General features: G+C 42.2%; 2 protein-coding genes across 12 annotated transcripts; one reads left to right on the top strand and one right to left on the bottom strand.

Moving 5' to 3' along the window:
- Positions 1–7,300: 7,300 nt before the first annotated feature.
- Positions 7,301–14,317, top strand: LOC103707780 (D-amino acid dehydrogenase). Its single transcript, XM_039128267.1, is given in 14 exon segments — positions 7,301–7,569; positions 7,571–7,645; positions 7,647–7,686; positions 7,803–7,952; positions 9,369–9,583; positions 9,683–9,753; positions 9,873–10,035; positions 10,961–11,126; positions 11,129–11,149; positions 11,583–11,623; positions 11,625–11,739; positions 11,872–11,960; positions 13,600–13,695; positions 13,797–14,317. Coding segments are annotated over 14 exon segments (1,455 nt in total). The 5' UTR covers positions 7,301–7,359; the 3' UTR covers positions 13,800–14,317.
- A 10,545-nt stretch (positions 14,318–24,862) lies between these two features.
- LOC103707779 lies at positions 24,863–46,956 on the bottom strand. Of its 11 annotated transcripts, none has more exons than XM_039128259.1 (8): positions 46,705–46,944; positions 45,978–46,050; positions 45,555–45,869; positions 45,336–45,418; positions 42,306–42,387; positions 41,867–41,981; positions 39,848–39,897; positions 24,863–25,202 (listed from the first exon to the last, which is right to left on the bottom strand). In XM_039128259.1, the coding sequence occupies exons 3-8, from the start codon at positions 45,643–45,645 to the stop codon at positions 25,192–25,194; spliced, it is 432 nt and encodes a 143-aa protein (XP_038984187.1). In that variant the 5' UTR covers positions 45,646–45,869; positions 45,978–46,050; positions 46,705–46,944; the 3' UTR covers positions 24,863–25,191. The 11 variants fall into 11 exon arrangements, with proteins under 11 accessions (XP_038984187.1, XP_038984185.1, XP_038984189.1 ...); XM_039128257.1 differs by lacking the exon at positions 24,863–25,202 and adding an exon at positions 38,796–39,331 and having other exon boundaries at positions 39,752–39,897; positions 46,705–46,946; XM_039128261.1 differs by lacking the exon at positions 24,863–25,202 and adding an exon at positions 40,900–40,956 and having other exon boundaries at positions 38,796–39,906; positions 46,705–46,943.
- Between the last annotated feature and the right edge of the window lie 25,133 nt (positions 46,957–72,089).

Raw genomic sequence — 72,089 nt, 5'->3', positions numbered from 1 at the left:
AAAGACTAGCCGGAAGGTATTGTTTTGGTTTCTTGATCCCGTATAAGTATCCAAGATCTGCTAACGAATAACCAATGTGGGACTAAACATACGCCCGCATGGATCTTCACATACTCCTCCCATTTAAGCTTTGGCATTCTCATCAGGCTAAGGGTTCAAATCAATTCAAATCTAATCACATACCCCATTGAATCCTGCTGCAATGTCTCCTAGTTCACATAGATTATAGACCAGGTCCACTTTGTTACTATTTATAACAACTCAGGATTTCACCCAAAAAGCTAGTCGGAAAGTATTATTTTAGTTCTTAGATCCTGTATAAATAATATCCAAGATCTACCCGACGAATAGCCGATGTAGGACTGAACTACAGCTGATCAATGTTGGGAATTGTATCCTAAATGTCAATCGTCAGCATATTGATGATTGAATATTGTAAATAAATTGACAAATTAATAAAGTATTATTTGGCATTATTCATCATTTCATCTTCAAATGAACTCTTATATGATGAAGTCCTTAGGACTTATGTTATGATAAAGGAGGATTTATCTTTGAGTCCTTAAACTTGTTCGCGACCAAATGATATGTTGTTACTAGGACGACAACATTATCGAGATTAGGTCGTTGTGTGACATATACGTTGGTTGTCCTCTTAACCAAGGAGTGTGGAGACACTGGTATGCCATACAGGTGAAGTGTAGGAGTACATTTCACTGAACGTGACCAATTCCGGAACGCTCTACTGTCGAGAGATGTTCCGAGTGGATATGGGTATAAGTTTGGCCCTCTGACCTGAGACCGCAACCTGTGACTAGCAAGCAACTCACTGTACTTTGGTACCGGACTACCTGAATTTCTAATTCAGTGACGGAAGGTCACTGGGTGCAGTCAAGTACTTGCGTAGTCAGTTGTGAGTCAAGATGGAATTGACCCCTCCTGCAAACAGGAGATAATGTCTTGTGACTAATTTAGCAAAACCTTGGCCAGGGTAATCTCAGTGAGGAGTCACGGGATATCTAAAGTTAATCACATAATGGATGTACTAATTATAGGGTTGACAGTGAGCTCTAAGTCATCCTGGCATTAAGAGTCAAAGGGATTGAATTATACAATAACCATAGTTCAGGGTTCCAGAATATTTGCTTCGCATATATTCGGCCTATTCGGACGTCGGGTACCATTGCTAGATGGTCACATCGATTAGTGTAGGAAGTCGCTCCTATACTACCGGCTTAGGTTCGAACCTATGAGGTCACACGCATAGAAGATTCCTGATTGATCAAGAAGGCTGATGAATGATTAAGAATCATTCAGGGGTAATTTGGTCAATTCGATTGGCAAATTATCTTATAAAATAATTAAAGTAATTATCGGAGGATTAATTAGTAATTAGATTGCTAATGAACTCAATTGGATTGAGTAATTAGACTAAGGATGAGCCAAATTGAATTAGATTCAATTCTGGGCTCAATCAGGGTTTTTGACCTGATTGGATTAGGTCTGAATCAAGAGGACTTAGGTTGACCAAATTAAATTAGATTAAATTTGTGCTTAATTAGGGATTGACCTAATTGGATTAGGTTCAACCCATGGTAATTGAATCATTCTAATTGTTAGGATTTAATTAAATTAAATGGGTTTGATCTGAAACTATTCGGATCTTGAAATCCACTTGTCACATATCCATGCATGGCGCCATAAATTGATTTTTAATATGATTAAAAATTAATTTAATTTATTTAATGGTGCCATGGGACACTTGGCAACATCAGGGACCTCTTTCATCATTAGATGGGTCGAAATGGAGAGATAAATTCATGAAAAGAATTGGATAAGATCAAATTCTCTCTCTTCATGACATATGCCATCCTTATCTTATCTCACTTCTAATTAAGGTTGAATTTCGAATTTAATCACCACAAAATCACCACGTGACCCTCTAATCTGATTAGGGGCATGGGAATTTCGAAATTGAAAGAGGGAAGTGGCAACATGATGAATGGTTTAGATTAGATCAAGCTTCATCATGTAATGGCACATGATTTTGAATTTTGAATTCAAAATTCAAAACCCCACAAAATCCTCCACAAATATGGATGGTTGGCATGAAGTTAGGTAGGAGAGCAACATTAAAAGGACCTCCATCATCTGGTGGTCGAATTCAAGGAAAAAAGAGAGAAAAAGAAGAAGAAAAAAGGGAAAAGAAAAGAGAGGAACCCTAGTTCATGCATGGAAAAATTCTGCATTCAATCTAGCTGACTTCTTCCTCCTCTAAGTCCATCGCGCCATTAGTGTTAGGGGTCCCTGATAAGAGTCTTTAGATCAGATCTAAGTCCTCTTCAATCCCTTTAAACCTTTCCTCCAAGTTCTTCCAAGAAGGCGGATCAAAAGTTGATAGTGTTTGGAAGATCAAATTTCAGCCTCAAGAAATTTTGCGCAAGCTAGCACTTCCGCAGGATTGGATCTCTTCAGGAACTTCGCGTGGACTTCTCGTAGAGGCCATTCGTGTGCGTGGCTGCGAAGTCGAGGATCAGATCCACAAGTTTCATCCATCATAAAAGGTATTAATCCTACATTAATCTTTTATTATGGTGTCAAGATCTAGGTCTGATTCTCCGAGGTTTTACCCTCTTTTGGGGCTCCTCACGGAGATATCTCCAGAATCCATTCAATGGATATTCGGAGATTAATCGGAATAGAGTTCTTAAGTTTCAGATCTGATAGTTAATCATGCATGAAAGTTTTAGCATAATTGTTTAAACGATTCCGGCATAATCCTATGTGTTCTTAAGGTGCTGATTTCTAGATTTGATCTTGTAAGCATGCATGAATTAAATTGTTTGATTCGATTTTTCCGCTGCGTTTTAAAACTTAAAAAGAACTACGTATGGCTTGATCCCCCTTATGAAGGGGTACGTAGGCAACCCGATCAGGTTCAGCCATGGTTTTAAAAAAAAAAAAAAAATCCGCATGCTTAACACCGAAGAACCTAGGATTCACTTTCAATCAAAACTCGAGCCGGGCTCTACAGCAGAAATTAGGCCCAATGGCTATGCCTGGGGCCGGGCCGGCCCGACTGTCGGGCTTAAATTTTTGTGCAGGCCCAACCCGACTTTATAAATCCGGTCTCAGGCCCGACCCGACAGGCCTGATTTTTTCTTTGTTTGGAATCTGGAAATGGGTCAGAATGGACCAACAGCTTAATGGGCTTTCTAAAACTGGAAGTATTTTTCTACCTTTATTTTGTTTCTCTAATGGTTAATTGGGTTATATATATAAAATACGGGTCGGGCCATTTTTAAAAGTTCCTAGGCCCGGCCCAATTTTTTGGTCGGGCCGCTTTTTCTGCCCAGGCTCGACTCATGGGCTTTTTTTAATGCCTAAGCCCGAAAAATTTTGGGCCGGGCTGGGCAGGCCAGAAGGCCCGTAATCAGCTCTAGACTGAACACATGCCCGTATAGGTCCTCACATAACCGTTTCCATTAAGCCAAATCAACTTGTAGTGCCATGTTAAACTATGACATCACTCCTATATAACAAAGGCTACTAATAGCTTAGAGCAACACAACATTATGTATTTTTCTATTTTAATAGGACAATACAGTAGCTTTACTGATATCATATGTTTTGATAACTGTATGACGCATTATGCATATTGTATGGTAAAATAATATGTATCAGTGTTGTCATTGATATCCTAAACTTTATCGTCAAAAAATAAAGAAATAAAAAAGCAGCGCATGAGGGGAGGGGTGCTGACCAAATGAACAAGGTCTCATTAGTTTGGTAATATTGTGTGCATAATATAGATATTCATTGTTAACATATATATATATATATATATTAGTATTGTGTTAAAGGCTTTTAATTAAGTTCATACTATTACGTGAACTAAGTAATCTAAATTGTCCAAAGTCATGATTGTTGCGTAAACCATGCTTGTCATTTGTCAACCTAGGGTTACTGGCCAAAAATATCCTATAAAATATGCAACTTAATTGTTCACATGGTATACTATCCAAAAGTGTGATAAACATAGCATCATAATTAACCAACACATGATACCCTCTCTTCAATAGCACAAAAAGGACACGTTAGAATAAAAAAATTATTAGAGTCCTTGGTCTGAGGTTAATGACTTATCAATACTCAACACTCTAATTTCTTGGTCGAGCAAGAAGTGACAATTAATTATTAGAGTCCCTCAAAAAGATGGTTCCACCAAAGATTTTCTTTTTTTTTCCTCAGTCCAAAGAGCGTAACCAAAAATCAAATACACGAAGGCAGACTCTCCCCCAACATTCGCGCCTTACAAACAATGGTATTGAATTACAGCTACCCATGGTAGTAGCACTTGATTGGGTCTAAAGTTACATATTAGTATAGCTAACTACACCACGCTATTGTAATGGGGTTGGCCAATTGAAGGAATTATTCCATGTCATAATTACTTGGTAGATATTATTGTATGTGGATTCAAAATAGACTGAAGGGAGAATATAATGTAAAGATGTCCCCACATACATTAATATAATGGGGGTGATTGTCACTAGTAATGAGAGGGATTTATTCAGTGGATTAAACTGTAGATATTCTTAGTCGTGCAATCTATTGTTCATATATTAATTTTATATATTAACCAAAGAGTTATATTTCGGTCATTTGTGAAGTCCTAGCAAGGTAAAATACCAGAGCCCATATATTTTTAGAATCTATTTTGCACTTGATAAAGAGTTGCTATTTGGCGTATCATATATGATTGAACAGGAATGCACGAATTTTGAAGACAAGTGGGCGCCCTGGAGGTGTGTAGTGGAGTATGCTCTCCTTCAGGCAGGGGGATAGCTAGAGACATCTGAGACCCTCCTTCGCTGTTATAGTGCCCAGGATCATCCTTGTCTCTTGGGAGCCCCCACTCGCAAGCCTTCTCAAAATGAAACTTTGATAGTAGCACATCTGGTGATGGAGATAGCAGGTGTTGGTTTTGTGATCAGGAGCCATAACTCTAGGTTGATCGCTGCCAGGAGGTGAAGCACTGCTGGTTTGACAGTCGTAGGGATGGAGCTCAAGGCAGCATGAGAGGACATCACCTATGCGAGACGGATGCTGAGCGCGGAGCGTATCCTCCTTGAGGGGGGGAGGAGGGGTGGAGGGGGGATGGAAACCCTCTGCTTTGCAATATCCATTGGATAGTGGGGGACTGCAATGTCTTTTAGGCTGTGTATATGTACCGAGAGGCGAAGAGGTCCTCTGGATATACCAGGGAGCCGCTCCTTCATTGCTTTATCATTTTCTTACTTTTAATTCTGCTGGCTACATTTATATCAAAGTAGCGTGAGCAGCCGTTGTACCAAAAAAAGAAAATAATAAATAAATAATAAAGAATTGCTGGACCTTCGTCTTGTGGCCTGCGGGCAACTTTTGTTAATCTCCAACATATAAAGTTTTGATTGGAAGGCACATATTTTGAGCAAATTTGGTGAATGGACTATGCCTTCACACCTCTTAACCTTACTAACAAATGTGTGCAAATAGGAGCAAGAAGGGCCTTTCGTATCTTTGTATATCTTCAGCATGTCTGCAAGTTAATAGGAGCACAAGTGCACAACCCAACTCTTGTGAGCAATATAGGTGTATTCATATACAAAGCTGTGGGTTCACGTTATTGTATTCCCAAGGCAAATAAAGCTTACTCATCACCAAGGTGGCCAATACCTCTAGCTCTCAATCACATACAAAGCACAGCCAAAACCATGGGAACTCTTGCATCTCCCACCCGTTCTGTCAACACTCGTAAACTTTGTTTTAGCTCGAGCAATGAGGATTCGATATTTTCAGGAATTGTTCCTTTATGTCACCTGTCCTGAGAAATCACAGTATGTGGGCCTTTTGATCATCCTGAGCTCATAAAAGACTTATGTTTCCATTGCCAGTTAAACGCCAGCCTATTGTTGTAATCCTCGTCCACCTCATCAAAATCATCAGATTTTCTAATCGATATCCACCTCATCCCTCTCTACAAACAACTAATTGCCCGAGTCTTAATTGTAGCTTGTCTCGGAGGCATTTGAGTCAAGCTTAGGAATCGTAGGCAAAAACAGCTAGGACAAGGCAGGGCAAAGAGAAGAAGACAAGTATGAATAAATTATTAGAGTTGGAGATACGTAAGACTCTTGCAAGCTTCCAAAGTTTACTCGATCTCATTTGTCTTGTTGAGAAAGAACTGCTATTATTACTACAACTAACAAGCCTCGAACAATTTAGGAGGGATGATTGTATAGTGATAGCAACTAGGTCTGGTTAAGTGGAAGCTAAAACCAATAGAAAAGATCCTTTTGAGTCGTATCACAAACGCCTAATTGAATTAAAATTGTTGCATGTATGTTTCAAGGTGAGTCTTAATTCATTAGGCCGGCCCAGTTGGCATTTAGTTTTGTCATCAGAATATTGGTGTCATCATATTGATTCTTATTGTTCTTATTGCTCCTTTTCTTTTCTTTTCTTTATTTACTAAAAAATAAAATATTTGCTTCTTGCTTCTAGGAATTGCCTTGATGGCCATTGGATTGTGCAAATTACGAGAAGAGATTGTCAAAAATATTAGTTATACTCCAGCAATTACAAATAGGTTTCTGACTTTTGCTGAAGATTTTTACAAAACATGGACAAGAAGAGATCGCAAAAGTATTAGTTACAGTCGAGAAACTACGAATAAGCTTTTCTTTTTCGTTGAAGATTTTACATATCATTTGGAACAATGATCCTAGTTGGAATTCTACTTGGAAGATAGGCTAGCATTACTTTGATTGGTGATCATATTAGGATGTAATTTTCAAAGTTTGCTTTTCAATTTGTTTCTAAATAATTTAAAATTTGCTTCTTTTATTTTGATTGAATAATTTGCATTTTAAATAATTTTTAAGATCATTCCAGTATTATTCCTGGTCCCTTTACATTCTCCTCCATCCAAAGGCTCCACAGTTCTACCACTATATCTGCTCCCCTTTTCTTGTTGCCTTTTTATTTTTTCATTCAAGGATTGATCCTTATCAATAAATAGAAATTGCAAAGCTAAATCTTTCTCAATCCATATTCAACTTATAGATTTTTTTTCTTTTAAATTTTTTTTGTCATCATAACAAAAATATAGGGAGTTATGTCAATCGGTGAAATGGCTGGTCGTCGTCTGAGTCAAATTAAGTCCCAAATCTTCTAAAAGGACTGGGCCCAGTCCACGTAGTTGGCACCGAATTTACCTGATTTTCTCGGACAGAAAGTCTTCTAAAAGGGCTGATTGCGCCTGCCAGTAGCCCCCTTTTCAGCTCGAGATCTCTCTCGCCCCAAGTGAGCAAGGGAATGGGCCTCCGTCTCCCTGGACTCTCGGAACCCCAGCCCGGAGCTCCGAGGTCTTCTATCCTCGCCCAGTCCCGCCGTCCTACGTCGTTCCTTCTTCAATTCGAGGGGAACTCGCATCCGATCATCGCGAAAGATTCCGTTCTCTGGAGGTCGGCGCGGCCACGATCCGTCGCTCCGGTGTCGCTGCAGCGATCGGAGCACGACGTGGTGGGTCGTAGGCGCTGGGATCATCGGATTGACGATCGCCCGGCAGCTGCTTCTCTCCTCGAGCCTCTCCGTTGCCGTGGGTGGACGCCGGCGTGCCGTGCTCCGGGGCCACTGGTGCTGGTGGGCTACGTTTCTGGCTTCTTTGAAAAACCTTAGCTTTCTCGATCTTATATATATATATATATATATATATAATCTTGTAATGTTTATAGTTTGATTGTTTTGATGGCATCAGGGGCAAGGGTATATTTGGTTGGCAAACAAGACTCCGGGAAGTGGTACATGGGAGCTCGCGGCACGAAGTAAGCAGCTGTGGGAGGAGCTGGCTGATAGTGTGAAGCGCCAGGGAATGGATCCACTAAATGTTATGGGTTGGAAGAAAACAGGTTTTTTATCTTAAAGTTGTGATTTTTATTGGATTTCTTTCAATAAAACTATAAAGTTCAGCCACAGGACTGTTATTCTTGGGAATGGCTATCTGTTTTTGCCTGTAAACTTGACATTCTCGAGCTCTGGTCTTGCTTAACCTATGAATCATACGAAGTTCTAGTTATCTCGGGTAAGATCTCTTTTAGAACAATGCTGCCCATGTATATAACATCTATGCGACGTTCAAAATCAGAATTTTAGGGAGCCTGTGAGGGGTGGGGGATCCACTGTGCGCTAAATCATCAAAAAGCTAGTAGTGAACTACATATTTCACTTATAGCTGGGAATGTTGATTCCCATGTATGGAACGATTTAACCAAAAGTTTCATATGTTATATTGTTTTTTATTGTCAGTTACATGTGATAATAGTGCTTACCTATAACAAAGGCACAGTGCTCCTCATCTTCACTGGCACAACCAATATAACTATGTCCTCTCTCACCAAAGTTTCTTTAAAGCTGAGGAATGACTCTCACAAGTCGGGGGTGTATTTCTTTCACCTTCCTTTGCATGAATCCAACATTGGATTATCCACTGGTCCAATCTGTGCAGGTGGATGAATGACAGAGTTCGGAGTGCTTTGAGATCTTTGTGGTGGTGATCCAAAGGTGGATTCATGGCAAAGGAAGGTGAATCCATCTTTCGTGTGAAAGATACAAACCCCAGTCCGACTCACTGGCCTCCATACCATCAGATCTCAGTTTGTGTAAGATGGCCTCCGGTCCCTCCCTTAAATGGATGAATGTTTTACAACCACAGCTAGTCTACAGCAGTACACCCTTAATCCTCTTGTGGCAATGGTCTTACCATGATGTCAGGTTTGGTTGAATCAACAAGCAATGTGATCATAAGATGTACTGTTTTATGATAGCCTACACTCTTAAGACCATTTTAAAGTAATCCACCCTTATAAGCATGAGAAGCCTGCACAGAATTAATCTATAGGAATATCTTGGAACCAATCAAATATCAATTAAAAGACAAAGAATCCGTTATGAGAACCTGGGATGGAAAGTTTCTTGATTAACATGCCTTCCTTTTTCTACTATATAATTCAACAGTCTAATTTCTCCTCATAATCTCAGATGTCCATAACTTGAGTTAAAAAATGGGACTACAGATCAGATATTGATCCTGATTGCGCATGCACTTGATTATTTGGTGCGACTAGCAATGTGCCTCATCCATGAATCCTTTATGAACCAAACGTACCTAGATTCAATATCACCTTAAGATTTGTAATTGGTCTGTTTGGAAGGCTTACCATACTATCGATAAGTTCTTTTAATTTTTTCCTGTTAAGCTATCATAATTATTAGAAGTCTTTGTTTCTATGAAAGATAACATATTGTCATAATTTTTTAATCAATAGGAAGCTTATTGATTGGTAAAACGTCAAGCGAGTTAGCCATGCTGGAACAAAGGGTCAACCTTTTTAACCGAGCTGGGTTGAGAGCTGAATATTTGTCTTCCTCTTCTCTGCACTCAAAGGAACCAGCGCTTGAGGTTGGAGAGGAAAGTGGAGCTGCATTTTTTCCAGAGGACTGCCAGCTGGATGCTCTCCAGGCAGTTGCTTTCATAGAAAAGGTGCCTTTGCTGCCAAATTCTTGATCTTTTGTTCTAAACTTTGAGCACGTTCGTCATGACCTGCATGATTTGTTGCTGAAAATTTCCTTAATGTAGTAGGGTAATCAGTATTTTTCTCCAGAAGGCAGATATGCAGAGTTTTATAATAACCCTGCCATTCGGTTATTAAGGTATGCTATTTTCTTTCCTTTTGTTCAAGCTCAGATACTTTCCTTCCATGTCTTGTTTTCTTTTGACTGAATATTTATACATGTTGATATGTATGCTTTCTTGAAATGATATCTTGCAGATCTGAGAGAACTGGAGCAGTTGAAGGCGTTCAAACTTCCCAGAACATCCTGTATGGCAAGAAGGCTGTTGTAGTGGCAGCAGGTGCCTGGAGTGGGTCCTTGATGAATAGCTTTATGGAAAAACCAAATTCTGAGCTAATTGTACCTGTGAAGCCTCGAAAGGTCTCATTTCAGTATCTATACTGGCTTTTAGTTTGATAGAGCTACCATGCTTTTATCTGTGTGTATTACTTTGTTCTTAACCATTTTGCTGGTGTTTATCAAGACCATTTTAATTCTAAATTAAGTTTCTCTATAATATAGTTCCTTTTTCCATCTCTGTATATCTAGAGTAGTTTTACTTGTTGTACATGTTGACAAATGTCTCAAATGTACTTCAAACAACAAGAGTTTCCAGCTCTTTCTTATAGGACTCATTCTGCTTGTTTTTCAGACCATGCTCGCAGCATAATGTAGAATTTTCATTTAGTTTTTTTAACTAGAATAGGATCATGGTGCTTATATTTCTTCATTTAGGTGGTCTTTTGCATTAACTTTGCCTGAAGTTACGGAGGATTGTTATTCTGCCGTTATCTCTGCTAAAATGCTGGTCATACTCTGTCTTGGCGGCTAACTGCTACCAGAGAGGAAGTAGTTTGAGGGAATAGAGACCAGAAAAATGTTTTTGCTGAGTGACAAAAATGTTCATCATTATTGCATCTATTCTTGTTGGCATTTATGGCAGCAAATTTGCTCCTTCTGGCATAGGGACAGTGGCATTGATCTCTCTGTGACTTTGTTTCACATTCTTTTTTTTGACTTCCTTCACTTTTTGTTGCTTATTTGAAGCTTCTCTACCTTGGTTCAATGTATAGGAAAAAAGGGAGGACAGAAGAAGCTTAATATTGTTAACCTTGTAAATACTATTTAACATCTCTAGAGTCTAGACCACATAATCTGTTACAATTCCTTGAAGACCTATTATTTCTTGATTTACATGACAGTTGTTTCTTTTATTTCTCTTTCTGTGTCTAAACTATTTGGATTTATTCTACAAGCATGGTATAGTAATGACTAAGGGTATATCACCATCCTCTTGCTTCACCAGGGCCATCTTCTTGTGTTGGAAAAATTTGAGAAAATTCAATTGAACCATGGCCTGATGGAGGTAGGGTATATTGATCACCAAGTTGCTACTTTGCCTTACACATCCTTGGCTTCAGAAGCAGATGAAGATGAGCAGAAGTTATCTATATCAATGACAGCTACTATGGATTCAAGGAGAATCTTGTTTTGGGTATGTCATCCCCTTTGACTTCTTTCTTCAAAAGACTATGCATCTCTACCTTTATGCAAAAATTGAATTTCTATTTTTTAATAATTTAAATCCAAAACTACTGAGACTAAAGCTGATGCTGCCAAAACTGGAACTCACTTGGCCCAGCTGAAACCAGAACTAAAACCAAGTTTTCAAATCTTGGTGACTACCTGTCTTTTGAATTAACAAAGATTAACTGGTGACTGCGATGTCAATAGATGGTTGGAGTTTTGCCCAAAATGGTTCTTTTTGGTTTTTTTTGTTTTCAGATTGAATTTTCTGAAGCATCTAGGTGTGCCTCTTTAATTTCTTATATTTTTTCCTTGTTTTGGCTGTGGTATGGCTAATTTCATTAGCTATTGTTGATGATAGATGTTTGCTTTCTCATCTCATTTCCAGTTTTGCATTTCAGGGAGTAGCCGCCAGTTCACTGGATTCGGTACTGAAGTAGATGAAATCAATCATCAAGCAAATATTGGACCGTGCAGGAGAATTCTTTCCTGCCTACGAGCTCTTTCTTGTGATTCTCAGTTCAAACAGAAAGATAAGAATAGGACTCCGTCCTTATAGTATGCCTCAAGCTCTCCAGCTTACTGCATTATGCGTGCTTCTGTCTATAGTATTTCTTTAAGCTTGAATATCTTTTGTATGAAGATGGAGTTTAAAGACAAGAACTATGACAACATTTTTGCTTATTTCAGTGCCTGATGGGAAGCCGGTCATTGGCCTGTTCCTAGTTTGCCGAATCTTTTACTTGCAAACCGGACATGAAGGAAGTGGACTTTTAATGGTAACTCCAATATAACTTGTAAAAATGAATTAATTTCAATTTATAAATAGTTACATAATAATAGTTCTTCTCCAACATTCTTGTCGTGCCTTAGCAACTAGCCTGCATAAGCCATGTCATTAGCCTTGTCTTAGAGGTCAGTTTTGTGATTTCAAGTTTGTGTTGTTCAATGCCATAGAGAAATGTCTATTTCTTGATATGTGAGCTAATAATTCATTGTCTACTGATTGCTGATACTAATGAGTGCCTTTTGGCCTTGTACCTTGCCAAAGTATGGTCCAAACTCATAGCTGCAGTTGTCCTTCATTAGATATTCTTAGGGCTTGGTGCATTTGAGATTTTACATTTTCAGAAAGACAATATATAATCATAAGCATGACTATTCAAGTCTGACAACCAGGATTTGGACTCATCACACTAATCTTTTCAGCACAAGGCATTCATTAGCTCATGCACCTTGAATTTTATTTTTCATCATTCACAGAATGTTGAATAAAGATTTCTTAGGCAGAAGATTTGGGGGAGATGAAGTGGTCCCATTCATGCCAAGTGCACTAGCATGCATAAGACTTGGGATTTTCTATTCATTTCAGGTTAACTGGTAAATCAATTATACTGGGTTTCTCCATCAGCGATATGTAGTTGTGAGTTGTGACTGAATCTCTACTCTTTTTTAAGAAGTCGTCTGGAATTTGCGTGCAAGTGGCTGCATTTGTTTGTGTTCATGTATGTTTCTGTGAGCGGGAAGGAGGTAGGTTACAATCGTGCCTCACAGACTAGATATAAAAAGTCTCATGGCCTAATGTACGCCAAGGGTCAACCCACGTTAGTTCCACTAAGCCTCAATGCAATGACTATACATTTAGTAACTTTGTTATTTGGAGTACCTTGATGGATTCTAAACCATGAGCTCCAAACAAAGGACAGCTTCGACTGCATGGAGTCCTGGTTGCATCAGGTCCTTTATTTTACCATCCCAACCAAAGGGCAATATTTAGTGCTTGTATGCATCAACTTCTTAAGTATGCATCGACCGCATAAGTAGGCAGTAAGGTCTAGCTGGATAGTTACATCTTGTAGTGCATTTTCTAGGGGCATTAGTCGAATTTATTTTTCATCAAAAGACACAGGCTTGTGGTCAGGATTATGGATTCAACAAGAATGGGTATTGGCATCTCGATAATAAACATCATAAATACAGCCTTCCATAAATCAGGGAAAGTGAATATTATCCAACTAGGAAATGTTTCATATTTCAGAAATATGAATGGTGTTTACACATGACAAGGGTTTATTACTTTTTAGGTTATATACCCTATCATCAATGGTTAAATGGTGGAAAAACTTGGGTATGGCATCTTATTTACAAATTGGAAACATGGCATAGGTACAAGGCCAGTAGTTATCCATTGGTGTCAAGCCGTCAACCATTTTTTCTTTCTTTCTTTGACCAAAACAAGTTTTTGTCACTATTATTTATTTTACCAAATGCTTGTTTGTTCTGTTGGTGGTGGTGGCGGCAACTTCATGGCACTTGAAGTTTGCTAATTAAAACCTAGTCTATGCTCTACAGATCTGTGGTCTAAAAAAAACTGCTTGTTGACTATTTTCCTTTACTGCCTCGGTTGCTTTTTTTCAGGCATTGGGTACTGCTGAAATGGTTACTGATATGATCCTTGGCAACTCCGAGAAAGTCGATTGCACACCATTCTCCATACAAGGTAGATTTTTGCAGGTAATTTTGCCAATAACTTAAAAACACTCTCTCTGGATCAAGAAATAAGTGGATAGTTTCTGCAAATTGCATTCTTACATTGATCGTAGTCTTGCTTACAGTGAGGGATCATGATTCATGACCTTTTAGAAAAGTCACTTCACCCTGCTCATGATGTGGATGAAGTGTTTAGAGTTCAAGCTGGAAAACTTCAGATCCAAGACATCAACCCATTTCACAAAGTGCTTCACATTCACAACCTATGTAATTCTACAATGCATCTCTGCCAACTACATTTTTTTTTTAATCTTGTGAACTTTGTTTTGTACATTCACACTCAACTGCGATCAGCAGTCAATCACAAGCTCAACTGATGACATAGGAACATGCATGGCTTGTGGTGAAGCATTAGGCAAGAAAAGTGATCTATTATGAGTTTCTAGATTATAGTGATGCGCTCAGATTGTCTGAAGAGCTGTCACGGCACACTCCATGAACTGATTGTATCCCACTTGATGAACAACTGAGATAGCTTGGGCTGTTTTCAACAACACTATTTATGCAAATTATGTAACCATGGATGGAAGAATATAATTGACATATAATTCACAAAAGCAGGTTCGCTATAAGCGTATTGGTCTTCTATTAACCTCTTCTATAACACTGGTACTCCCAAAACTATGGCCCCTATATTGACTGTTAGAATAGCTACTATTGGCCGTTAAAGTGCAGATGATAACCAAGAAATGGTGGTACGATTGATCAAGCCTCTGTTACTGAATAGAGACTGAATAGAGAAATGCTTTTAGCTGATGGAGAAATTTTGAATTTAGAAATATTATTCTACGCAGACAGAGTCCAGTTTTTACTTAAAAAGCCTGTTACGTGTATTAAACTTTAGAAGTGCCCAAAACTGTTGTTAAGGGCTGTTAATTTTATAAATAAGGTGGTTTTTTGTAAACATTGTGAGCTGCTTGCAGTATGAAAACTTACAGAGCCTAAAAGCTATTATAAATAAAGGTGGATATTTTAAACATTGTGAGGTGCTTGAAACAATTAGGAAATAGCTGGGCTTTGAAACGCGCATGCACTGCATGTGTGGTGAGGAGGGCGAGACTCCCCAATGGGAGTCTCCTCGTCTTCACCGAGAGGAATCTGATGCGAAGACGGATTCCCAGCATTCCTCTCACTCTTTTTAAAAGGCCCCGCGCCTCTTGTTCTTTCGGAAGACCATCACTGTACCTGCCGGAGTCGTGACCCAAACACCGCCGGAAATAAAGTAATAATTCCTCAATCTTTTAGCTAATCCTCCTCCACATCCTCTGTAGTTCTTAGACCTTGGATGCCAGCCGGATTGTCACCGGATTTGGTTGAGAAGAAGGGCCTTCCTTTGGTTTAAGATTTTCCTATTTTTCAGCCGTGTTTTCTTCGGTTTTTTCCTTTTTGCGCCGGTCATCACCGCCGACCACTGGTTGTAGAACCTCTGGCTGCACTGCCATGGCCAGCACCATCACCGGCCACAACCACCGTTAGGCCATGAGGCGTCTATTTTAGAAAGGGGCGAGGCGAGTGTGAGTCCCTGCTTTGCCAGAAGAAAGTAAAAAAGAAGAAGAAAAAAAGGGAGAGAAAGAGTGCCGTTTCTCTCTCTCTCTCCTCTTTCTCTCTTGCCCTTTCTCTCTTATTTATCTCTCTATATAATTTTTTTCTCTAGTAGGGGGTTTGCTAGATCCTAGAAAAGGATATTCTTTCTCAATGATTTCGATCGACCCTCATGAAGGGGTCTTGTTTTAGGACATTATGCGGCATGCCAGCCCTATTTTGACCCTTGCAGAGCACTGTTAGATTTGTTCATCTCTGATTTTATGTTGAATCACCAGTATCCTAGCAATCATGATCAATGTAATTGTCTTGAACAGACCTATTAAAATGTGGGCACTCCTACTTTCTCTCTTATTTTTCTCTCTACATAGTTCTCTTTCTACTAAAGTTGCTAGGGCTCTTCTCAATGATTTTAATCGATCTAATGAAGGTGGTCTTGATCTATATTGTCGAGGCATGTTGGCCGTATATTAGTTCTTGCCAGGCACTATTAAATTTGGTCATCTTCTATTTTTTGAACCATCTGTATCTTAATTTAACCATGATCAAATAAATCTTGATCGACCTGCTAGGATGTCACGCTATCCACCTAGCCAGCTCTAAGAGGATATTGTGAGTTAGAATTTTTATTCTTAAAATAATTATAGAAAATTCTAATAAATATATATTTCAATATTAAGATCTGAGAGAAATTTTTGGAATTAATTGGATCAGTCGGTTGATTTAACCGGCAAGATAGTTATGTTTCACTTTTCTAGATTTATCCTAAATTATAAATTATATTAATAAATTTTGAATCATACTATTTTATGATGCATGATTTGATGGACGATATATACTTTACTATTGAATTATTTATTTTTGAATTTGATGATGCATGATTGAAAGTATTGATCTTGTTATGTTATGCTTGATTGTTTCGATATTGCTTGGTTCTATGTATCTTTTAATTTGGACATGGATATATTTTTGAATAAAAAGAGCTTTGATTTGAGATGACTTAGACTTGTAGCTTGATTATGCATTCATACTTGCCAGTAGGGGTTTGCATCGGTACATCGACACCTTGCCATTTAGGATTATACGCTGGCCATTGATACCTGTCAGTGGAGGTTATGCGCTGTATCGATATCCTACTAGTGGAGATTATGTGCTGGATATCGATACTCTGTTGGTGGGAGGTTATGCACTGGCATATCGATTCTACCGTGGAGGTTATGTGCTGGTATATTGATACCCTGCTAGTAGGGTGTTATATGTCGGCATATCGATATCTGCTTGTAACAGTTATATGTTACCACATCGATACCTCATCAATGGGGTTATTATTGGCACATTGATACCTTGCCGATGAGGGTTATATAGGGATAAAGTGATCGAATATACTGTCCGGATCTATTTCGTATCAAATCTATCTGGATATGGATAAAAATTTGAGTATCTAACTAATATCGTATCCGTAGCCATATCCATTAAAAAAATTTGGTATGAATATAGATAGACAACTATTTGATCCATAGCCAAATATCCAAATTTATTTTAATCCTATGAATTTTATATGCACTCATGAACTTTTAAGAAAAATAAATAAATTTATTAACATGTTATTAACTTGATTTTTCACTCTTAGTAATACTTTGATACTGTGATCATAAAGTTTAATATTAATTTATATCCATATTTTATTTATACTTTTAATATCCGATTTGTATGTATCCGTTTAAAGAAGTATGGATATAAATTTTTGCATCCGACTAATATATATATTCGTCAATAAAATATATAGATATGGATGTATTCGTATCGATCCGATTTAGCCATAGGTTATGATACTTTACTAGTGAGGGTTATATATGTGGGCTATTTGATTATCTCTAAACTCATTATTTGATCCAGCCACATGATATAAGTGTGGCCATAGTTCATGACTGACGAGTTGAACTTAATATTTTTTAAAAAAATTAGATTTATAATTGGATTCGATTTACATGTATATGTTTTTATAGTACTGCATATCTAGATCTGATTTTGAACTGATGTATTCTATAAGCTTATTTTTTTATAAAATTATTATTTAATTTATTGCTTGATTAATCTAGTTAAAATATTTTTGGGGTTATCTAGCTCATGATTCTATATTTTATTTTTTTAATAGATTCTGAGGGTTAAGCTAGCATGGGTTGTGCTTTGGTATAGGCTGATTAGAAACAGAACTTCGATCTTTTTATTTTATATTGGAAATTTTAATAAAGTCGAATGTAAGATCTTTTGAATGTTGTCAGATATTGTGAGATTTTAAAGTTTAGATCGTAGTTAATTAGATTTTAGAACTTATTTAATTGATTATTTGTTCCACTACTTGGTTTACAATATCATAATGAGATGCCTTACATGCTCATGGAAAGAGTTCTCTATGAGCTCGTTTGGTTCGCGGGAAGTATTTTTCCTCCTAGAAATATGATTCCTGGGAATCAGATTTCTAGGAAGAAAATACCTAGGAAGTACTTTTGGCATGTTTGGTTGACCATGGGAAAGTGACAAATTTCCAAAGTGCTTATGTTTGGTTAACCATCTACTTTTCTGGGAAAGTTATGTATAATTCCTATTATGCCCTTAATAAAATTAGGTCTTTAATGCCTTTTAATGCTTCTTCAATGCTGAAGGGTCTTTTTGGGAAAAAATAAAAAAGGAGTGATTCCCACCTCATGGGAAAGTAACTTTCCCATGTTTCTCATGGGAAAAACTTTCCCATGAAATGTGGAAATCATATTTCCATGGGAATACAACTTTCCCATCTCTCTCCTTTGAAAACTCCAATCAAACAAGAGGCATCTCATTACTTTCCCGTTGACCACACTTTCCCCCCTTCTTTTCCTGCGAACCAAACGAGCCCTATGAGTATGCGGTAGTTGCTATAATGCTGGCTTGCGATCTTGAGTTGAGAGCATGAGTGTTAGCATGCTTATATTTGATTAACCTTTCTACAATAGTCTGCCAATGAGCAAAGATATGGCCCTCGAAATCATAATCTGTTCATAATCTGTTGATATACAATATAAATCCGGATGATTGATAGGAAAAAACACTAAACATATCCGCTACTTCTCACTCCCACCGGCTGGCTGATGGAATGGACCGACTGTTGGAGATATTCGTGTTACTTCATCCGCATCCAACAAAGTGCTTGTGTTGTTAGTTAATAAAAGTTTGAGTTTCTATAGGCTGGAGGACTGATACTATAAATAGGATAAACATATGCCTTAAAAGAGAAACGAAACTCTTGGCAGGCTATTAAGTTTCGCCTACACTACGATTTCAAAGGATTGCACCTGAATTATTCAGGTAAAGTGTTGGAGTTCCAGAGCACAAGGTAATATTTATCATTCCGAGACCGCTTCGTCTATATACTCGGCACCTCCCTCGATTGCTTGAAGATGTATGCATGATATGAAAAACCGGCCCAAAAAAAGAACGGCACGCGAAGGCCTTGGGCCTTGCAATAGATTGTAGCTATTTTTAGTCTGCTTCAGCAGCCCCGATCAATTTTACCGGGGCTGCAACCTGACAGATATAACATGCAAGAGTGGAGATGTAGGTATCCTTTAACTTGAATTACATATTGAATGGTACAAAATTTACCTTCATAAACCATTATTTTGTATTAATCTGCAGCAGAATTTGAAGTCATTATACGAATATGGCATACGCCTTACCAAGTCCAACTCTTGATTGCTGTCGATCTGTCCGCACCGAAAAATGATCGATCATGAACATTATACCCAAGAATTATCACAAGAGGAGAAAATGGGACACTTTACACTCATAAGAATCACTTTCGAGAGCAGGAAATAATCTGGAAACCCACAAGGTTAGGAAAACGTTTAGAATTCTAAACCCTTCAGCAAAGATAGGAAAGATACAGACGGATATGCACGGGTGATTTGATGGAGGCTTCAAGAATCATCATCAACTCAAATTCTTGGGAGCTGATACGTCGTCCATCCTTAAATATCTATATATAAGATTAGTGTGAAAGGATTGGCTGAAGCTGATTAGAACCAATTCAGGATATCACGCACTCATGGGTCGTGTTTAATGAGCTGCAATCTGCTAATGGTGAAATAGTGACTTGTTGCGGAAAATACAGGATCCAAACGGCGAACAGAACAATGCACAGAATTAAGAGAAGAAGAGGAACAAGAAGAGAAACAAGGAATTTACGTGGTTCGACAATATGCCTACGTCCACGGGAGCAAAATTGCCGTAACTTTCAACTATCACCAAATAACAAGGGTTACAAGATATATAACAAAAACCCTAACCCTAGAGTCCCAATCCCTATCAGCATCCCTGGTAAAATAAAACATACATAATTATCCCAAAGATAAATATACCGTCGCTTCGCTCCCCTCCGTTAGCATACCAGTGTACCACTCAAATAAGAATACCACTTAATATGAGCCACTTATTCTAACAATCTCCACCTGGCGAATATTCACCCCTTAGGAGAAAAGATAACCTGGGACACCACCTGACGCTGATAGGTTGAACACATCCTCTCTAACACCTAGAGATGTTAACCAAGTCCAAGCAATGCTTGAACTTGTCCTGCATAATGGTTTTGTCAACATGTCTGCTGCATTTTCAGAATTGTGAACTTTCTCGAGCAATATGTCACCGGAAGAAACCAACTCCCTGATCTTGTGATACCTACATCTATGTGCTTGGTTCTCGCATGATATACCTGATTCTTCGCCAAATAGATCGCACTCTGACTGTCACAATGCAACTGAACTCCACCTTGCTGAACACCCAGCTCTTTGACTAATCCCGTCAACCACAATGCTTCCTTGGCAGCCTCAGCCACTGCCATATGCTCGGACTCAGTCGTAGATAGTGCAACTAGAGACTGAACCATGGACCTCCAACTGATAGGCCCTCCTGCAAGAGTGAATACATAGCCTGTAGTCGACCTCCTGTCATCCAAGTCCCCTGCATAATCTGCATCAACATACCCCACGACTGAAGGATCATCCTGCTGTCTGACAAACATGATACCATGGTCTGTAGTACTCCTCAAGTATCTAAAAATCCACTTGACTGCATCCCAATGCTGTCTCCCTGGATTTCGCCATAAACTTGCTCACTGCACTAACTGCATGCGCCAAATCCGGCCTGGTACAAACCATACATACATCAGACACCCCACTGCACTAGCATATGGAACCTTTGACATGTCTTCAATTTCTTCTCTATCTTTGGGCACTGTGAGGTAAACAATCTGAAATGATTCGCTAAAGGTGTGCTCACTGGCTTCGCATTACCCATGCTTAACCTCCCCAACACCTTTTGTATATAACTACCCTGAGATAACCACAATTTTTTGGAATCTCTGTCCCTGCGAATCTCCATCCCAAGAATCTTCTTGGCCGCCCAAATCTTTCATGTCAAACTCTCTACTCAACAAAGTCTTCAACTTGTTGACTTCATTTATACTCTTCGCAGCAATCAACATATCATCCACATAAAGTAACAAAAAATAAAAGAACCATCATCAAGGCTCCTCACATAAACACAACAGTCATACTCACATTTCCTGTAGCCAATCCGAATCATGTAAGAGTCAAAACGCTTGTACCACTGCCTCGGAGACTGCTTTAGCCCATAAGTGACTTCCTCAATTTACAGACTAAGTGCTCCTGTCCAGGTTCTGAAAAACCCTTCTGGTGCTGCATGTAAATCTGCTCCTCCAACTCACCATGAAGAAAGCTGTCTTTACATCCATCTGCTTAACTCCATATCGTAATGTGCTACCAATGCAACATACCCTGATGGAAGTGTGTCTGACCACTGGGGAGAAAATTCATCATAGTCAATCCAGCTCTCTGTGAGTATCCTTTGCTACCAGACGTGCCTTGAACTTTTCCCTTCTTTTTCTGATACTCCTTCTTTTTCTTGAACACCCACTTGCATCCTATCGCTCTCTTCCCCTCCGGAAGCTCCACCAACTCCCATGTCTGATTTTAGTTAAAGATTCCATCTCCTCCCATCATAGCACCCATCCATTTACTCTTCTTCTGCTGTGTACTGCCTCCTGAAAAGTAGTAGGATCTCCACTGCTAGTGATTAATGCATAGGAAACCAAAATCTTCAAAACCATACCTAGTTGGTGGCTTGATAGTACGCTTGGGTCTGTCTTGGTTATATTATGTTCTCTTGATCGGCTGAGGTAGAAGTCTCGGTACCCTGAACATTATTCTCCTTGACAGAACTCTCTAACTCCACCTGCACCACCTGCTTATTGCTTGCTGCAACGTTCTGGCATCTGCTTTTCTTCTTGAGTACTTTTCAACATAACTTTCTCATCAAAAACCATCTTGCTGATCACACCTTGTTTTGCCTTCGAATTCCAAAACTTGTACCCTTTCACCTTTCTGATACCCAGAAAAATACATGTCCAGATTCGGGTCTAGCTTTGACTCTCCTCACTAGAATATGCATATAGGCAGGACATCAAATACTCTCAAACCGGAGTAGTTTACCTCATTACTGTCCATACTCTCTGCAATTACCATCTAGTGCTGCCCTAGGTGACCTGTTAATCAAGAAGCATGCATATTTATTGCCTCTGCCCAGAAGTTTTTGCAAGCCTGCATTTAACCTGAGACACCGTGTCTTTCAGCTATAGTCCTGTTCGTCCTTCCGCACAGCCGTTCTGCTGAGGTGTCTTACGCACTGTGAAGTGTCTCTTAATCCCATGTTGCTCACAACTCAATGAACTTTGAATCTGTGTACTCAGTCCATTGTCTGACCTGAGGCATTTGATCTTTCTCCTGTCTGATTCTCTACTTTAGCTTTCCACAACTTAAACTTGGCAAACGTTTCTGACTTGTGCTTGCATGAAGTATACCAGACCTTTCTTGAGAAATCATCAATGAAAGTTAGAAATATGTATGTCACCCCGTGATGCTACTCTGACTGGTCCCCAAACATCTGTATGAACATAGTCAAGATACTCTGTCTTGTGCGTGCAGTCCTGAATTGAACTTTTTTCTGTTTTCCAAGAATACAACATCTTGCAGAAATCCAGTTTTGCAAGTTTTAATACCCTTCAGGAATTTCTTTTATGCAGTTCCAGCATACCACGTTCATCATATGACCAAACGCATATGCACAAGACTGTATTATCAGATCAGACTCTGCAGCAGCAACTCCACCTACAACAGTTAGTTCTATCAACCTGTAGATGTTCCCTGCTACTTTTTGTCCCTTCATCACTGTCATAGCACCTTATACTAACTTTCATTACTCCACCTTTAGGACTTGTAACAAAACGTTAGAGTCTAAGATACCCAATAAAATTAGATTTTTCTCAAATCTGGAACATGTTCTACATCACACAACGTTCTAACCACACCATCAAACATAGTAATTCTGATATTACCTATTCAATGACTTGCAAGATGCATTATTACCCATCAAAATAGAACCAGAATTAACTAACCGTAGGTGTCAACCAAGATTTATTGGGCGTCATGTGATAGGAACATGCTGAATCTAGAATCAAGGAATCTGCGAGATGAATCTTGAACTGGACGAAACTGAAAGTATATCACCATCACTGCTCTCTGTGTCTTCTTTCACTATATTTGCAGACTTGGACCCTTTAAATCTGTCATCATCTTTACCCTTCTTTTCTCAGGACAATTTCGCTTTATGTGACCTTGTTTTCCACACTTGTAGCACGTTATGCTCTTCTTTTTTTCTGGATTTAGACCGAGATTTACTGGCGAGTTGAATCCATTCCTTGTGTTGCTTCTTCCACGCTCCTGGTTACCCTTCACCACTTAAGCCTTCTCCTTGAGAACTCTCAGCACTGGCTTTCTTCCTCTGATGAAAACCTAACAAGGCTCCAATACGTCCTAACATCTAGGATCTCCTTCCCACGTCAGAGTTGTAAAAATTTTCGTACGTAGGAGAAGCGGGTAAAGAATGCAATAACATCAACGCTTTGTTTTCGTCTTCGAACTTCACATCAACTCGCTGCAGATCACTAATAATCTAATTGAACACGTTGATTTGCTGGCTTAAATCAGCACCCTCCTGTCATCTTAAGACCGTAAGTTTCTGCTTAAGATAGAGCTTGTTCGTCAACGACTTGGACATGTACCGACTCTCAATTTTGACCAAATTGCTGCGGCGATTCCTGTCCATGAAATGATACATCACGTCATCAGCAGACAAAGTCGTATATTTGAAACAGCCTTAGCCTCCAATTCCTTACCTGTATTACCCATGTCATCTGGTTTCTTTCCATACAAGGCCTTCAACCATACCTGTGATACTAACAGATCTTTCACCCTCCTCTGCATAAGCCGAAATTTCCAGTTCCATCGAACTTTACACATCGAACTTTGCAGAAGACATCCCTACAATCTTATCTTTTTGCAAAATAATTAGAGAAAATAGGATCTGATGAAAATAAAAAATACCAGAAACACCCTCTTCTTCTAGGTCAGAACGCGCGCTAGCGATGGCAGAACATCCCTCCCTCGCGCGTCTACGGTGACGTACGCGGTGGGGCGAAGGCAGACGGCGGCGCATGACAAAGATCCTTCTCCCTGGATCTGATGCGCGGCTTTGGTGGAGACGCGGCAGAGATTTCTCCTCCTTTCTCCGGCCACAGACAGCGTCAGGGAGACGCTCTCCTCCTCCTCCTTGCTCGGATCGTGTGCCGGTTCCTCCAAATCTGGCGCGGGCGGCATGCGAACGGTGATGGGAGGACCGTGCACGTGGGCCTCCTCTTTCCTCCCGAACGGCATCCGAACAGGGGTGTCGATCTCCTCTGGTTCCGGCCACGAACGGTGGCGCCGGACCGTGATCAGGCCTCCTCTCTTCCGGATTCCGGCGTGCGGCGGCGATGAGGATGCAGGCGGCGGCGCTAAGGGATGAGAGGATCTTTCCTCGCTTGCAGCCGATCGGTGACGGGGTTTGGGCCTCCCCCTTTCTGGCGACGGGAGGTTCTTCTCCTCGGATCCGTTCACGGCGGCAGCGGCGCAAGGATGCGGGCGGCGGCGTGACGGGCCTTCCTCCCCTTCTTCCATGGGAGCCACCACAAATAGGGAAAATAGGGAGAGAAGATGGCTTCGGCTTGGGAGAAGAGGCTCTGTAGCACCCCTCTGATGCCCACGACGTGACCTTTCATGGCACAATAGAACCCGTGAAGGGAAAAACCACCACGGAAGATTGTCTCTTTTCCCCTCTTCGCGGCCTTTAAGAGAGAAACCCGCACGGCAACCAAAAACATCTTTTTTTTGGTTTCCTGATGCTCTATACCAATTGTTACAGAAAATACAGGATCCAAAGGCGAACAGAACAATGCACAGAATTAAGAGAAGAAGAGGAAGAAGAAGAGAAAGAAGATTTACGTCGTTCGACAATATGCCTACGTCCACGGAAGCGAAACGGCCGTAACTTTTCAACTATCACCAATAACAAGGTTTACAAGATATATATAGAAAAACCTAACCTAGAGTTCAATCCCTATCAGCATCCCTGGTAAAATAAACATTATATAATTTCCAAGATAAATATACCGGTCGTTTCGCTCCGCTCCGTTAGAATACCAGTGTACCACTCAAATAAGAATACCACTTAATATGAGCCACTTATTCTAACATGACTATTGGTTCAAGACATTAGACCACAAGTTAGATGTGCATCAAAGATGATCTCCCAGATCACTTGCTCATTTGGACCTAAATCACCCTCACCTAAAGGCTAAAGCTTCTCTCAATTCTTGAACTAACATAAAGCCACTCCCATCTTGTCAAAGAAGAATGCTTTAGTTCGGTGTTCCTCATTGCCGACCTTTCAGGTGGGAAGAGGATCTCGTCACAGTCCAGAGTTCCATTTCCTTCAGTGTCGGCCTACAATAAGAAAAGCAAGCATTATGGAGTCACACAAGCAACAGACATGACTGTAAAGAGATTGATAAAATTATGTATGTGGATTGGAGGAGAAAAAAAAAATGTGGCGTGCCAATCTAGGCTCTTCAAAGTAGTCTCAACGCATATAAGTTGGGCTGCATGTACCAGTAGCATCGCCACACAGAAATGAGATACATATAAAATATACTGGCATGGTGACGTGCCTATACCATGAAAATGCAAAAGACATTTGATAATTTAAGTGAATCTAAAATTTAGTCCTGCATGAAATAGTTAACAGAACATAGATATATTAATACAAATGATTAAAATCAAAGCTCATATTGAATCCTTTGGGATCAGGATTCCCCCTTCTCCCATCAAATTTTCATTGACCCCTGAAACAATTATTTTTTTTCTAAACAGGTATTAAATTTAAAAATGGTAACTGTTTTCAATCCTAATTCTTCAATTTCACCACCTTTAAACGCCAAGATCTTATAATACCCTACATCATGCCTTTATCAAAGCCAATAAAACTAGATTTTCTGAAACCGGGTGAAATGATGGATAATCTCTACATTTTTTTTAAAAAAAAAAACCATTGCATTTCCCAAGACAAGATTTTCCCCCCACTTTCAAGAATTCATCACAATTATTATTATTATATTATTTTTACAACGAAGGTTCGTATAATTATAGATTTGCATCTGAATGTCCAACTGTTGCTGGAAATTGGACCCGGGGGCAATCTTCGGTCGAGGAGAGGGAGGCGAGTCACCACGGCGGGGCGGCGACCAGTCGGCGGGCGGCGTCCTCCGTTTGGGTGGCCGGAGAGAGGGAGCAGGAGGTCCTCACGCGCGGGGCAGCGATCCGTCAGCGGCGGCGTCCTCCGTCTGGGTGCCTGCAGACAAACCAGTGGCCGGGTTTTCCGGCGCCGGCCCTCCGACGCTCAAGTCAGGGAGGGGGGCAAATAGTGTAAGGAGGAGATGAACAGTGTTTGTAGGGCACGGAATTTCCCAACCCCTCCTGAGAAGCTAAGGCTCCTTTTATAGGTGGGGGTCGGTTTACCTGTGATGTAACAGGGCGAGGCCATAGTACGGCTCGGCATGTGGCTCAGGTCGGCGCACAGTCAGGCGAATCATTGTGCTGATGTCGGCGGTGAGGGCGTCGTACGACCGAACCGGTATGCTACCAGGCGAATTATTGCATTAGTGTCGGAGGTACGGCCGAGATCAGAGACTTATCATGATTGACCAGACTCTGCTGGGCTAACTTGCCGTGGAGAGTTGAGAGTCCGTAGATGACAGGAGCCATACGCATTAAATGTGGAGTAAGCCGGAGATCCGCATTAATTGTGGAGTAAGCCGGAGATCCGCATCGATTGTTGAGTGAACTGGAGGTTTACAGTGGCCATGCGCAATAAATGCTGAAGCAGTGGCAGGGTATGGTCCTCAGTTGGACCTGGAGGAGTACGGCCGTAGTAGGTGGCTGACAAGGGTAGACCTTGAGCATCAGATTTTCCTAGGTCGGAAGTCTCGAGGTCGGATGTCTTGAGGTCGGGCGTTCCGAGGTCGGACGCCGACTTCGGCTGTTCAGGGTGGCGATTGTGCGGCTTCTTGGGGGCATTCGTGTCATTGGGAAAATCTATTCCCCCAACACTACCCCACTTCCGAGTTCGAGCGGCTTGCGGGCTCGGACGTGGGAAGTAAGTCTACCATTAGAGTTGGGGGGCGAATCTCGTCCGCGCCTCGTGTTTCTCGGAGTGTTTATGGCGAGACCCTGGGCGTTTCGAGGTTGCTTTATTCAGCGAACTTATGGTGGAGCTCGTGTCTTTACGTTTCTCGGAGCGGATGTAACGGGGTGGCGTCTCTTGGATCGCCAAGATTGCTTCGTGCGGCGGACCCATGATGAGGGTCCTCGGGCTCGACGAGGCGACGCCTCGATCCCGTAATCGAGACTCCCCGCTTATGAATGAGTGTGCCGTTACGGGGTTCAAAACGGACACGCGGCATGACCTAGGATCGGACGCTTCCGATCTCGTATTACTGGATCATGGATCCGGCGAGGTGAAGGCTACGTCGGGGCTCCACGTGCCCAGGGCCTTATTAAATGAGGGAGCGGAGGTGCCGTCCGTTCGTTCTTCAAGGCGATTCGATTCTGCGGACCCATAATGAGGCCCCGAGATCCGATGGGACAGGCTTCGATTTTGTACCCGATTTATTGATCCGGAGTGAATACGGTGCCTCGGTCTCGAGGTCGACACGTGCGCAATCCGGTCGGGGGATGGGAACCGACCCTGCCGATCTGGACCGTCAAGGGGGTCTATATAAACCCTCGAGTTTGCCCTAAAGGTTTTATTTGGCTGCCTCTTATTTTTGTTGTCTTTCTCCTTGCTTCCTTCCTCAACCGAACCTCGCGTCGGTGGCCCGGAGCGATTTCCGGCGATGTCCAGTAGGTCTACCTGTGATTGCTAGGGTTCCTCTCTCTTTTCCTCCAGTTATCATCCTTGCTTTTAATTTTATTTCGCTGTTGTGAAATGGTCTTGGTCGGAGGAGGTGGGTCAAGTCATGGGGAGGAGTTGGAGTTATCGCTCCCGGTTTTTCTTCCAGCCGGGTTTCGTCTCGAAACTGCGGGGCCGGAAGACAGGGGTGAGCCAGCCGCCCCCAGGTCGGATCGCGGTTTACCGCGAGACGCTTTGGGCCGGCCTACGGTCCCTATTCCGAGTTCGTGAGCACCTGCTGGTCGAGTACAGCTCGTCCGGACAGTTGGCTCGAACTCGTGGAGACCATAATCGGGTTTCTGTCCCTATGTCTCGGGCATGGGATTCCGATCTCAGTGAGTATTTCCGCCGGTGTTTCTGTTGAAGAGAACCCGGCGGACGCGGAGTGGCTATACTTGCCTTCCGAGGCGGTATATCGCTCTCGCGGGGCCCTTCTCTATACACGAGTGGAAGGGGAAATTTTTCTTCCTCGCGTCCGAGGCGCCGTGGGGGTTCAATCGAGGTGGGGACACCTCGGTTGAAGGCCTCAACAAGCTCTCCGAGCCTCGGGGAGGGAGCAGAGGACCTGGACTCTCTCCGAGCCCTCGGGAAGGGCTACGACCTGACCGAGCTCCTACGGGAGGACGCCCTGGCGAGCGTGGGTCTGAGCTCGGCGCGCCCCGAGGGTAAGGGTAGTTACATTACTTTCTTCCCTTGTCCTTTGTTTTTACTGCTACTGGTCTGACACTTGGTGATATTTTTGATTTCAGATATTCCCATATGCCGACCAGCAACACATCGCTTTTTCTCGCCTGAGGAGGCGAGAGGCCGAGGCCGGGGGAGCTATGCCCCAGCCTCGGAAGAAGGCGAGGTTGGCCGGCGCTTCCACGTCGGCCGAGACGAGCGGCCCCGAGGCGGGGGCCTCCACAGCCGACCCGAGGCGGGCGCGGGTCGTCGACGATGCGGGCCCATCGGCCCCTCCTTGCCCTGCCCCCATCGCCCAGCGGGGGAGCCGTCCATGATCCGCCGCAGCGACCAGGACCCGAGCTGACTCGAGGCCCCGAAGCGAGCGGCTCCGGGACCTCGGGCTCGGGCATGCCGGGCTCTTCCCGGGCTTTCGGGAGGAGTCAGTCGAGCCGGACTCCCTATTCCCGAGGGGAGCTCGGCCATCCATGACACCGAGGTCGCACGCTCCGTGTTTCGGCGTGCGATGCTTCCAGCGGACCGGGCCGAGTTCCGGAACATTCCGCTGGAGGTGGTCGTTGACAGTGCTTACTGCAACACCGCCCGGGTAAGTTTTCTTCTTAATCTCCTTAAAGTAACTAGTGAATTAGTATGTTTTTTCAACTCACGACCATTTTGTCTCTTTTTTACAGCATATTCACGAGCTCGACACCCTGGTGTTCATCGCCCAGGGATGTCAGGAAGAGACCCGGTGGGTCAGCCGGGAGTTGGAGCCGGCCAAAGAAAAGGGTCGCCGAGCTGGAGGCGGCACTGGCCGAGGCCGAGGCTCGGAGGGCGGCCACCGAGGCCGAGCACCTCGCTATGGCGGAGGGGCTCAAGGAGGAGAAGGCTGCTCACGCCCTAACCAGGTCGGCCTTGCACGCCTCGGAGGCGCACTTGGGGGAGGTCCAATCCGAGGTTGCGGGCCTCAAGTATGAGGACGGGGTTTCCCGCCTCCGAATCGAGCAGCTCGAGGCCCGAGAGAGGAGGGCACTCGAGCGAGCTGATCATGCCGTAGAGCTCTTCAAGGGGTCGCAGGAGTTCCGCGACATGTTAGAGGAGGAGACGGTCAACGGGTTTCTCCGGGGTTTCGAGAACTTCCGGCTACAGATGGCCCGGTAACTGCCCCCAGTACGACCTCTCGACGGTCCGTCCCGAGGATGGACTTGGGCTACGGGTCCGACACGGAAGACCTTCCTGCCATTTTGACATCTGAGGCAGGATTGTACGAACAAGACCCCGCCGAGCCTTCGACGTGGGCGGCCGAGACGGACGGCGTCCCGGAGGCGGCACCGGCGGCCGAGACGGACGACGTCCCGGAGGCGGCACCCGAGGCCCCTGCCCCGATCCCGAGCCTGTGCCGGCTGAAGATCCCGAGGTCATCACAGTGCCAGACGATCCCCCGGATGTAGCTGCCGCCGCTTAAGGCTTGGTGCATTTTTCATGTCAGCAGACGAGATTGTGGAGGCACAGGTGGAGAAGATGGATCCTTCCCTGATAGAGATGCTAAAGAAGCGTGGGCAAGACAAGTCAGGGAGAAAGAAAGGTGCTGACTTGAAACGGGAAGGGGGATGGCATGATCTGGGAAGTGCTAAGCCAGTTGGAGAAGACCCCGAGCCTGTGCCGGCTGAAGGTCCCGAGGCCATCACCGTGGACGACCCCGCGGATGTTGCTGCCGCCGCTTAAGACTTGGCGTATTTTTTCTTTTTCATTGTATCCGGGGTCGGCTCTTGAATGGCCGACCTCCAATTTTGTAATTGGCCTTCCGGCCCTTTGTCAATGAAAAAATACTTTTGTCATTCCGTGCTCGTCTTTCCCTTTCTTGTCGTGAATGAGGCTAGAGCCTTAGCTAACCGCCTCGACGACCTCTAACTTTGCATTTTAGTTTTCGGGCTACTTAACGAAGTTGCCCTTTTTCCTGAGTTATACCTTGGCCTTCTCGGATCTTAGTCATTCCGAGCAAAGGGAGCTCCGAGCTTAGGTTTCCAGAAAATTTTTCTAAGTCCTATAACTCGGATCTTAGAATTGCGAAAGTCGTCACGTTCGGCCTTTAGGGAAATCCCAAGGCATTGAGGTCGGGCCTTAGCCCTTCGAGTAGGATCGGGCTAGGTCTGCTCGTGCCGCTATTCGGGGAGTCCAGTCGGGTTTCCGAACTTGACTTCCGGGTCCTTTGTAGGGAGCACGGGCTAATAGTCGAATTATCGCCGAAGGTTTCCATGGTTATCGTTCTCGGAATTTACCGAGGTTTCAGTGAGTAAGGCTGGAATCTCTAAAGATCGCCTTAGTATCTGTGTTCGGCTGGTACACTCGCGGCCGGGACCACTTTCTCAGCTAGATGTCGGAGTCTATGTATGGGGGCCGAGTTGGGCCCTAATTTATGAAGACTTTGTACCAGTGAGACTTGACGAGTGGAGACTTGTCGAACGGAGCATGCAATAATGTAGTTAGGAGATCGGTCTTAAGCCGATCCATTGGAGTAGCCCGACTTTGGGGCGAGATAGGACTCCAACGTTGGATGATTAGCAGTATGTAGATAAAATTTGACAAGGAGGGCGTCGAGTTAGATGTACCTCTTGCATTCTCAGAGTTGTGCTTCACATGGCGAAGTAGGTTACTTCCCTTCCTCGTCAACCTCCGGAGTCATTTTTGGCTTGTAAGAGGGGGGCTCGGGCTTCTCACCGGACCCGACGGCACCCGCCGAAGTTGAGAGGATCTGGGGAGGTTTTATTGATTTGTAGCTCTTTTCGAGGTCGAGGGAGCTTGAGACCCTATGGTCGGACCTCGGGGCGCCCCAACCTTGGTCGAGGGATCTTGCGTCAGGTCGGCGGGTCTGTGGGCGCTCTACCGAAGTAGGATGCGCGCTAGCTCAGTGGCAGAGCTCTGCTTCAGAAAGTATTGTCCGCTCCGGGGATCGGAGATCGTCGACCGCTCCCGGGGGTCCACTTTGTGGCGCCCCAGGTGGAACCACCCTTTCCACCCCTCACGGCTTCGTCCCGAGGTCGAGGGAGTTTGGGACTCTACGGTCGACCCTCGGGGCATCCCGACCTTAGTCGAGGGATCGTTCGTCAGGTCGGTGGGTCTGGGCACGCTCTACCGACCTGCGACGCTTTCCGAGGTCGAGGGAGTCTGGTTCTCTACGGTCGACCCTCGGGGCATCCCGACCTTAGTCGAGGAATCGTTCGTCAGGTCGGTGGGTCTGGGCACGCTCTACCGACCTGCGATGCTTCCCGAGGTCGAGAAAGTCTGGTTCTCTACGGTCGACCCTCGGGGCATCCCGACCTTAGTCGAGGAATCGTTCGTCAGGCCGGTGGGTCTGGGCACGCTCTACCGACCTGCGACGCTTCCCGAGGTCGAGGGAGTCTGGTTCTCTACGGTCGACCCTCGGGGCATCCCGACCTTAGTCGAGGATGCGCTACGGGGGGCCGCGAAGGTACTACCCCGTTGTTGGTGTTGAGCGCCCACGGAGGGCCGCGAAGGTACTACCCCGTCTTCCCGAAGTGTCGAGGGGTCTGGGCACGCACTGTCGACACTCGGGGCATCTCAACCTTAGTCGAGGAATCGTTCGTCAGGTCGGTGGGTCTGGGCACGCTCTACCAACCTGCGACGCTTTCCGAGGTCGAGGAAGTCTGGTTCTCTACGGTCGACTCTCGGGGCATCCCGACCTTAGTCGAGGAGGCGCTACGGGGGCCACGAAGGTACTACCCCGTTGTTGGTGTTGAGCGCCACGGAGGGCCGCGAAGGTACTACCCCCGTCTTTCCGAAGTGTCGAGGGGTCTGGGCACGCACTGTCGACACTCGGGGCATCTCGACCTTAGTCGAGGGAATCTTGCGCCAGTCGCCGTTTCATCGTCCTGCGATACTTCTCGAGGTCGAGGGAGTTTGGGACTCTACGGTCGAGCCTCGAGGCATCCCGATTTTGGCCGGGGAATCTGAGGATCACAGGCGACCCATTATTAGAAGAGAATTACAGTCATCAAGATGAGAGAATTATTTGCAAAAAGGAAGCTGAGTCCATTGTCCTGATTGTCTTGAACCCCTAGGGGTTTCATTGGTGGTACATTCGTAGATTCTCGGAGTTCCAGCTTCGCGGGATCAGAGTCCCCTCCAGGGACTTCAATTTGTACGCCCCTGGTCGTTGTACCCGGGCGATTTGATACGGCCCTTCCCAATTCGGGGCGAGCTTTCCTTGCTCGGTCGGTTGAGAAGCCTCGGCTCTCCTGAGAACGAGGTCCCCTATTTTGAAAAGCTTGGGCTTGACTCTGGAGTTGTAGTATTGGGCCGTTCGCTGTTGGTATCTTGCCATACGAACCCGGGCGACCTCTCGTGTCTCTTCAACGAGGTCCAAATTGCTCCTGAGCTGGGAGGAATTGGTGTCAGGGTCGTAGTGCTCCACCCTCGAAGAAGGAAGGGCGATCTCTAGCGGGATGACGGCTTCAGTGCCGTATGCTAGGTTGAAGGGGGTCTCTCCCGTGGGCAGTCGGAAAGTAGTCCGGTACGCCCAAAGGACATTGTACAAGTTCTCGACCCACTGTCCTTTGGACCGATCAAGCCTAGCCTTGAGTCCCTGCAAAATGGTACGGTTAGTTACCTCAATCTCCCCGTTTGTCTGGGGATGGGCAACCGAGGTAAAACGGTGATCAATGCCGAGCTCAGAGCAAAATTCCCTGAAATGGACATTATCGAATTGCCGGCCATTGTCGGATATAAGGATACGGGGTAGTCCGAATCTGCAAATTATGGATTTCCACACGAAGTCCCGCATCTTTTGTTCGGTGATCCGGGCGACAGGTTCGGCCTCGACCCATTTGGTGAAGTAGTCGATGGAGACGACCAGAAACTTTCTTTGTCCGGAGGCTAGGGAAAAGGGCCCCAGGATGTCGATCCCCCATTGGGCAAACGGCCAGGGGGCGATGATGGAAGTCAGCAGGGCCGAAGGTCGGCGCTGGATATTGGCGTTTCGTTGACACCGATCGCACTTCCGGACGAAATCCGTCGCATCCTTCTGGAGTGTGGGCCAGTAATATCCTTGCCGCAGGATCTTATGGGCCAGTGCCCGACCCCCCAGGTGATTCCCGCAGATCCCTTCATGGACCTCTCGGAGGGCATAGTCCGCCTCGGAGGGGCGGAGGCATCTGAGAAGGGGAGACGTAAATGATCGTCGATAGAGCCTATTCTCGTACAAGACATACCGGGGGGCTTGGCGCTTGATTCGGCGAGCCTCCGTCTCGTCATGAGGTAGGGTCCCGTCTTGGAGGTAGCAGACGAGCCCATCGATCCAGCTTGGCTCGGAATCGATGCACATGGTGGGCTCGGGTTCCTCCGTGCTGGGGATCTGAAGATACTCGAGCGTTGTTCCCTGGGAAGCTCGCTCATGCGGGAGGTTGCCAATTTGGACAGCTGGTCTGCCCTGAAGTTTTCCGCCCTGGGAATGTACTGAATATTGAAAGAATTTAGGGCAGACGTGAGTTCCCGCACCTTTTGGAGATACTTTTGCATGGATGGCTCTTTAGCTTCAAAGTCTCCTTGGATCTGGTTCACCACCAGCTGGGAGTCGCTGAAGGCCGTCAGATCTTCCACTTTCAGTTCTTTCGCCAGCTTGAGCCCGGCGATGAGAGCCTCATACTCGGCCTCGTTGTTCGAGGCCGGGAATTCGAGGCGCAAGGCTTGCTCGGCCACCACTCCGTCTGGACTGGTGAGAATGAGTCCGGCTCCGCTACCCCCCGAGGTTGAAGACCCGTCCGAGTGCAGGACCCATGGCTGCCTCGGGGCTTCCTCCGCGGATACGGGTGGCAACTCGGGGTCGTCCGGCAGGGTACACTCCACGATGAAGTCGGCGAGTATCTGGGCCTTGATAGCCGACCTAGGCCGATATTCGAGGTCGAATTCCTCGAGCTCGACCGCCCATTTGGCGATCCTCCCCGCACGATCCGACCTTTGCAATATTTGCTTCATAGGTTGGTCGGTCAATATAGCTATTGTGCGGGCTTGGAAGTAGGGCCTGAGTCTCCGAGCCGAGATGATGAGAGCGAAGATGGTCTTCTCAAGTTTAGAATATCGGGTCTCAGCATCCCTGAGAACCCGGCTGGTGTAATAGACCGGCTTTTGGAGCTTGTCCTCTTCCCGGACGAGGACTGAGCTCACTGCAGCTGGGGAGACGGCCAGGTATAAATAAAGGACCTCGCCCTTCTGGGGCTTGGTGAGCAGCGGGGGAGAGGCCAGAAGGCTCCGGAGCTCTTCAAAGACTCGCTGGCATTCTTCTGACCACCGGAAGTCTTTCGGCCGTTTGAGGCTCTTGAAGAAAGGGAGGCAGCGCTCGGCTGACCGAGAGACGAACCTTCCCATGGCGGCGACTCGCCCTGCGAGCCGCTGCACCTCCTTAACTGTCTTCGGAGGCGACATCTCTTGCAGTGCCCGGATTTTCTCCGGGTTGGCTTCAATTCCGCGCTGGGTCACTATGAAACCCAGAAACTTGCCCGAGGTGACCCCGAACGCACACTTCGCCGGGTTGAGCTTCATTTGGTATCTCCTGGGCTTGGTGAATGTCTCGTTGAGATCGGCTATGTGGTGTTCCGCCGCTCGACTTTTTACCAGCATGTCGTCCACGTAGACTTCCATATTTCGGCCGATCTGATCTTTGAAAATTTGGCTGACCAGCCTCTGATAGGTGGCTCCAGCATTCTTCAGGCCGAAGGGCATCACCTTGTAGCAGTAGGTGCCCTTGTCGGTGATGAAAGCCGTCTTCTCCTCATCTTCCGGCGCCATTCGGATTTGATTATACCCTGAAAAGGCGTCCATAAAAGTTAGCAGTTGATGCCCTGAAGTGGAGTCGACGAGCTGGTCGATGCTTGGGAGGGGGAAGCTGTCTTTTGGGCAAGCCTTGTTCAGGTCGGTGTAGTCCACGCACATGCGCCATTTTCCGTTGGCCTTCTTGACGAGGACTACGTTGGCGAGCCAGTCCGGGTAGGAGACCTCCCGGATGAAGCCGGCTCCGAGGAGTTTGTCCACCTCCTCGGCCGCAGCTCGTTGCCGTTCCGGGGCGGAGCCTCTTTTCTTCTGCTTTACAGGCCTGCTAGTTGGTTTCACCTGGAGTCGGTGGACCATGACCTCGGGGTCAATTCCCGGCACGTCCGCGGGCGACCAGGCGAAGACGTCAGCATTGTCCCGCAGGAAGCTGACGAGGCGATCCCTCTCGCGGGCGCTCAGGCCGGAGCCGACCTGCACAGTTAGCTCGGGGAGATTTTGTTGTAGTGGAACTTGAATAAGAAGCTCACCGGGCTCTACTTGCTTCTTCCAGAGGGTGTCCCTCGCATCGAGGGTTTCTATGGGCAATGAGGGGCCCGTTGGCTGAATTGTCGCCTCGGTCGGTTGCTTTACTCCGTGGGCCGCCGTGTAGCATTGCTTGGCGACCAGCTGGTCTCCGCGGACCTCGCCTACTCCTTGGCCGGTGGGGAACCGCATGAGCAGATGGCGGGTTGAAACCACGGCTCGAAGGGCGTTTAGCCCTGGCCGCCCAAGGATGGCGTTGTAGACCGAGGGCAGACGGACCACCAGGAAGTCCGTCCTCACAGTGCTCTCTTGGGGAGCGAGGCCAACTGTGACAAGGAAGCTGGCCTCACCTTCAACCGGGACCGAATCTCCGGTGAACCCGACCAGCGGGGCGTTGATTCTCCGGAGATGTCCTTCTGTCAACCCCATTTTTTGGTAGGCATGATAATACAAAATGTTGGCTGAGCTTCCATTGTCAACTAGGACACGCTTTACATCAAACCTATTTACAATCATTGAGATGACCAAAGCGTCATCGTGAGGGGTCTCAACCCCTTCTAAGTCCTCGTCCGAGAACGAGATGACTTCATCAGTGCGTAGGCGCTTCGGGGGTGCTCCCTGGGCGGCCGTTCCTGCCGAGGCCCTCCCAATCATGTTGATGGTGCCGGCAATGGGCCTGTTGTCGTCCGGATTTTCAGACGGTATGGTATTCTCCGCCGGCCTCTTTTCTTCACGTCGGTTCCTCACGAACCGGTTGAGTACTCCCCGACGGATGAGCGCTTCTATCTCGTCCCTGAGCTGGAAGCAGTCCTCCGTGTCGTGCCCACGGTCTCGGTGGAAGCGACAATACTTCCTGGGATTACGGGGAATTCCCGTGTCTCGCATAGGAGGTGGGGGTCGGAAAAAGTCCCGACCCTCGATTTCCATCAGGATCTCGGCCCGGGGAGCATTGATGGGTGTGTAGTTCTCGTACCTCCCTGGGTACGTCCGAGGCCGTAGCGGGAACCTCGGTCGGGGAGGTGTCCTCTGCTGAGGTCGCCCCTGCTGACGGGGCGGGCTCCTTAATCGGGGGAGATTCTTTTCATGGCGGGGGGATCGGCTCCTCTGTAGGCCGCGCTCCTCGCGGCGTTTCTTCTGCTTCTTTGAGGCGGGCTCAATTGCTCCCCGCCTAGAGGCGACTGCCTCCTCGGCCTTGGCATACTTCCGGGCCCGGGCCAACATCTCAGTGAAGTCGGCCGGGAAGCTCTTCTCGATAGAGAAGAGGAATCGGTAGGAGCGAACCCCAGTCTTCAGAGCCGACATGGCTATCGACTGGTCTAGCTCGCGAACCTCCCACGTGGCGGCGGTGAAGCGGTCCAGGTACTCCTTGAGGGACTCCCCCTCTTTCTGTTTGATGTCGAGGAGGGAGTCTGACGTCCGTCGCTGGCGCCGGCTGGCAGCAAAGTTGGTGGCGAACTGCCTGCCGAGTTGCTCAAAAGAGGACACCGTGTTCGGCTTCAGTCCAGAAAACCAAAGCCGAGCGGTCCCTCGGAGGGTTGCTGGGAAGGCCTTGCAAAGTATGGCCTCCGAGGACCCCTGTAGGGCCATGAGGGCCCGATAGCTCTCCAAGTGGTCGAGAGGGTCGGTGATTCCGCTGTAGGGCTCCACCTGAGGCATTTTGAACCTCGCGGGAACCGGCTCATCCTCGATCTGGCAGGAAAAGGGGGACTTGGTAGTGAACTCAAAGTCTCCCTCTTGCCTCGCCTTCTTGCTGTGAAGCGCCGCAATCTGGCGCTCCAGATGCTCAACTTTTCGGTCGAGCTCCCCCGCCCGCGGAATTGTTGCCGTGGTTTGCACCGGCTCACGGCGGTCCGGGGCTGACTCAGCCTCAGAAGGCTGGAGTCTTCTGTTGAGATCTTCCCCCGGTAGCTCTCTCTGGGGGGAAGTCCGTTCTTCGTTATTGGCTCTGGAGGAGCCATGTAGATTCTGGCCGGGGAGAACCGGGCCGTTGGAAAGAAATTCCGGCGGGACCTGGGCCCGCGGGGGAAGCGTTGGTAAAGCTTCCTCGCATCGTAGGCCCTGAACGGCGGCGGCCAGGGCCTGGACTTGCTGTACTAAGGCATTGAACTGTTCCGGCTGGACCTGAGGAACTGGGTCAGCCGGAGTTGGAGAATTCTGGACGGAGCGTCCAGGACTTTGCGGGGGACGCCGGGAGACGTTGGAGGCTCCCTTACTTCTCAACTTCATGACTGCTACTCGGTCCCTTCCTCTAGCGCCAACTGTTGCTGGAAATTGGACCCGGGGGCAATCTTCGGTCGAGGAGAGGGAGCGGCGAGTCACCACGGCGGGGCGGCGACCAGTCGGCGGGCGGCGTCCTCCGTTTGGGGTGGCCGGAGAGAGGGAGCAGGAGGTCCTCATGGCGGGGCAGTGATCCGTCAGTGGGCGGCGTCCTCCGTCTGGGTGCCTGCAGACAAACCGGTGGCCGGGTTTTCCGGCGCCGGCCCTCCGAAGGGGGCAAATAGTGTAAGGAGGAGATGAACAGTGTTTGTAGGGCACGGAATTTCCCAACCCCCTCCTGAGAAGCTAAGGCTCCCTTTTATAGGTGGGGGTCGGTTTACCTGTGATGTAACAGGGCGAGGCCATAGTACGGCTCGGCATGTGGCTCAGGTCGGCGCACGGTCAGGCGAATCATTGTGCTGATGTCGGCGGTGAGGGCGTCGTACGACCCGAACCGGTATGCTACCAGGCGAATTATTGCATTAGTGTCGGAGGTACGGCCGAGATCAGAGACTTATCATGATTGACCAGACTCTGCTGGGCTAACTTGCCGTGGAGAGTTGAGAGTCCGTAGATGACAGGAGCCATACGCATTAAATGTGGAGTAAGCCGGAGATCCGCATTAATTGTGGAGTAAGCCGGAGATCCGCATCGATTGTTGAGTGAACTGGAGGTTTACAGTGGCCATGCGCAATAAATGCTGAAGCAGTGGCAGGGTATGGTCCTCAGTTGGACCTCGGAGGAGTACGGCCGTAGTAGGTGGCTGACAAGGGTAGACCTTGAGCATCAAGATTTTCCTAGGTCGGAAGTCTCAAGGTCGGATGTCTTGAGGTCGGGCGTTCCGAGGTCGGACGCCGACTTCGGCTGTTCAGGGTCGGCGATTGTGTGGCTTCTTGGGGGCATTCGTGTCACTTGGAGAAAAATCTTATTCCCCCAACACCAACAAAATCAATAAACAGAGTAAAAATATAAGCTCTCTCCATCCATCCGTCCATCATCGAGAGAGCAATAAGAAACCCGGGCGTCTCCCAGGTGCGAGAGCCTTCTTTATTCGCCGCCGGAGGAGCGACCGAAGAGAAAGCTCTTGGGATCAGGATGGACAAGCAACAGGGAGAAGCTTTCTGCATGCATCCGTCCATCATCGACATGCCAAGAGAGCAATAAGAAACGACGACCCGGACGTCTCCCAGGTGCGGGAGCGTTCTTTATTCGCCGCCGGAGGAGCGATCGAAGCGAAAGCTCTTCGGATCAGGAAGAACAAGCAACTGCGCAGGGAAGCAGCCGCTGCAGTACGGGAGGAGCAGCGACGCCGCGCTACTCCACATCGCCTCCACCACCAACACCACCACATACACCAACCCCACCGCCACCAACCCCACCGCAAGCCATGCCTCCTCCTTCCCTGCCATTATTACACTCCCCATCCCCATCCAAGTGAGTCCAAGAATAAGAGAGATAGAAGAGAGAGAGAGAGAGAGAGAGAGAGAGAGAGAGAGAGAGAGAGAGAGAGAGAGAGAGAGAGAGAGAGAGCAGGTCGTAGCACTGTGAAGCTGGTTCGCTAGTTCTATTTAGATGGAGGAGACCATTAAGGGGCTCCTTCGTTTAAATAGAAAGGAAGAGAGAGAGAGAGAGAGACTCTGGCTCTCAACGACAAAGGGAGGTGGGCCCTCACTGAGCGGGGAGGGACAAAGGAAGGTGGGCCCCCACTGACGGGGGGAGGGAACTGGTCTGAAGTTGGGTCCCACTTTCTACAGGTTGGAGGGCGGAGGACCGAGACGGGGGGGTGGTTTAGATCACTAGTTGGCAGGAGGATTCAATGAACCAGTCAATTAGCAGCAGCAATCCTTAGAACCAAGAATATGAGGGCTTGGTGCGACGAAAAGACTTGCAAAAAGCACCACTCGTGCATGCACCGAACCTGGGAATGAGGGGAGCCCATGTGCTGTGATCTTTAGTTGGATTTCCCACCTGCGATGTTTATTGGTATATATTAATATATTAGAAGAATAATATTAATATGGGTATTTTGCATGAATATTTTTCTAAAAAATTAAATTTGCACAATTATCTTTTTAAAATTTATATTTATTTCTGTATACTCATAAAACACTGTTTATGCACAAATATCTTAGCTCTTCTAACACCGTTAATAAAATCCATATCTATTTTAATTAAAAATAAAATAAAATTTTGAAATTATTTTTTTTTTCATCTTGCGATCGTCTTATAAATGTTTCTTTTTGCACATCTACTCATTAAGAATAGTTTAGTCATTTTAATTTGAAAATCGTTAATTTTTTAACGGTATTAGATGGCGTGGTTACATATGCAAAAATAAGGATAAAAAAAAATAGAATAGCAAAACAAGTATTTTACGAGGGTATACATGTAAATATCAATTTTAGAAAGATATTCAGGCAAAATTACATATTTAGGAGGATATTCATGAAAAAAAAAACTATTAATATAGCATTAATATTGATATATTAAATGAAATAAAATAATATAAACTAAAATTGAAAGGGCAAACATGTCTAATTCTTAAAATCACTTTTCTCAGCAATTATCCTGAGATAATGTCCAAACGACACCTTCTCATCCCTGGATATATTTCAAACAATATAATGACAAACTTATAATCATTAATTGGGATCATGACATCTATCTGAACTAATAGAAAATTATATCCAATTAAATCTATCTAAAATTAAACCCATCTAATACAAAGCGTATCTGTCCCTGAAATCCCTCTCTTTTTCAAATGGGTCTTGGAGTTCTACATCAGACACACAAAGGTGCGATAGCCAAAACATTCCTATAGGTCCAAGTGTCAGAGAGAAGGACCTCTACCCTACCTTCATGCCTTTTTACAAAGATGAACCAGGACAGGAGCAAACTTGGAAATCAGGATATGGATGGGGCTCAGAAACCAATATTTAGTACGAAAATCTAAAATCTTAGCAACCATACCAGGTAGCACCTCTTCTACAAAGAAATTTTTGACCACTTGAGCCAAGTCAGCTCCTGCTGAGCATAGAGAAACAAATATGCATCAGCTAAAAATATAAATATAGTATTTTTAATTTTTTTCTATAAAAGAAGGAAAAGATCTACTCAAACTATAACTAAATATTTAAGAAGACATCCAAGACTTAAATCCACCATCTTTACTTGCCATGGAAAGAGCTGTAACCGCTGGAGAAGGCAATTCCAGTTCAGATTTTTAACAATTTTGTTTTAATTCATTATAGAGTTGCTACCTAGGTAGGAAAACATCGGCCATGTACCTAATTTTACACTTATTCAGGTCTACTTTAAAAAACTTGACTTTGGTAGACCTAATGTCAGACCGTTTGCAGCCCTTCTCAGCTACTCCTAGTGGGCTAGCTTATGCTTAATGGCGACAATACTACGGATTTATAGCCCATTCCAGCCAGCTTTCTAATGGATCAAAATAGCTTCAATATGAGGTCTCAGCAATGAGGTGTGACCGTAAATAACTCCAACTATACAGAAAACTGCCATCAGATGAAGCTTATGCTTGACAAAATAGAGGGAGATAAACTAGCAAATGGGTGGATGAGGTCTTTCGCAAGGGAAACACCACAGATGGTTTGCAGGCTTGAAGTTCCCAAGGGGGGCGGAGCCTGGAAGAGCCACCTGTCTGATACTTTGCAAAGTACCATCCCACAGTATCAAACAAAAGGGGGTCAAGTAGATGGAAGCAAAACATCAGACTCCATGAAACATGCATGCAGAACTTACAACAGTACAGTACAGAAAACTGGTAAAGTTGTAACTGGGGGAGGGCGAACTTTGATCCAGCAATGACATTCACAAACAACATTAAATATCCTTACACAAATATTGATACTTTTTAGATGCTGTCACAGTCGATATTTCCCAGAACAGCACAGAAGAAAGCAATTTCACTTACATGCAAGTAACTTCGCCATCTACATCATCTTTGAGCTTGAGCTCAAATGTCTTGTCAGCATATGGGTACCAGTCAAGCTCAGGTTCCAGAAGAAAATCCTCTAATTTATCATTATCTGGAAATATCGGTTTAGTAAGAAAGCTGAAACTTACCATAGATTTGTGATAATTGAGAATTATGTAATCAGATAATGCAATGAAAACTTTGATTGCAAGCATCACAGGCACATAGTTGTGAGAGAAACTATTATATGGGTAAAAAGTCTATCTGAATTTCCTCTGTTGGGTGGGGAGAGGGAGAGGGGGGGAGAGAGAGAGAGAGAGAGAGAGAGAGAGAGAGAGAGAAACTATTATATGGGTAAAAAGTCTATCTGAATTTCCTCTGTTGGGTGGAGAGAGAGAGAGAGGGGGGGGAGAGAGAGAGAGAGAGAGAGAAGCACCTGAATTCAAGTGAGATCTGGCCCTGGGAGGAAGCATCTCTGGCTCTAACTTCACAATGTCTTCACTAACATCAGCATCATCCTGAACAGAAGTATTGCAAAATTCAGGATTGGTTCTAGCATGAACCAAGAATCCATTTCTACAACCATAAACTAGGCCGACAGTTATTGATATGCACGCCTAGCATACCTAGTTAATGACATCCTCAAATTATTAATAAAGGGGTCACCCAGAATAAGAACCCACAGGTAACCTGAAAAATATAGTCATGAAAAAAATCTATTTCTTGATTCTGTTAATAGTACGAGCAAAAATACACTTGCATATATCTACCCGATCTTTAGCATGTCAATGAAAAACTGCAAGCAGAAAAATAAAATACAAAACAGAGTGAAGAACTGGATAAATCATAGACTGGGCAATAAAGATTGATGCATGAAGGCATCCAGCATGCTCATATAAACTTAAGCATAAGTGTCTTCCCAGGTCCTGGGGATGACAAATAGCAGCATGAAAATTGATTAGCCACATGGGGTCCAAGCAAAGGCATTAGGCTAAGAAGGGTTGGAGATTCAGCTTAGGTAATGAGAACTTCCAAGGATACAAAAACAAAAATGGATGAGGGATAATCAGCCATAAAAAAGAGAAAATATCCAGGATTGCAAAATAATGAAAACATAAATGGGACTACCAAGGTGTTGCATTCATGTTTTGTAGGCCTAGGAACCAAGCAAATGAATCATAAGAGCTAACTAGTTATGCTAGTTGACATAACAAGCATGGCATCAAAGATGAGGTCCAAATGGGCCAAATTCTCATATTTGCTTTGGTTTCATTCTGTGTTATAGGTTAAACAAGATAGTCTATCTTTTCTGCTGATTTGCAACAGTTTCATATTTATCATTTCTCCAGTAGTTTCTTTTTACTCTTTAAATCAAGGGCCAAACTGAGGTGATCTCTCTTATTTGACACCAGCATCTCATGCTATTTCAAAATGTTCAAATAAGCAAATGATTCAGAAATAGCTTAGAAAAAAGTAATAATTAAAATCTAGAATTCAATTTCAGAAGCTGTCCTGGTACAGGGTTGGTTCGGTGTACCGACACTCGGTTGAGCATCGGTTTTGTACCGATATGGTACAATATGCTCGGTAAGGGGTGGTATGCTCTGGTACTGAAAATTTTGGCTACACTTGCAGACTTCAACTTCAGAACTCGCAGCAAATAAAAATACAACAGGATAGAGATTAAAAAGTTTGAGTAGGTAACAATTATCATTACACTAATTAACAGTGTTTCACCTCAGTCCTTGAGTTCAACCAACTCAGTGTCTAACTGACAAACTTCAAAAGGTTGATGAAGTCTACTTTCGCCTGGCACCAGGGGATCTAAGAGATACACGTTCATAAACAGGAATGTGGGTATCACATGACAACACTTGGCATAAATAAAAGAAAGGGCAAAAGCGTTTACACATAAAATAGAGCTTTATGTGATCTTACGTACATTACTAACTCTAAATATTACTTTCAATATGGCTCTTCTCATGATCATGCCCATTTTAACCTAGCCCTAACTCCTGCTAAGAGGCTTATAATTGCATCACTATGCTATTACGCATTAGAAGTAATTTTCTAAGTCTCCACTGGTTATTTTCATCTTATCAGCAAAATTGACAATTATAAGAGGAGATAGTGGCAAACCAAAAGCTCTGTACTGAGATTGATACAAGACAATGAACAATTGCTCCACTAAATTATTTCTTCGATAACATGAATCATCCTTGAAGAAAAATAACAGAAATGAGTTCATGAATTTGAATACGTGACAATCAGATGGGGATAACTACAAGTATCTTACCTCGACATATATTCTATACTCCGGTTCAAGTAATTCAAAGGACTCGACTATTTTTATGTCCCTTAGTGTTTACCAAAAGTTCAAAGAAAAATTTGAGAAATATGGGATGCTAAATCAGAAACCTGCATTACCCACAGCAGCAATCAACAAATTCAGGAAAAATGGAAATGAACCTAGGACAACACTTGACGTACTTTACAATCAACAGCTAAAACCATGACATTCCTAATCCTACTTCAAAAAGCCCCTTACAACTACTATAGTACATATGAATATATTAGTATCCAAAGTTGGGTGAGCATTGAATGTCTAAAGATGAACTACTAGATCTGCCAAGTGTCAGGGCTTATTTGCAGAAGTTCAATCGACATCTGCTGAAAAGAGAAAGATGGCCTCCCTTTCCAGCTTATGTGCTATACCAATAAAACTTCAAACCAGTATAGCATCCGCAACAATATAAAACATAGGTTTTGCTATTCTAGACTACCACATATATGTCCCTTCTCCTTTGTTATTATTAGGTAAAAATTAGTTTATGAATGTCAAGATCCTATGTGTCTTTTCCGTCATAAAATTTCAGATTACCATCACGGTATGCATCACATTTTTTTAGGTGATGCAAAACCTCTAAGCAGCAGGGTGAAGCAGGTGGGTCCTACTCCCAAATCTAATAAGATAAAATTCTGAATGGTTTAAAGCCTAGCAAGAAAATTAATTTAAAGTGAGGATGACTGCTTTTCATCCACACACAAGAAAATCAAGCTAGGAGAATATGCATCTCCAATAAGCAGGACGGTAGTTGAACAGAGGCTTCAATACATGTCATATACATAGAAAGAAAAAGTTTGTTATAATGTTATACATATTCATGTACATGATCTAATCAATGATTAAAATAAATATCACCGGATCGACATAAATATTTTGATTGTTAAGGAAATAAGGAGGAATGCATAATTATGTGCAGTACTCATTTTACCATGTATTTGTGAAGCATAGCATTTGTTTCAGCCCTAACACATAAAAATGGTTCCAGTCTATTCCCCACTTGCGCCCTTTTAAGTTACAAGTAAATACATGAAAAAAAGAGAGCCTAACAGGCACAATTTTAAATATTATCACTGCTTTAATATAAGAAAAAGGCAAGAACATTCGCATAGGGCCACATACCAATACTGCCAATCCAAAATTATAGGCCATGTCAGTCCATTGACGAAGTGCAGACATTACTTTATCCACTTTCTTTCCCGCATCTGAGTTAGACAGACATGAAAAGATACCATTGTAACTATATACAATGTCAATGAAAAAATAAATACAAAAATTAGATAGAGAAAATGGAGTTGATGAGAACCATGTAAAGAAAAACTCAAGGAGAAGAGCGTTTACATTCTTCATCCTTTTCTCTCTGTAGTTTTCGCTGCTCAGTTCCTGTAAAATGGGCATGCTCAATTCCCTCCTTGGCCCACTCATGACTCATGACATTTCTTTATTTCCTCATCAGTCAGAACACTATTATTTAAGGCATTCTTGGGGGTCTTATGACCACGCACCGCGGCCTTATCTTTCAAAGTAGATCCCTTTGGTGCACCCATTTGCAGAGGCCTTCCAGCTTTCGAAAGATCTTGCAAAGCTTTCCGTTCATGACGTGCTGGCTTTGCAGGCTTGGGCACATCAGCCTTTATATTATCAACACCTTTGCCTGATATTAGAACTAGAATCAAGTTCCTCCTACTCAATAAAAGAAAAATACAAATACAAATGCATACCAGAAAGATACACTAATAAATTGAAGTACCAACAGATAGTACTCTAGGGAAGGGCAAATTTTCATCTAGAACAAAGAGTGGAGTTTGGGAGGCCATTTAAACCTGCTCAAATCCACCTTCAAAGTCCAAAACAAAGCAATATGATATACCAAAGATAAGGTGTGAGAAGTCAGATAGCGCTTATCCTAATCAAATATATAGAAATAACTATAAAATTCAGTGCAGAAACGGTATCAAAAGGCAGCCATAAAAGTTATACAGTTCAATTTTCACTATATGTCTTCGGTAAACTGGGGCATTTACCATTCAAAGATTATAGGACTTGCACACTTGATCAAAACAGATGTCCACAGATGGCCGATTTGGAAAAAAAACCAACAACGAAGGCAGATGCGTATATTAACTTTTTATGGACTTGAATCCAAACAGCACCTCCGGAAAAAAACACATCATCTGATGTTATTTCCAATCATCTACACATATTGATTTAAAACCCTTGAAACAAAAATAAGGCTCTGATATCCTTTTTTATGCAAGTCTTGAGAGATTCCAAAATAATAAAACATTTTCATTAATTCACAAAAAAACAGAAATGATGATCGTTCAGTATGTTTAATCTCAAAGACCTGAAAAATTTGGGGACAAAATCAAAGAACTAGAAATTAGGAGACGACTCGCTTGAGAAAGATTAAAAATAAGTGGAGGAGGGGAAAAAAACCCAAAAAATCAGGGACCGAAACGATCCAAGAAATCGGAGAGGAGCAAGAGACCTTAGTAGAGATCTATTTGCGTCTGAGAAAAGGAAAAGGAACCCTAGTCAATGAGGTCTGAGTGTTATCTTCCGTCCAAAATCCTGGAAGGAGCCTTCTCTCTCGCTCAACGATCGTAGAGAAGAAACGGCCGATCGAGTGACCGAGTCGGAAGCGAGGGGAAGGCATGGATGCCTTGTTTTCTTCCAACGGCTACGATCGTCCCGCTCGGGTTGCCGCTGCGACCCTTTTCGGTAATTAGAATAAGGAATCCGTCGAGAGGCAGGGCTGGCCCGACGGAACCGACACAACATATTTTATTTATTATTATTATTATTATTATTATTATTATTATTATTATTATTATTATTATTATTATATATTTTTTTATAACCACAACAGGTGTGGGTGCACCCAACAAAATTAGAAAAGAAAAGATAATACAGAGAATAGGACACCGACACGGCGACACATAGTCTTCTCAGGTAAAACCTTCAGAGTGATGAGCCACAAAGAAGACCACTCAATCAGCAGCATTATTTGCCTTCCTGTAGATATGTGTGGCGTCAATAAAGACCACACTCATCTAAGAGCCTGTGGATGTCGTGAAGCAATGGTTTAAAGTCAGCGCCACATCCTCAACCTCGAATTCACTCGATCACCGTGGCCAAGTCTCTCTTGAAGAGGATGCAATCCACGCCCAGCACACACCTGGCATAGGTGATGCCCTCCCATGTAGCTTTGAGCTCGGCATTGACTACAGACGTGTCAAAGATCTGTCAGCCTCTATTCGTTATCAGTCTGGCATCGTGGTCTCTGATGGCAAATCACATACCTCCAGTGCTCCCTCTCTCACCAACACTACCGTCAAAGTTTACATTGAGAAAGCCAAAGGTGAGGGCACCCAGAAAACCAGCACGGTCTTGGACGCTGTAAGAGCAAAAGGGGAGCCCCAGATTTTTCTAGCTGTCCTAAGAGTCGACGGCGCGGTGGTGCGAATGACCACTGCCGCATGAAGAAGAGCTCTGTCCGCTACCAACCTCAGATGCACTATATTGTCCTCGAAGACCTGAGCATTCCTGTTTAACCAACCATGGTAGCCCACGTAGGCAACCCTGATCCCCTGCTCTTCAAAGTTGGGCCTCTGTGAGGAGATCTCCAGGAAATGCAGGAAGTCCTCGGTCGACATCCACCCCTGCCGAGGGTTGGAGTGCTCAAGGCACACTCCCAGATTTGAGCGGCTCGTGGGCAACCAAAGAAGATATGAAAAATAGACTCCTCCACCTTTGAGCAGACCGCCCACTTTTGGTGATATGTTTATCCCTCGTCGAGCTAGCATGCATCTAGTAGGCAAGCATCCCAATGCCACCTTCCAAACAAATAAGACGACTCATGGGTGGATGTGAAGCCTTCACATCCAGCCCCCATTAATCTGCCAGGCCGTAGTCCTCCTAACCATCCGGAGTAAGGCTCCATTTCGGAGAACTGTTGGTAGTGAGCTTTTGAAAGTAGAGCTTTTGAAAGTAGAGTTTTGGAAAGTAGAGCTTTTATAAAAAGCTATTTGCTATTTGTCAACTACATTTTTAAAATGCTGTAAAACTTTAACATGTGTTTGGTAAACAAATTGAGAAAGTGCGTTTGGGATAACAAAATAATCATAAAGAACATTACATAGTATTATACAATAGAACATAATAAAATATAATATGTATTAATACATAAATATATAATATAGTATAATATTAATGTAATGCAATATAATATTATTATAATGTAGTAATATAATATTATATACCATAGCATAATAATTTGATATAATATTAAATTATTTAACATAACATATCAATGTATTATAATATAATGTAATATAATATTATATTTATAGAATAATAAAATAATAAAGTATAAAATATTATAATTATATCATATAATATATTTTATATAATTATTCTATTTTATTATAGATATTTTGGTCCAAAAAAATATATTATAACTCAAAACAGCTTTCCGATAATTCCTAAAAGTTCTTTTTCAAAGAAGCTTTAAAATGGAGCTTCTCCCAAAAAGCTGTTTTAGTTTTTTGAAAAAGCTAAAACAACTTTTCAAAAATTTTACCAAACATCTCTATTTAATTTAAAAGTGCTTTTGGAAGGCTAAAAAGTTTAGCCCTCCAAAAGCTCCCCCAAATGGGGCCTAATTTTTGGGCCTTCACCTCTGACCTTCCAGTCATGCTCTAGACCCTCCTGTCTGCAACCTCCTTAATAGGAATCGATAGAGATATGACTCGCTCGGCCAACTGCTGCCCAAAAGCCCGTCGGACGAGGTTCTCATTCTACACCCGCCCACCTGGAGCAAATAGATTGCTGACTCTACACACCTCTAGCCGACCAACGTCGATCAGGGTAGGCTAGCCGTGCAATGGCACCTCAGAGAGCCAGCTGTCCTCCAAGATGTTGATGGCCCATCCGTCCCCGACCTCCCATCTAATCTCCGAGACGACCACTGGGGCGCGAGCATATATCTCTCTCCAGATGAAAAAACTACTGCGGCTAGTATGGAAGATGGCAGGGTTTGCCGGATCCCCATACTTGGCCCTCATCAGAGCACCTTTGGCTTTAGAAGAAACCTGGCTGCCAGCCTGGTCTCGAGAATCTTCCGTCGCTCGATCAAGGAGTGGACCCCCAGTCCCCCACTACTAGTCGGATGGCAGATGGTCACCCATGCCATTAGATGAACACTACTTCTACCCCCATGTCCCCGCTAAAGAAAACTCCTGAATAATCGCTCCATGCACCGTAATGCTGTGAAAGGCACCATAGTATGGGATAACAGATAAACAGGGATGGAGTTCAAGACTGACCGTACTAGTATGACTTTACCCATCATGGACGGAGCGCCCGCCTATCAGCTCTTCAGTCTAGTCTGATGTCCATCTCCATTGGAGAACAATCTGCCCTACGTAGGCGTCGGCTTATGATTGGGACCCCAAGATATCTTAAGGTACCTTCTTGCTCCCCAATCTCCAGAATGCTAGTGATAGACGCCCTGACCGTTCTTTATTGTTTCGCCCTACATGGCACTTCTTTATCATTTCTCCATTTGCTTTTATCTATCCCTCTATTTCTTTTATTTATTCTTAGAGTAGGCTAGCATGGCACTTCAGTTGCACATTAATATTTGGATATATTTTTAAGATAAATTTCTATTATATATCTTACTTTGTTATAACTATTTGTTCTAATAGCTAGTATAAGTTTTGAGATAGAGAAAATAAATTAAATTTCAAAAATTTGAAAAAGAGATTGGAGAAGGATGCTTAGATATTGAATATTTGGAATGGTAAGTTTAGAGAGAGAGGATAAGTTTGTAAGGTCAAGTGAAAGTGGTTTTGTTAAAATTCTCAAGAAATATGCATATTTTTCTTTCGAAAAAATTAATTTTGTTTTTGACATTTTGAATAATAAAGTCTTATTTGCGAATCAAATAACTTTTTGTCATTAGGCAAATTTGGCAGATCTATGCCTATTTTTTCTATTTTATTTCTTTTCCAATTGTTTTCCGAGGAAAATTAAGGGACTTTTGGTTCCCAGCTATCTATCCATCTGGCATTCATATGATAAGCTAAGCTGAGATCTGCTCGGGTATGTGGACTAGAGCTCTCATAAATAGAGTTTTGATCCCCTCAAAGGGCCAACAAAGGATCCCTGAGAGCTAGGTTCTTTTTTTTTGTTTTGGCCGGAAAAAAGGGGAAGGGGGGAGGAAGGGACAAGCCCACCCCTATGTAGCAGCCCCCATTGGGCCCCTACCTCACCAGGAGAATGTTCGATGCAGGTAGAAATGACCTTGTGTTGAGCACTCCGGCCGGTTTTACTCATACCCTCCCCACTCGTGGTCTGGCTCGGTTACTCTTATGAGCTCCGGCTTGAACTCCATGTGAGTACGTCACACCCGGCACCACCAAGGCTACCAGAGAACTAATAAGCCCTCCCAACCACGTATCCGAGTAGGGAGCATCCGGTCTCCACAATTTAATCGACACTCGTGCATTTCGAACTCGAAATCACGGGATTGGAAGTAAAGCCTAGTTCCACTGAGCTACCACCTCAGTGGCTGAGATCTAGTTTTCAACAAATATGCACGGCTGGCCGAACCTAGCTTGTCTCTGTTCATGCCTGGCATGGCCAACCAAGCCAGGTTACGCATGCATATGTGGCGTTTCACTCAAAATCCACAAGCCCAGGTATTTTTTTCTTTTTTCTATCAAGGCTAGTGTAAACAATTTCCTTCAAAATGAGTTGGTGCAATACTTGTCATGCCACATTGAGGTTAAAACATTGCTATGATGTGGGTGAATGGTAGGTGTAATTCATGGATTAGACATAGATTGTGGATTGGCCAGGCTTATGGGTGTTAATTTAACAATCGAAGTAATAACATTAAGTCCGCATAAGGTTGTAATGAGCTAACCTGAGCAAGCTTTGTGTTGCTGAGGCTTGGTTTGTTATTATCAAAAAGAGTAGTGGAACTCAATTTTAACTTACCTACAAATGCTCCCACTTGATCTGTTTCCTGATTGAAAGAGATTATTTCCAAGTTGAGCTCAAGTTACCATCTATTATAAGGCAAGCTTTAAGTACGGCTTGAATTAAATGTTTCTCTTAACCGGAATATCTCAATTAAGCCTATAATTGAATTTGAACTTAGCTTGCGTCTCAACTAAAAGTTCCCAGTTGACCTCACCATCTAGATCATGAAAGAAACGATAGCCATACAATATATATATATAAATCCATAGAAACAGCGAAACGATTTATTTACCTCCTGCTATGATGTTTGACTGATTTCAAATCTACCCACAAGAAGATAAGGTAGTGAAAGAAAAAGCTTTTTGACTAAGAGAGGGACTTCTAGTCTTTGCCTTTTTCTGGATTGTAATATACTATGGAAATACACAAGCCCTTATATATATATATATATATATATATATATATATATATATATATATGTAGTCAAGACTAGAGTCTAGAGACCCTTCACTTTTTAGAATAATCCTTACATATTCCATCCATCAAAGAATATGAAACGTTTCTATACAGAATTAAATATATACTTAAATCCACATTAACTCCATAAAGGAATATTTACCAAATCTTTAATAGCATAATAAGAATTTCTTAAATGGCTAAAATAAATGTGATAATGTGGACCACTTTAGAGAAATTATCTTTATGAAATTAAATAATTTCTTACATTCTCCCACTTGGTCTACATAGCACATTAAAACCTATAAAAAAATGGTGACCTGAATATGGCCAAATAATTTATATTCTTTTAAATTGTGGATACTCCCACTTAAAAAATATTATACACGAACCATAGTGGTAATGCTCTAATATTGTGAGCCTTTTCTTCTATGTGTCACGATGTACTTTATCTTTCAAATAAGCACTTTATTGGTAAAACTTTATAAATGACTAACAACCAGATCTTGAGCTACTTGTTAGGGTAGCAAGGGAGACCTTTCTTGATCACTGAATCGGCATCTCTTGTAACAGAATTTGCCATCTCATCTTCAACTCCAGAATGATTATTTGGTTCCTACTTGATCATCGAGATGGATTAAATGAATTCACAACTAGGTTGCACAATATTGAAATTGAATTCATTATCATTCTCCGCAAATCAAAAGATACAAATACAATAAGAGAGAAAATTAACTACATAGGACCATACTATCCACATGACCCTTAAATTGATTTACCGTAATCCTTTTGTCATGGGGTCTGCAATCATCAAGTCTGTATTGGTGTGCTCAATAATCACTATATTTCGCTTGATATTCTCTCTTACGCTGAGATATTTGATGTCGATATGCTTACTCATGCTACTAGTTTAATTGTTCTTGGAGAAAAACACTGCAATAGTGTTATCACAGAGAATCTTTATTGGTCTCTCTATAGTATCCACTACCTTAAGACCATTAATGAAATTCTTTAACCATAATGCCTGTGTGGTTGCCTCATAGGACGTAATAAAGTCTGCCTACATAGTAGACATAGCAATAACAGTTTGCTTAGTGCTCTTCCAGGATATAGCTCCTCCAACAAGAAAAAAAATATACCTAAAAGTAGACTTTCTGGTATCTATGCAACCGACAAAATCAGAATTTGAATAACCAACCACTTCCAATTGGTGAGTATGTCTGAATGTTAATTTATAGTCCATGGTTTCTTACAAATATCGCATTACTTTCTTTGCGGCTACCTAATGTTGGAAACCTAGATTGCTTTGATAGCGCCCCAATAATCTAACTTCCAGACATATGTTAGGTCTAGTGCAAACCTAAGCATACATTAAACTACCAACCATGAATGCATAAGGAATATTTTTCATCCGTTCATGTTCTAATGCATTTTGAGGGGACTGATCCTTAATAAATTTATCCCCTTTAATAATAGGTGCTATAGAAGGTTTACAACCTTGCATGCTAAATCTCTCCAAAACCTTTTCAATGTAGGCCTTCTGAGATAGTCCCAAAACTCTTTGTTTTCTATCTCTGTAAATCTCTAAGCCAATGACATAAAAGGCTTCACCCAATTCCTTTATTTCAAAGTTTTGGAAGAGAAACTGTTTTGTCTTATGTAGCAGACCTAAATCACTACTTGCAAGAAGAATATCATATACATATAGGATTAAGAAAATGAATTTGCTCCCACTGTCCTTAAGGTATATTGATGAGAGCACAAAAGTGCGATCTAAATACCCATTAACTTAGCCTAATGCTAGCAAAATAATGATAAATAATAGGTGTTAACATTTGCATGATTAAATATTTTATCCTTAGCACTTATTATAATTTTTATCATTATTTTATATAAATTCATCTTAAAAGAATGCATCTTCCTAACTGCAGAACAGAGCCCAGATTCAGCTATCCACAATGCATCCCGAGCATTTCCACGTCCGCATCCAGTGCGTCCGAATCTAATTCTGCAGCCAGTTTCCGAATTCATAGCATCCCGCATTCCCCTCTTTCCTCATTTCAAAGGGGTCCACGTGTTCATCCAGCATCCGCGTGCAGCCCAACATCCCGTGAGCATCTCCGCGTGTGATCAGCTCCCAGCCTCCTCTCCACGCGCGATCAGCTCCATCCAGCTCTGGGAATCCGCGATCAAATCTCCTTTGCCAGTTCCCGCGATGCAGCCGTCCACGCACCTCCCAGCGTCCGCATGCACCCCCCTTCCTTCCCGTCTTCTCCGCGTGCAACAATCTAGCCATCTGCAGTCAGCTTCCTGATTCCAAATCAAGGACTTCCCAGATTGAGCATTCCCTTTCCCAGCCGTCCACGACCCTCTCGCAATGCATGCCAAAGATCCCGCGGCAGGCTTCTTCGTCGACAATCTCGTGCGATCCCACGCGTCCGTCCGCTCCTCCCAAGTCTCATCCGTCCGCATCCAAGCTTCCACGTCCAGCTCTCACGATTTCCTTCCCCATCCAGCGCGTCTCACTATCCTCAGCGTCCGCGTCCGGGTATGTCGCAGCTGGCTAGGATGCTCCTCACGAACGCACCCCTCGTCCGCTCATCCCGTTCGCCTTACGAGCCACAGCCTCATCCAGCCGTCCGTGGCGATTCTCCCGCGTCCAATTCCCTGCAATCGTCCGTTTCCGCACCTCAAACTTCTTCCGCGATCCCAGCATCCGCAATCCATTCCCGTCCGCGTCTCAGTTTCATTTCAGCCATCCAAGCGTCTTCATCCGGGGGCATCAGAATCCTATCCGTCCGTCTCCAACCGCGTGCGAGAAAGGGGGGGAAGGAGGCTGGTTATCTGGGCCATTCGGGAAGAAACAGGGGCACTCCGATTCGAAAAAACAGAGAAGGGAAACAGGGGAGACCCTGTTTCCGAAAAAGAAAAAAGAAAAAAAGAAGAAAAGAAAATGAAAGGGGGATTAATGTTTTCAATGAGCGGCTAATTTCTTAGGGAGGGTGATGGAGGAACCTTTGATGTATTACTCTTTGAAGTAAACTCTAAACTTTTGCTTTCAATGGTTTATATTTATTGATATGTTCTTGATTCATGCGTAGTTATTTCATAGATAGATCTTTAATGGATTATGATTATTGATATATGGATTGCTTTAGTATTTGATTCGTCGTAGACGTAGAAAGCACGACGGATGCTTAGAAATTGAGTTCATATGTTCATGAAACATATACCATGATTAGATCTATCTTACATTTAATCTTTAATCAAGAACCATAGAGTTTATTCCTTGGATGCAATATCATCAAGGGGGATTCCAGATCCCTACCATTTTTATTTCATTGAATTTTGTTTATTATTCTTTACATTTAATTTCTGAAAACCAAAACATCATTTTAATCCACAAATTTATTTAACTGAAAATTACATCTAAAAATTACGCTAATAATCTATAGATCGTTCCCTGAGGATTCGACCTCGGACTCCCGAGATTTTACTACTTGTGCGATTCTCCTGCACTTGGGAGAACAATTTTATTTTTGCATCATATATATACTGATCAACAAGGTTCTCAACAAAACCACATAAAGAAATAACCTCGTGAAACTTCAAATACTATTGTCGGGATGCCTATTTTAATCTGTGGATCTTAGTGTGATTTTGATGTTTACAAAGCCATTGAGGTCAAATGAAAATACTAATGCTTTCAATTCAATTGATCTAATACATAAGTAAGTAAAGAAGAAAGATTTGATACATCCTTGATACGCTTTGCTTGATATATTTAAAAGAATTTTCAAGAACACATCTAAAATAAATTATATTGGAAGAACTTGAGGAAAGAACTAATTTAGAGTTTAATATACCTTAGAGTCAAGTTCTTTTAATTGAAGCTTAACTCTATCATTTACATGCTTAATGAGCTTAAACTTTAATGTGCCAAGCATCCTAAGGAGAAAGAAATGATTTGCAATGTTGTTACTTCTTTTATATGTTTAATGTACAAATCTAACCTAAAGATGCAGAAAAACAGGGTTAGAGTCGACCCCATAAGAGATGGAGTCGATCCTGGTACAATTTGGCACACTTTGGCACATTCTGGCACAAATGGCATAGATCTCGGGTTGACCCAGAAAAGCTCGGGCCGATCCCAGCTCGGGTCGACCCCAGAAAAAGCTCGGGCCGACCCCAGCTTCAGCCATCTGAAAATACAGCCTTTTGAAATTTACTGAGAGGGTCGACCCCAAGTTTTCTTGAGGCGACCCCAGGTGGAGCCGACCCCAAGTTGAGCCGACCCCAAAAAAAGTTGAGTCGACCCCAGATTGAAATGTCAAGAAAGCAAGTCTCTGGATTTTCTAAGAGGACCAACCCTAGAAAAGCTTGAGCCGACCCAAGTCTGATGAACAGTGGTTTGAGTCGACCCCAGAAAAGTTTGGGTCGACCCAAGCACGGGCAGAAGCATAACGGCTAGTTGTGCAGAAGTGCTTTTTGGACTTCCAACGGCTAGTTTCTTCAATTCAACGGTCAGGAATGACTATTTGGAGGTTGGAGAAGTATTTAAGAGGAAATATTCATCAGAGGAAGCAAGCTTTTGAAAATACATCAAGTGCATTCAAGAGAAAACCCTAGCAAGGCAAGCTTCATTCAATTGCATCATTCAAAAAGCCAAAAGAAAGTGGTTGAGCAGATTCCAAGAGACATTAAGAGCTCCACCAACCCTTGAAGAGTGAAGCAATCTTGACAAAGAAGAGAAGAGCCTTATTAAAGGGATAACTATATTCTAAACTCTTCTTTGTAGCTCATAATTGTTTTATTTGCTCATTTAGGAGCTTTAGTTCCTTGTTCTTTATTCTTGTTGTAAGGTTTGTTGGTAAGCCCGTAAAACCAACATTATAGGTTTGTTGGTGAGCCCGTAAAACCAACGATATAGGTTTGTTGGTGAGCCCGTAAAACCAACGGTATAGATTTGTTGGTACGCCCGTAAAACCAACGGTGTAGGTTGTTGGTGAGCCCGCAAAACCAACGTAGGTTATTGGTAAGCCCGTAAAACCAACGTTAGGTTGTTGGTGAGCCCGCAAAATCAACGTAGGTTATTGGTAATCCCGAAAAACTAAATTGTAAAGGTTTTGGATTGTGAGCCCGAAAAACAATCCTACTATAATCTGAGGGATTATAGTAAAATTTCCAAGGGGACGCTTGGGGAGTGGACGTAGGTGCCTTGGGGTGCACCGAGCCACTATACATCGTGGTGTTTGTGTTGTGGATTCACTTATGATTATTCTTGCATTATCTTTCATCTTTGCTATAGTTTAATTCATTGAAGTAATTTAAGAAAGTATTCACCGCACTCAACTAAGGATGTTTTTAAAGCACTAAAAATTTAGAAAAATCCAATTCACCCCCCCTCTTGGGTTGTCACCTTGGGCAACAAGTGGTATCAGGCGGGTGCTCTATAATCTCTTGCCTTGTGACTTTGACCTAACCATCAAAGAGCCAAAGATCATGACAACTCGAATAGATAGTTTTCTAGGAGAGGGACAATTAATTGATAGACCTCCACTATTTAATGGTATAAACTACATACATTGGAAAGCACGCATGCGCATTTTCATTCAAGCACATGACTACGATTTATGGAGTATCATAGTCAATGGGCTACACACAAATACTAATCATGATAAGAAAATGGCTCAGCAAAATGCAAAAGCCATGAATATTCTATATTGTGCATTGGATGATAGTGAACTTAATAACATATCTTTTTGCATAACTGCTAAGAAAATATGGAGTATGCTTGAAGTTAAATATGAATGCACTAACATTTCTAGTGAATTTGAAACTAGCTCCAAAGAAGAAGAGCAGCAAACTGAAATTGAAAATCTATGCTTTGTGGCACATGAAGATAAGGTATGTACTCGAATACAAAGTGATTTCTCATTCAAAAATCAAGTACATACTGAAGCTCAATCTAATTTTACATTTGATGAACTTCATGATGCATTTTCTGATTTATACTTATAATACAAGAAGCTTAATTTAAAGAATAAGAAGCTTAGTTTAAAGAATAAAAAGCTACATCTGAAAATGTCAGAAGAAATAAATTCTACTGCTGAAATGAAAGACAAATTAAATTCTGAGAATGAACACTTCAGATTAAATTCAGAAGAATTGATTCAGAAAAATCAAAATTTAATTGAAGAAAATCAAAATTTAAGTGAATAAGTTAACCAACTAAAATCTTTTATTAACAAATTTACTGTAAGTTCAGAAAGATTAAAAACGATGTTTGAAAGCCAACATGCTATTTTTGATAAATCAAGACTTGGCTGGACTTCTTTACTTAAACTCCTAAATAAAAGGGTTATCAATTCACCAAGCAAACCATCAAATAAGATAACTTATTTCAAACATGAAAAGATTGGGTATAACAACTTTGCCTATAGGTCCAATACTATTAAAACAAATGGTAAATGTTAACCCCCTAATGGATTTTGATGAATACAAAACACTAGAGTATAATTCCATTTATCTTAACAATTTAATTGAGGAATTCATGTGTTTTATTAAGAATATTGTTAAGAAATGTCTAGGCAAGTTTTCATAATTTTTAAGGATTTATTGAAGAATTTTTGAGATGAAGAAAACAGATCAGGGACAGCCGAGACGTCTCCGGATAGTCTCAGAGACGTCTCTGGCACAAACAGGAAGAACTGGCACACTTGGAGACGTCCCTGGCACCTGGCGAGGCGTCTCGCAGGGTCGGAGTTGACTCTCTCAGTAGCGGAGTCGACTCTCTCAGTGGCGGCAGAAAGGCAGATTTCAAGTGATACGCGCGAGCCGTCCCCACAGTACGCGGAGTCGTCCCCGCAAGTTAAAAAGCTGAGTTTCCGAGTCGTCCCCAGTGTAGCGGAGTCGGCTCTCTCAGGGTTTTCCAGAGGATGTCTTTTTCGGAGTTAAGGCAGCGGAGACATCCCCTGAAAGAGCGGAGTCGACTCTCTCAGAGAATTCCAGAAGACATGTTTTTCGGAGTTATAACGACGGAGTCGTCCCCAAGGCAGCGGAGTCGTCCCCATGCAAAAAGTGCAAACAAGCCGAGACGTCCCTGTAAAGCGCCGAGGCGACCCTCTCAGAAAAACAGAAAAACAAGGATTCAAACCGTTCATCATCGGAGTCGTCCCCATAAAGTGCCGAGTCGACCCCAAACAAAGTGAAAAGTAAATTTATACAGCCGAGACGTCTCGCGTTGAAGCGGAGACGTCTCCGGAGCGCCTGGGACGCGACTGACAACTTTTGCAGGTTTGGTTTGAATTTCAAATCTCTTTTACTTTATCTCTAATGGCTATATTTGCTTTTTGGGCTATAAAAGGGAGCTCCTAAGTGCTTCTCAACAACTTCTCACCAACCCAAAGCAAGATCATTCTAGAGAGAAGAAAGAAAAAGAGGTTCAAGGGAGTTAGTGCATTCAAGTGAAGAAATCAAGTGCTTTCGAGTTTCCCAACTGATTTCAAGCTCAACTACTCTCTTCCGCTCGGCATTCAAAGCTCACACTCAAGCCTACGCGATCCATATCGGAAGAATCATCATTTCCCACGCTTCCAACGGCAAAAGGATTCTTCCGGGTTTTAAAGTTTATCATTGTTATATTTGCTTATTTAGAGCTTTCCAATCGTTTGTAAAACTCTTTCAATATTGTGCTTGTTCCAGTCAAGGGACTTGGAACAAGGGAAAGGCGTCCCAAGCCTAGGTGAAATTGGGGGTTATAGGGTTTGTTGTTAGCCCGGTGTAAAACAACGAGTTGGGTAGTGCACTCGCAAAACTACCGGACTGTAATCTTGGATTATAGTGGAAATTCTCAAAGGTGCTTTGGGGAGTGGATGTAGGAGCAGTGGAAGCTCCGAACCACTATAAAACCTTGTGTTTGCGATTAACTGTTCTCATCCCTCTATCTTTACTTTAGTTCTTACATTTGCGTGTTTTATTTTTAATTAGTCAAAAAGTATTAAAACACCCAATTCACCCCCCTCTTGGGTGACCATCTCTGGGCAACAAGTGGTATCAGAGCGGGTGCTCTGTGTATTTCTTGAAAGACCTAACCGTCTTAGCCAAAGATCTAGATGGCAACACCCTTTAACAATGTTCCTGCTGAGGGGCAAGCAACCAATAGACCTCCACTCTTCAATGGGACAAATTATACCTATTGGAAGACTAGAATGAGGATCTTCATTCAAGCACAAGACTATGCCTTGTGGAGAGTTATAGTCAAGGGACCACAAGAACCATCACACATGGTAAATGGCATTCAAGTTTCCAAACCTGAGGAGGATTGGGATGAGAATGATAGTAGGATGGTTCAACTCAATTCTAGAGCCATGAACTCATTATTTTGTGCTCTAGATGTAAATGAGTTTAACAGAGTCTCCACATGTAGTTCCGCTAAGAAAATATGGGATAGGCTTGAAGTTATCCACGAGGGTACAAATCAAGTCAAAGAGTCTAAAGTGAACATTCTAGTTCACAAATATGAGTTGTTTAAGATGGAACCCAATGAAACCATCACATGCATGTTTACACGCTTTACCGATATAATTAATGGTCTAAAAAGTTTGGGTAAATCTTATACTAATTCGGAACTTGTGAGTAAAATTCTCAGGTCTTTGCCAAAAGCATGGGAAGCAAAGGTCACGGCGATCGTAGAAGCCAAAGACCTCAACACTTTGGGATTAGAACAACTACTGGGCTCATTGATGACGCATGAGCTCACAATGAAGCAACATGAAGAAGAGTTGCCGAAGAAAAAGACAATCGCACTCAAGGCTACTTCGAGTGTGTGTGAAGAAGAAAGTAGTGAGAGCGAAGAAGAAAGCGAAGATGAGGATTTGGGTTTGATAGTAAGAAAGTTTAAGAAATTCATGAGAAGAAAGAAACCCTTCCCAAGGAAAAAGTTTGGAGGGAGAAATGATTGGGAAAAAGAAAAAGAAAAAGAAAGAGACCCAATCATATGCTATGATTGCAAGAGACCGGGACACATTCGTTCCGAATGCCCTTAACAAAAGAAGTATTTTGGAAAGAAGAAGAAGAAGGCATTGAAGGCAACATGGGATGATAGTAACACATCATCCTCCGAGGAAGAGAAGGAAGAGACCGCCAATTTGTGCTTCATGGCGTTCGAAGACGATGAGGTATGTCAAAACACAACTATAAATTTTACTTTAGAAGAATTGTATGAAGCTTTTCAAGAACTTATGAGTGATTGTAGTATGTTAGGAGCAAAGAATAAAGAATTAAAAGCCACCAATCTAAAACTAAAGGATGATATTAAAAATCTATTGATTGAGAAAGAGAGCGTTGAAAATGTTAACACCATTGATCTAGAAAATAAAAATTCAAAACTTATCATTGAAAATGAAATGGCAAAAATACTAATTAAGGAATTAAATCTAAAAGTAAAATCCCTACTCGATAATAATACCTCACTTGCACAAAATGTTGAATCCCTTAAAAAGGATAAGGAAGAACTAATTAAATAAAATTTGAATCTTAAGAATGAGGTACATAAGTACAAACCAATTGTTGAAAAATTTACACAAAGCTCTGAAAAATTAAATCTTATTCTTTCAAATCAAAGAGCTGTTTTCAATAAAGCCGGATTAGGATATAAAACTAACAAACAACAAAAGTATCTAAAGAATTTCTTTGTAAAAGCAAAAGATGTAAAAACTGAAAAACCTACATGCTTTCATTGTGGAAAGAATGGACATAAAGCCTACTCTTGTATTCAAAGAAAGATCCAAACCAACAAGAGTACATTTGTAAAAGCTAAAAACATAACTAAAGTATGGGTGCCTAAGGGAACTAACTACACTAACCACGAAGGACCCAAGAAAACTTGGGTACCTAAGAGCTTCACATGATCATTTTGCAGGTATGCCTTGCAGCCGAGAATAAAAAGAGAATGTGGTATCTTGATAGTGGTTGCTCAAGGCATATGACCGGTGACAAGAGTCTCTTCGTCACCTTGAAATCAAAAGAAGGAGGAGTAGTCACATTCGGAGACAATGCTAAAGGTCAAATCATTGGTATTGGTAAAATCTCCATATCACCCTCCTCATTTATTGATAATGTATTGTTAGTTAATGGACTAAAACATAATTTATTAAGTATAAGTTAATTTTGTGACAAGGGCTTTAAAGTGTCATTTGAATCATCACTATGCATAATTAGTAGTCCAATTGACAATGAGATCATACTCACAGGACATAGGCATGGAAATGTTTACATGGTAGATCTTGATGATCTCACCATGAAGGATGGCCAATGTCTTGTAGCCATGGATCCCAAAGTTAATGAGACTAGTTGGTTATGGCATCGTAGGTTAGGGCATGCTAGCATGGATTTAATCTCTAAATTAATTACAAAGGATCTAGTCAAAGGACTACCAAAAATAGACTTTGAAAAGAATAAAATTTGTACTGCATGTCAATTAGGAAAACAAACAAGAAGTTCTTTCAAGTCTAAGAACATAGTCTCAACATCAAAACCCTTAGAACTAATCCACATGGATTTGTTTGGACCCACTAGAACTGCTAGTCTAGAGGGTAAGAAATTTGGTCTTGTAATTGTTGATGATTTTTCACGTTTTACATGGGTTTCATTTCTTGCACACAAAGATGAGTCCTTTCCCGCTTTTATCAAGTTTCATAATAGGGTTTCGAATGAACTCAATCTTAAACTAAAAGCAATTAGGAGTGATCATGGTACCGAGTTTGAAAATCAGTATTTTGAAAAATTTTGTGAAGAAAATGGTATCAATCACAATTTCTCGGCACCTAGGACACCCCAAAAAAATGGGGTGGTAGAAAGAAAGAATCGCACACTAGCAGATATGGCTCGTACCATGTTGTGCGAATCGGATCTACCAAAGTATTTTTGGGCTGAAGCAATAAATACTTCATGTCATATTTTAAATCGTGCTTTAGTTAGATCCATCTTAAAGAAGACACCTTATGAGTTGATAAAAAGTAAGAAACCAAATATAAGCTATTTTCATGTTTTCGGTTGTCGATGCTTTATTTTAAACAATGGAAAGGACAATCTAAGTAAATTTAGTGCTAAATCAGATGAGGGGATCTTCTTAGGTTATTCCTCATCTAGTAGAGCATACAGGGTCTTCAACAAGAGAACTCTCGTTGTTGAAGAATCCATTCATGTTGTTTTTGATGAAGCTAATGGAGATTCTTCTAGAAAAGAAGAAGATGGTGATGCAGGTATACTTGAAGACCGAATGAAGGAATTCTCCATACAAGACAAACAACATGAGGATGAGATCAAAGAAGATACAATTCAGCAAGATGAAGAAGATCAACCTCCATCAAGAAATCAAGATCTTCCTAAGGAATGGAGGTATGCACATGGTCATCCAAAGGATCTAATCCTTGGTGATCCTTCACAAGGAATAAGAACTAGATCCTCTTTAAGAAACACTAGTAATTATCTTGCATTCGTTTCACAAATCGAGCCTAAATCACTAGAAGAAGCTGAAAAAGATGATAATTGGATGAATGCTATGCAAGAGGAATTAAACTAATTTGAAAGAAATGAAGTTTGGACCCTAATGAAAAGACCCCCTAATGTTTCAATCATAGGCACCAAGTGGGTGTATAGAATAAACTAGATGAAGATGGAATAGTCATAAGAAACAAAGCTAGACTAGTTGCCAAAGGTTATAATCAGGAGGAAGGAATAGACTTTGATGAAACTTTTGCTCCTGTTGCTAGATTAGAAGCTATTAGACTACTTTTGGCATATGCATGCTTCATGGATTTTAAACTCTATCAAATGGATGTAAAAAGTGCTTTTTTAAATGGTTATATAATGGAGGAAGTTTATGTAGGACAACCTCCAGGTTTTGAAAATCACTTACATCCAGATTATGTGTATAAATTGCATAAAGCATTGTATGGACTTAAGCAAGCCCCTAGGGCATGGTATGAAAGATTAAGTAATTTCCTAATTGAAAATAAATTTAAGAGAGAAAATGTAGACAAAACCCTCTTCATTAAAAGAAAAGGAAATGACTTATTGCTTGTATAAATTTATGTGGATGATATAATTTTTGGTGCTACTAACGATAGTCTTTGTCAAGAGTTTGCCAAGCTTATGCAGGGAGAATTTGAAATGAGCATGATGGGTGAGCTCAACTTCTTCCTTGGGCTACAAATAAAACAATCAGAGGAAGGCATCTTCATCAGTCAATCCAAATATATCAAGGAAATGTTGGAAAAATTCAAGATGAAGGATGCAAAGGAAATCAGCACACCCATGGGCTCAAGTTGCAAGCTTGACAAAGATGAAAAAGGTAAAAGTATAGACTGTAAATTGTACAGAGGTATGATAGGCTCTTTACTTTACCTTACTGCTAGTAGACCAGATATATTATTCAGTGTTTGTATGTGTGCTAGATACCAAGCATGTCCTAAGGAATCACACTTGCAAGCTGTTAAAAGAATTTTTAGATATCTAGTAGGGACATCTAATGTAGGCTTATGGTATTCTAAACAATCTGACATAAATTTAATTGCTTATTCCGATGCTGATTTTGCCGGGTGCAAACTCGACAGAAAAAGCACAAGTGGCACATGTCAATTCTTGGGTGCTAATTTGGTTTCTTGGTTTAGCAAGAAACAAAATTCAGTTGCCTTGTCCACAGCTGAGGCTGAGTACATTGCAGCTGGAAGCTGTTGTGCCCAAGTTCTTTGGATTAAGCAACAACTTGAAGACTTCGGCATCAAAATGGACAACATACCAATTAAATGTGATAATACAAGTGCAATTAATTTAACAAAAAATCCTGTCCAACACTCTAAATCAAAGCATATAGAGATTAGACATCATTTTATTAGGGATCATGTGCTGAAAAATGATGTGATGATTGAATATGTATGTACTGAAAATCAATTGGCCGATATCTTTACAAAGCCCCTTTGTAAAGATAGGTTCAACTTCTTAAGAAATGCTTTGAGCTTGTATGACCCTAGCAAATAAATTCAACTTGTATTGCAATGCCTTGCTACTCAAAAAACTAGTAATCCACCTCAAGGTCAACATAAGTGAAAGCATGAATCCATCTAAGCTAAATGACGAACTGTTTGACTTTCCGGAGGATGGTTACCCTCCCTTGGACTCTTCATAGAGATATTTTCAGAGCCTATTTCATAGGTATTCGAAATTTGGTCAAACATTCCTCATTTCAACATTAATAACTCAAAAATCATTATCAAACCTCTATAGGATGTATTATTAAGGGGGAGGATCACAAACAAACTCATTCTGTATTCACCTAAAGAAATCATAATTAGTGTGATTAAATGAAACAAATTGGAAAAAGATAAAAATCAGTCTGAAATTTTTCAGTGCCGGAGATGTCTCTGGCAAATCGCAGAGACGTCCCCCCCCGGCGAAACGTCTCGCCTTAGTCGCGGAGACGTCTCGGGGACCGAACGAGGGTTTTTAAAATAGGTCGAAACAGCTCGAGCCGACCCGAGCTATCCCTTTCATCCCCGACAAAAACAAAAACCCTAGCCTCCATTTTCTCTCCAACACAAACCCTAGCCTCTTCCTCCTCATTTCCCTAGGTTTTCCATTCAATGGCACCTAAAAGAGCTAGGAGGACCGGTGGGAGGCGTCCTAGGGCAGCGGCCGACGGTGAGGAACGGAGGGAAGAACCTTCCGCGCCGTCTCCTCTGGTTGCTCCGCCAACCACAACCATTTCCTGTGCAAATCGCACAGTGACGACCGGTAGGTACATAGACTTTGCATTTCTAGATAGTGAGGGGTTCTCTATTGGAGAGAGACTCCGTGCCCAAGGGTGGGAATACCTTTGTACCCTCAATACCTCGACCTACCCCGGCCTAGTTAGAGAACTATTTAGCAATATGGCCTTAGGGGACTTAGGGTACACTGCATATGTCCGGGGGACATTGGTAGAAATTAATGAGGATATTCTATCCACTGTTCTGCAAATTCCTAAAGATGGTGAGGCTCCGACCTCACATCCCCAAAGGAAAATAGCCCTAAACTTGCTTCTAGGAAGAGAGGACTGCGGCCCTCTTGATGTAGTCAACTCCCAAGACCTAAATGCCGAAATGAGACTACTTCTAAGTATTGTCAACCGGGTCTTGTTTCCTAAAACCGGTCGCTTCGATTTTGTTTCGGAGCGAGATTTAGTTATCATGCACCATATCCTACTAGGGATTCCTCTAAACCTCCCTAGACTTATGTTGAACTACATTGCTCTATGTCATAGGTATTCTAGGTTTAGTATACCCTATGGCATGATTTTTACCCTACTCTTCAAACACTTTATAGTTCCCATTCCAGAAAATGAGCCTGCAAAACCCTTGAGAAACACCGACTATTATAATGAGGGCACAATGCGAAGAATGGAGTTTCAAAAGATAGATGGGTCTTGGGTCAAGGTACCAAAAAGAAAAGTTCAAACCCTAGAGCCTGAGATCCCACATAAGGAGTCTGACCACCACTCTCCTCCACATAGCCACATGGACTATCCTGATGTACCCTCCAGCTCAGCTGGACCTTCCACATCCATGCCACCACCTCCTCCAGTCAGTGGGCCCTTCTCCCTATCCGAAGACCAGATGCGCACTTTAGCATCTGTGATATGCCAGCAAATGAGGGAGGAAATGAGATCGATGATCTCTACTGAGTTGGCCCCCATCAGAGCTTCACATGAAGGGATTCTACAAGAGCTGAAGGAAATTAGAGCTCAAATAGAAGCTACAGCACAAGAACTAGTTGGTGTGAGTGCCACCCAAACCTTCAGATCCATCGAGCTAAAGGATGACTTGAGGAGCATCTCAAATAGCCTTCAAGAGTTGACAAGCCCTGGAGGAAATGTGGGCACCTTGGTTGCCCAACTTAGAGGAAGAATTGAAAGGGCAACCATAGAATTTGAAGCACTAGTGGCAGCCTTCCATCAGTCACAGGGAGATCAATTCAGAACACTGCTAGATTCCATCAATGCTTTCATAGATGCAGCTGCTAGGGCTTATGAGCAACGTCGCCGATGAGGGACATTTTGTAGACATCTAGGGATCTTCTTTTTGTAAACCCTAGGCTATTTTGAAACACTTTTTGTATTAAAAATCAATACTTGTAATGATTTCTTCTCTTAACTTTGTACTGACTTCAAAGGTTTACAATGATACATGAATACAATTTCTTTTGAAACTTTGTGTACATTGCTAACTCTGTGTATGTGATTCTGTGATTGTGATGTGCCATAAAAATCTCATAGCATGCCTTAAGTGGTAAAATTTAACACAACTTATTAATGCATATGACACAGGGGGAGCACATCTTGTGATAACTATGATTAACAAAAAGAGGAGTCTGAAATGAATACCAAAACAAAGGGGGAGTGATATGAATGACTAAATTCATTAATAGAAATAACTTGGACAAGGGGAGCACAACTTGAATATCCTTGAGTGGTTCATGGAAATATGCTGAATTTTACTAGGAAGTATGCTTTAAGCACCTAAGGATAATTTGTCCCCTTCATTGTTGATGACAAAAAGGGGGAGTAGATATAATAGAACTTATATATTGAGTAGACCCAATATGGATATTAGATACATTGGAATGCAAAATTTATGGGAAAATAAAGTAGATATATATATATATGGAGTATATGGAGTAGAACTTAATTATGAAATGCAAAAAGGGGGAGTAGAACCAATATGGATATTGGATACATTGGAATGCAAAATACGAAATTCATACTCCAAAGTTGAATTAGAAAAGATAAAATTGAAGAATATTGGCTTTAAGATAATTGCCCTTCTGGAAAAGAAAGGGGGAGTCAAAAAGAACTTAGCTTTTAATTATCTTTAGCATCAATATTTCATTTTAACTTGATTCAAATTCAGTTGATATGCTAAAATTGCTCAAGAGCTATTAAGATTAATTTTATGCATAAGGATAGAACTGAAAATTGACTATTTTAAATTATGCACATTGTATCTAGCTCTAATCAAAACATTAGACTTGTACATCTGATCAAATACTGTGTATATGTTTAAAATTCGAATTTTGCATATACTCAGTGTTTTGTCATCATCAAAAAGGGAGAGATTGTTGACCCCCTAATGGATTTTGATGAATACAAAACACTAGAGTATAATTCCATTTATCTTAACAATTTAATTGAGGAATTCATGTGTTTTATTAAGAATATTGTTAAGAAATGTCTAGGCAAGTTCCCATAATTTTTAAGGATTTATTGAAGAATTTTTGAGATGAAGAAAACAGATCAGGGACAGCCGAGACGTCTCCGGATAGTCTCAGAGACGTCTCTGGCACAAACAGGAAGAACTGGCACACTTGGAGACGTCCCCGGCACCTGGCGAGGCGTCTCGCAGGGTCGGAGTCGACTTTCTCAGTAGCGGAGTCGACTCTCTCAGTGGCGGCAGAAAGGCAGATTTCAAGTGATACGCGCGAGCCGTCCCCACAGTACGCGGAGTCGTCCCCGCAAGTTAAAAAGCTGAGTTTCCGAGTCGTCCCCAGTGTAGCGGAGTCGACTCTCTCAGGGTTTTCCAGAGGATGTCTTTTTCGGAGTTAAGGCAGCGGAGACGTCCCCTGAAAGAGCGGAGTCGACTCTCTCAGAGAATTCCAGAAGACATGTTTTTCGGAGTTATAACGACGGAGTCGTCCCCAAGGCAGCGGAGTCGTCCCCATGCAAAAAGTGCAAACAAGCCGAGACGTCCCTGTAAAGCGCCGATGCGACCCTCTCAGAAAAACAGAAAAACAAGGATTCAAACCGTTCATCATCGGAGTCGTCCCCATAAAGTGCCGAGTCGACCCCAAACAAAGTGAAAAGTAAATTTATACAGCCGAGACGTCTCGTGTTGAAGCGGAGACGTCTCCGGAGCGCCTGGGACGCGACTGACAACTTTTGCAGGTTTGGTTTGAATTTCAAATCTCTTTTACTTTATCTCTAACGGCTATATTTGCTTTTTGGGCTATAAAAGGGAGCTCCTAAGTGCTTCTCAACAACTTCTCACCAACCCAAAGCAAGATCATTCTAGAGAGAAGAAAGAAAAAGAGGTTCAAGGGAGTTAGTGCATTCAAGTGAAGAAATCAAGTGCTTTCGAGTTTCCCAACTGATTTCAAGCTCAACTACTCTCTTCCGCTCGGCATTCAAAGCTCACACTCAAGCCTACGCGATCCACATCGGAAGAATCATCATTTCCCACGCAACGGCAAAAGGATTCTTCCGGGTTTTAAAGTTTATCATTGTTATATTTGCTTATTTAGAGATTTCCAATCGTTTGTAAAACTCTTTCAATATTGTGCTTGTTCCAGTCAAGGGACTTGGAACAAGGGAAAGGCGTCCCAAGCTTAGGTGAAATTGGGAGTTATAGGGTTTGTTGTTAGCCCGGTGTAAAACAACGAGTTGGGTAGTGCACTCGCAAAACTACCGGACTGTAATCTTGGATTATAGTGGAAATTTCCAAAGGTGCTTTGGGGAGTGGATGTAGGAGTAGTGGAAGCTCCGAACCACTATAAAATCTTGTGTTTGCGATTGACTGTTCTCATCCCTCTATCTTTACTTTAGTTCTTACATTTGCGTGTTTTATTTTTAATTAGTCAAAAAGTTTTAAAACACCCAATTCACCCCCCTCTTGGGTGGCCATCTCTGGGCAACAGTAAAGTTGTTACTATTAAACAAATTTGGATTCCAAAAGGAACCATATGCACTAACCATCAAGGACCCAAGCAAGTTTGGGTACCTAAAATGAAAATATGAGGGTGTAGATATAGGTGTGCCAAGTTACCCATGGAATAAATGGAACTCTCATACAAATGGGTGTGTTGACACATAATTTAAAATAAGTCTCAACTTATTCATTAAATCTAGTATCAGGTTTAACATTCTACATCATATATTAAAATTACGATACTCTCTGCATCAAAGCTTTAAATGCCTTATATGTATGTTAAATTTTTATCCCAACAATCTTAGCATAAAATTTTTCTAGTGCTTGCATGATAATAAGAAAACAATGAATGAATATGTATAACCTTCTCCTTTAAGTTTTTCAAAATCTAAATTTCTTCTCTAGTATAAATGTTTGATGCTGATTTCATGCTAAAACTTTATTGAACATAATACTTATGAAATCTTATGTTATCCTTTGTGAAGGTATGAATGTAATTCATCATGTTATTATTATACCATTCATTCCTTATATGATTATCAAAAATGTATTATGATTTGCTTTATAAGTCTCATATATGCATCATAGGTTAAACCATAATCATCTCAAATTGGTTCAATCATAAATGATTAATGTGTTATGATCATAATAAGAAACTTACTTAAAAGTTTTTATAATAACAAATTATCTTCCCTCTTATAAGTAATGCTCAAGACTATTCTAAAATTCAAAATCAATAAATCTGATCACTAAAATATTTCATTGAGCATAATCATTGTATCCATGATTAATATCTTTCTCTAAAATTATCTCGAACTCTACTGATTATTTTTTTCATATTTAATCTGAGCATAAAAATCTTTTAAAGCATGAATATTAATTCCTTTGAACTATCTCTCATAAGTCAAAAATAAAATTTTATCTGCACTAAAAGAAGATTGCTTATCTCTCTGAAACATGATTACTTGTGTTGAAAGTTGAAACGTAATCAGAATTCTGATAGAAATAATTGTTTAAGATAATTTGATTAAAACCTAACTTGTTTATCTTATTGATAATTATCTTAAGCAAATAAAATCTAAGCTAAATTGATTTTGAAAACAAGAAATTGATTTGACCTTGATGAATCTTCCTATTGCCTCACATGCTTATCCTTGAACCATCTTACTTAATGAAACTATCTCTTTAGTTCAAGTGGCTTGTGCTTGCTTATATTTAGGCAATCTCTTGAGTAGAATGACTCAATATTCAATTATTGTCATGTCTTATTTTGAGTCATCTTGTTAAAAAAAAAATTGTTGTATGAATGTTTTGTATCTTGAAAAAATTAATGACTTTTCTTCAAGAAAGAAAAAGATTTTGCTAATAATACAGGATCTATGAGCAAGAAATGAGAGATTTCAACTTGAAGGACACCTCCCCGTAAGGTACAATAAACATTCACATGCAAACAAGAAAAAGGATCTTCTTCAGCCAAAAACTTTACACATAAGAAATCTAGTAGGTATTTGACTTGAAGAATGCAGAATGAATCGGTAACTTCAGATACCTCTCTTGTAAATTAACTGAGCAAAGTCAATAACTTAAATCTGATTGTGGTATAATTAAAGTCTTTAATTACTAATTTTTTTTGATATCATGCCTACAGATGTATTGACTAACTTATGCTTTTGGAAATTATTTTATGGTTTGCCTAAATTGAAATATACTCTTGCCTATGTGATGCATAACCATGAAATACACAAGTTTATGCTTTAAATTTTGATGTAAAATAACTTGTGATAAGCTATGAATCCTTGAGCATAATAGAAATGTTGTTTGCATGATATACATTTATATACATCATATTAGATTAATTCTTTATTATGCTTTTTCATGTAAATTACTTGAAAATAACAAAAAGAGAGAGAGAGATAAAGAAAAAGAAAATGAACATTGCTTATTAAAAATAAAAAACTAAGTAAATACTCCAATCTTAAGTAAAAACAAAACAAGCATAATATATTTAGTATATTTGTGAAACTTATTTTTGAAAGGAATAAAATCCATAATAAACTATATTTAAACAGGGAGAGTTGGGAGTGAACATTTTGTTGTTAAAGAAAATAATTTGACCTTTCTATATTGCTCATCATAGAAATGGTGCCAATGGAGAGGCTAGTGGTAGTACCCGGCACTATAGAGCATATAAAAGTAAAACCAAAAAGAAATGAAGATCAGAATGTTCACTGAGTGCTTAAAGGAAGAAATTCAAAAATGAAAAAATGAATGACAAGATAAATGAAAGTATATAAGAAGCTTGTGGAAAGTTAAATGAAGTTTCGATCATTTGAAAACACATCTTAAGGATAAAATCAGTGTAGAATTATATAGGGAGAGTTTATTTGAAAAGAATTGATTTTGATTCTTGGCATGCTTGCTCTTAATGTTTTAATACATGATGTTATGACTTAATGCATATTATGTTTTGCATGTGACATGATGTTTTGAATTATGTGTTTTCAATATTCAAATAACAAAGATCTTTCTTAAATATAATTTGTAATGCTTCATGCCTAGATAATTTAATTGAAACATGTTGTTATCAACAACAAAATCATTTTGTTTTAGGGAATATATTCTGAAAAATAAAAGAAAATAATAATCTAAATTTGTGAATTAGGCAGAATGAATTATTTCTGAGTTA

Source organism: Phoenix dactylifera, chromosome 7, assembly GCF_009389715.1.
Source record: "Phoenix dactylifera cultivar Barhee BC4 chromosome 7, palm_55x_up_171113_PBpolish2nd_filt_p, whole genome shotgun sequence".
In the NCBI taxonomy this organism is placed as follows: domain Eukaryota; kingdom Viridiplantae; phylum Streptophyta; class Magnoliopsida; order Arecales; family Arecaceae; genus Phoenix; species Phoenix dactylifera.
The sequence above is the reverse complement of the archived record's forward strand: the minus strand, read 5'-3'. Positions and strand labels throughout refer to the sequence as shown.

Bases quoted from the DNA above. Each gene is read 5' to 3' on its own strand.
- LOC103707779 (XM_039128258.1), bottom strand. From the start codon at position 45,645: ATGAGTCATGAGTGGGCCAAGGAGGGAATTGAGCATGCCCATTTTACA. The intron at 45,419-45,554 runs GTAAACGCTCTT...TGTCTAACTCAG, and splicing joins GAGAGAAAAGGATGAAGAAT to ATGCGGGAAAGAAAGTGGAT. The intron at 41,982-42,305 runs GTGCTTCTCTCT...CGATATTTCCAG, and splicing joins CAGATCTCACTTGAATTCAG to ATAATGATAAATTAGAGGAT.